Source organism: Telopea speciosissima, chromosome 8 (assembly GCF_018873765.1).
Source record: "Telopea speciosissima isolate NSW1024214 ecotype Mountain lineage chromosome 8, Tspe_v1, whole genome shotgun sequence".
Classification (NCBI taxonomy): Eukaryota; Viridiplantae; Streptophyta; class Magnoliopsida; order Proteales; family Proteaceae; genus Telopea; species Telopea speciosissima.
This window is the reverse complement of record NC_057923.1, coordinates 54,171,040-54,227,301: the sequence shown is the minus strand read 5'-3', so window position 1 is coordinate 54,227,301 and position 56,262 is coordinate 54,171,040. Positions and strand designations below refer to the sequence as shown.

Genomic DNA, 56,262 nt, shown 5'->3' with positions numbered 1-56,262 from the left:
CCCTGGCACAGAGAACATTCTCCCTTCAAACTTTCAAACTCATATTGTTTTGCTTTACAAATTCAAATTTGATGATTCAAAAGGCATTTAAAGTTTTTTTCAAATATTTTTAAAGGGAGTGTCTAAATGACACCGCTATATGTGTATTTAGAACTTTAACACTTTTTATTATTTGTCCCTTGTCAATATTGGTATAAAAGAGTTTTTTAAAATAAGGAAAAAGAACTTTGTCTGAGAGTGTACGTCTTGTGCCTAGACACATGGGAGACGAAATGACCACCCTGCCTCCTTCAAATGTGCAAATGATCCCTCACTTAATGCCCATGCGTGATCTTCCTTTTCCCCCTTACATACGTAGGAACCACGCTCCCGGACAAAAATACTATCCCTAAAAAATAATTTGAAAGTGATATATCATTATGTATTAACAAAAGATATCATTGTTGTATACATTTGTCGATTATACATGTGAAATAACATTACTACCCTCATTGAAAAGTTGTGTCATATTAAAAAAAACAAAAAGTAAAGTTATAAATTATTTATCACCTTGCGGGTGGCAATAAGAAAATACCACTTTAAAAAAGTATGAAATTTAGGGATTATCCTCATCATCGAATATTAACTTTAAAACGGACCCCACATGATTAGTATGAAATATTAAACTGGGGGCTCAAATAAGCACTATTACCCTCATTGAAAAATTTTGTATCATACTAAAAAGACAAAAAAAGTAAGATTATAAATTATTTATCACCTTGAGGGGGTTAATAAAAAAATCCCACTTTTAAATGGTATGAAATTCAGATGTTATTCTGGTCAATGAATATTACCTTCAAAGTGGATCCTGCATGACTAAAATGAAATATTTTTTCAAATTGGTTCAAACGAACTCACTTTCAATCCAAATTTAAGTATGAGGAAATCTAACATGAAAATCAAATTTTTTTTTTTTTATTTTATTTAGATGGTTTTTAAGCCACTTAATCATTTTGAAACTTAATTAACATTAGAGGGGCATTTTGGTCATTTATCTGAGTAATCTCCAACATCTTCGAGTTTAAGATGAATCTCCCAAACCTCATAATTGAACATTCCCACAGTTCTAAAACATATGTTCATCATCAATGTGAACGTCTTCCAGAATTACAAAATGAGGTGTCTATACTTACATGTCAAAAAAAAAATTGCAATTCTCCTAAATTAATGGACATAGAGAAATTTATGATTTCAATGGGTATTAGTTAAAAGTAAAGTGAAATTTTTGGATTCCAGTTTGGTTATGGTTGTTTTCACTCACATAAAAAGGGTGATTTAAGGAGGCACAAGAACATCCACTATGGGGGCATATTTAGATAAGCATATTGTGTTTCTAATTCACAGCTTCCAGAAAACAGCTTCTCAAAAGACAAGATATAGCCCAACAAATTTCTGAATGCTTAAAATCTTAAGAGGAGGGTTTTCATGCATGCCCGCATAAAAGAGAAGAGCTTACAATGCATCAAATAGAGGGGTTCAACCGTTTCGACCCTCTATTGTGAGAGGGGCACAAGACCGTGTAAGTATGCATGGCAGTACACAAAACTTTTATGTGGAAATCTATCATAAAAATTTAAGAATGAGAAAGATGATTCCATTGATCATAGGGGAAGGTTTGCTCAACAAAACTTGGCTATCTACATGTCAGATTTTGTTGCGCATTCAAGCAAGTGATGGGGTTGGTTGTGGCCTTGGTTATGTTTTGATCTTTTGTATTGTAAAATCAACACCTTCACCATTATCATTACTCCACCCCCGCCCCCCTCAATATGTTGAAGGTTGAAGATGTCCTTCCCTGCTTCCCTACGCCTATCCAGGTGCAATGATGACCATTAGTGAAGGAGAAAAAGGAATTTCTCCTTCACGATGGCTCAAGGAAAACTCGGTCCTTAATAATATAGTTTGCTTTTCAAATCCAAAATATTAAAAAAATAATAATAAAATTGATATGATTGTTCTGGCTACTTCAATCAATGAATAGATACACTACCGTGTGGATTCCAAAAGCCAAATCGAGTCATAGTCCACAACATATTAAAAGGGAGAAAGTTTTCCTTCACCCACTGGTATTGGCCCAAATCTTTGTCACAATGTATAATGGCATTACTGTATGAATCAAAGCTTAGGCGCATTTAATCAATTTGAGAGGGGGAGAAAGTTAAGAATCAGCAACTTTCACCCTTCTCAAAGGCAGCAATACTTATGGACGGATCCAGCTCCTCTCCAGCGCATATTGTGCGGCTGGGGAGCTCCGATCCACACGCCATCACACATCCCAACATGCTGGCGTGTGGATCGAGGCCTCCCCAATCGCACGATGTGCGCTACACACCGTGCCGTGTGGGAGAGGAGCCCACCGTTCCCCCATCAGATGTGATTAAAATCAACTGTGATGCCGCTTTACCAGTCAATACAGCATATGGTTGTATTGGTTTTGTGATCAAATCTCACACGAGTAAACTTATTTATGATGTTTCTGATCCAATTATTTTTGAGGAAGTTATTGTTGGTGAGTCATTGGCAGTGCACGCAGGTCTCATAAGCGCTTTGGAGAAAAGGTATTCTAGCATTCAGGTGGAATCAGATAACCTGGAATTGATCTCTATTCTCAGCAATCAGTCAATTCCGATCCCAATTTCGATTTCGATAATTATTGCAGGCAAACGACATCTCTCCAATCAGTTCTTACCATGTTCTTTTCTTCATATTTCTAGAGAAGCAAACATGGTTGCTCACTCCCAAACCCGGAAGGCCCCATCTTTGGCTAGAACGATGGATTGACCTATTCTCACTCCTTGATTGAAGGATTTATATAATCTTGATACCTTGTGTACTTCTACCCAACCCCCCCCCCCTCAATAAATTTCTTGGTTACCAAAAAAAAAAAGGGTAAATTACACATCACCCCTTGGTTTTTGAAAAAACTCAAATCACCCCCTGATGTAGACCCTAATATGACAAATTAGTCTTTACTGTTAGTTTTATGCTGTTAAGTGATGATGTCAGCCAGTTAAATAAATTTAAATCCCTAAACTACCCTTGACCAATGTTGAAGATGAAGGAAAGGTAGTATTGTAAATTAATTCTAATGTTTTAGTATAAGGGTAAAATAGTCATTTCACACCAATAACTAACAGCAAACTAACACCGTTACTGTAGAGGGGTGATTTGAGTTTTGTTTGAAAACCAGGGGTTGATATGTAATTTACCCCAAAAAAAAAAAACTTACATGAACTACCTATGTGCATCAAATAGAGGCTTATAACCTTGATTCAATATCAACTGGATTCTCACAGAAAAAGATGCTATTTCAAAGGCTAGGATTGATCGATATAAATTTTCTGTTATTTAATCGGTGCATTTGATTTAAAAAGCATCCAAACTCACCCTAGAGAAATTCTTCTTTTGGGTGTTCACCTACTTAAGAGAACCAAATACTATTCTAATCTAATCTATTATTCTGCATATTCTTCACTTCTACATCAGCACAAACCAAGTCAGCAATGGAAAAGCATCAATACCCTCTCTGAAAAGGGATATTCTCTTACAAATTCTTACAGTGAGGAACAAGAAATTCATGCATATGAGCTCTTTAAGCAGATTCACAGAACAGGTAGAACAAAACCAAACCAAAGAAATTGAAAAAAAAAAATTGCAATATTTGGATTTTGCTACATAATTCTTCTCTGCAACAAATCCAAAAGAGGGAACCCAAAAAAAAAAAAACATAAATTGAAATCAACAATATTCAGGCAATTAATTTGAAAGCCCAATGAATAAATTACAAATTTACATAACTGGCATGAATCAATCTATGAATTCTTCTTTCTGATCAATCGAAATGCCTTGGATGATGATGGTGTCTGGAATCATCCAATCTAAAGCACTGCAAAATAGGGTAACAAGCAACAAAAGCACATCTCCCAAGTCTTCTGAACATGGAAGAAAATAGAAGACAAGGGTAACAACAAGAACAACCCGATACTAACGGATCATCATAAGGGCTATCGCTATTGCTTCCATGGTGATGAACTTGATCGTTATGATGGTGGTGGTGATGACCCATCTGCCTAATTAAGTAAAAAATAAAAAACCATAAATCAATCAATTAAACCAGAGGAAATCCTTCTTTATTCAATTTCAGATACAATTCTTCAATCTTTGGATGAAAGATTAAATACCCAATTCCAAATCAGAAAGAAAATAGAATTTAAAAGGATAGAATAGAATATGAAGAGTATTTCAAATCTCAATACCTGAATAAGAATAGAACTTTCGCCTATCGAAGCTTTTCTGAATCGTCTCTGTTTCAGCTCAAAATCCCAAACCCAGATTCAATTTTAGGAAGAGACAAAAAGATCTTTGAATTGGGTTTAACTACTTGACTATGAGAAAATCGACGATGAAACACCCTTCTTTCTGAAAATTTCCAACGATTTTGTGGGGAAGGTAGATTTGCTTTCTAAATATTAAAGAAAGAGTATGGAAAGCTCAAGTGTAGCAGTGACGCGCCTATAACGTGTGGTTTGCGAATTGCAAATTAGTTCTTAATTCTGTTACTTATTAATTTATTAAGGTAGAAAGAACTGCGTGTACCTGCGCCTAGACACAACCCGGTGCAAAAAGACCGTTGTACCCCTGGACTTTCTACCTTTCAAGGGGTGCAGCAGTCTTTTCTCACCAAGTTGTGTTTAGTCGCAAGTACACACCCACTCACAGCACTGGTTAGTGTTTCTTTTCCTTTTATTTAATTCACGAGTGATGTATATAATTCTACACAACCAATTGCATACGGACACATGGCATCTATGGAGGTCAGACAGGCCAAACCGAGCTAAATACCTAAAGATTGAATCGGATTAGATCGGCACAGTAAAACGACCTGTCCAAAGCTACAATTGAAGATCGGGTCAGGAGAACCGTGAAAGAGCCGATCTTCTGACATATATTAATAGACCAACAGGTTAAGGATTGGATCACTTCACCTGTGTCATGCACTTCGCATAAGTGAACGCATGACCCTCTAGGACAGATGTCTTCACTAGAGAAGCTCCACCTATGCATCTAGGAGACCAAAACAATGGTCTAATGTCAGCAAAAAGCCTATGATGATCTATGAACTCAATCCTATAAATAGCTAGGCATCACACAGGTAAGGGGGACTTAACTTCTCAGGTTTTTCAACTTTGAGACTATCTGTGGTGCGCGATCTAATTTAGGCATTGGAGCTAACTCCGTCGACTCAGACCGGCACTCCTCAGCCTGAGTTTGCTATTCTTGTAGGACAGTCTGGCTCCAAGTCAACACGTCCAGATCTCGTCACAACAGTGAGGATCCATAATGATTGGAAATCAGAGTTTTGGGAAACCGTCTTATGTTAGAAAAGGAAACCAAATGGAGAGAATATTCATATTTACTCAAGATTGGATTTTCCTACCAAGCCATGTCTTTCCTAATTTAGAGAAAGATTGCTTGGGAGATAATTGAGTCACTTATAGTCACTCAATATATCTATCCCATGTGAGCTTGCAATATGGGGATTTTGTGAGAGAAATATAAATATTCATGAGATCACAAAATCACACAAGACAAGGAAACCCAAAAGCAAAATCACATAGCTCTCTCTCCCTCCTAGAAAAATCGTCTCCTCCCTCTCTTGTTCTCTTGGTGTTTGATCCTAGAGGTGGTCCAAGTTATTGTGTTCTTGGAACTGTGGAGGAGTAAGCTTGACCGTGGTGGGCACGCAAAGCTTGCGTGGTGCGTGGAACGATTGAGAAAGGGCTATCATCGGTTGGAGGTCTTGCACTTGAGAGGCTTAGGTAATAATCGATCCCTGCTTCGTTCTTTTTGAATGAGTTCTCCATCGATACTGTGATCTTATTTACGCTTCCGTTGCGATCGCTATAGCGATGCCTTCAGTGGCATCAAAGCCTTTTTATCGATGGGGTTGTTTTCAATTTTATTTGTTCATTATTTTATGATGCTCATAATTTTTATTCTCTTTATAATAAAAATAAATAAATAAATAAAATTTTGGAGGTGAGATGCATGTGCGCATAGGGGTCATGGGCTGGCTGCCTGCGCGCGCCCCTAGCCGCATGCACCCCACCCCTTAGATAGCCCATACCCCCTGGCCGTATGCACCCTACAGCCTGCGGCATGCATGCAGGGCTGCCAGCCGCATGCGTGCGTAGGCAGCCTTGCCGCATGTGATGCTATTGTATGAATGTGCACTTGTTTTGCTTCAATTTGTGTTGCAGGTTTTTATAAATTATAAAAAAAAAAAATTCTGGTTTCATTAATGAAAGGGATTTTCATTAGAGAAGATGGGTGGAGAGATTCTTCCCTTCACCCACCTTCCCCAATTTGGCATAATGACTTACTATAATTGTTACTTTTATTTTAAGCATGTATGTGATGGCTTTGTGGGATATGTATCATGACCATTATGACATAAGTTGTCATGGTAATGACTATGTGATGTGCATGATTATAGTGACATTGGATTGTCATGGTAATGATCATATAATGCACATAACCATTATGACATAAGTTGTCATGGTAATGGTTGCATGATGGATGCATTGGATGCACTTGATCATAATGGCTTGAACTGTCATGATAATGATGTTTTATGTGTTTTTGGGTAATTTTCACATAAATGTTGGAATATTATTTTTGAGCATCATGTAAATAATGTGGACCATGGTTATGGGATGAATAAAATTACATGCATTAGATTATGTGTGTGCTAGGCATGGCATGGTTGTGATTTTATATGTAATTTCATTTATTATTCTCCAGGCAGTCCAATTTTGGTGGACTGATTTTCTGTTATGTAATTTTATTTATTTGGAAAGGGTTGTAATATTTTTAGCTTAGTTTGAAAATATTCATTATAACCTCATGGATCATGGATCATGGATCTTGAGTCAAGGATCATGGATAATGGATCATGGATCGTGGATCATGGATCAGGGATCTTGCCGGTTCGTTGGAGACAAGAATGAAGGAAGGACTTGCTCACTTGAAGTGTCCTTAATTATTACAGTTTTAGAATTTCTCTGTAATAAATAGTTGCATATACATTATCACACTATAATTGCCGTGAGTGGGAGTGACATATGAGGCTATGATTACTCCCATCCATTTTTAGTCAAAGTGAGTTTGTCTTGGTTAGAACTCACATTGATTAAAGATGTGGTCCCATAACCATTGGTATTTATGTGTTTATAGTTTTCCTTGGATGGATGTGCTATTTTGTTTATACATTGGATGTATGCTTGTGGTTTAATATGCGTTCCCATTTTCCCTCATTATAATACAAGTGTGATATGGGAAGCCCTGGTTGGTGGGATTCTCATGGCCTCCCTTAGTTGGTGAGTGTAGAAATGTCATTGATCCACCCTTGTAGATGCCGATAGGATAATATTAGGGTGAATTGGTGAAATTGTCTGCACTCATCTCACATGTGATAGGTAGAGAATATGGTCAGTGGTATGTGTTCTATGATGATAGGCATTAACCCACAAACACCATAGTTCCCTCCGAAATTAAGGGTAAACACTTGACTTGAGTGTGTGTCAGCCGATAGAAATGGGCATGACACTCAGGTGGCCAAATACATTGGAAGTCTAAGTGATGGGCAGAATAGTCCACCCAACCAAGATGCGAATGATGAACTCTGATAGGCTAAGTCAGGAGCATGAGGGTTGGTCATTTCCAATTCATGCCCTACAAGCTAGAGGGAAGTTTGGGGTGTGACTGACCATTGATTGTTCTTATCCCAGTTATTTCAATGATTGTAGATCATGTTAATTAGTAATTTTTGTACATCATGTAGATTTTAAAAATGTCAACCCAAATGAACTATGCCGCCCTTATAAAAAACCATGTTTTGACTGGCCCTAACTATGTTGACTGGAGGAGGAACATCAAGTTACTCCTGTCTACGGAAGGTCTAATGTCTGTCCTAGACGAAGATGAACATGAATTCCCTAATGAGGAGAACCCTGAATCGAAGTCTGCCTATGAGTTGTTTCGACAGAAAAACTCTAAGGCAAAACTCCTCGTGTTGAGTTCTTTGGAGAAGACCATCGCTGATTCGGTCAAGGATCTGTACTTGACCAAAGACATGATGGAGGAGTTGAAGGAGATGTATGGGAGGGAAGAACGTCATGCCCATCATCAACTGGTGACACTCCTCCATGGCACGAAGATGGCTCAAGGTACTCCGATTATTGACCATGTCATGAAACTAAGGAATTTGTTCTTGGATCTGGAGAACCTTAGGACTTCATTCAAGCTGAATTATAAGATGGATGTCATCTTCCACTCATTGCCTCAGGACATCTATGGATCGTTTATTGTCAATTACAATATGAATAAACTTTCCGTGGAACTCCCTGAGCTGGGCAACATATTGCAAGAGGTGGAAGCTGCATCCAAGAAGCAGAAAGTGGAGGTCTTGACTACAGAGGACAAGTCTTCTTCCTCAAAGCCCAAGGGCAAGAAGAAGAAGAAGAAGGCTAACAAGGGTAAAAACTCTAAGGTTGGCGATAAGGGAATTCAAAAGAACAAGAGTAAGGGGACTTATTTCTATTGTAAGAAGGACGGATATTGGAAGAAGGAATGTCGTGCTTTCCTGGCTGCTCAGAAAAAGAAGCAGGAGAAACAGGAAGAATGTATTTCTGAAACCTTGGTCCTTTATGAGTCTAATTTGTTAGAGGAACCTACTAACACATGGTTGGTGGACTCGAGGTCTACCACCCATATTTGCAACTTGTTGCAGGGGTCCAAGCTGACAAGAAGACTGAGTAAGGATGAAGTTCGATTGCGAACGGATACAGGTGCTGAGGCCGCTGCTGAGGCATGTTGGAGATTTTACTTTAGTTTTTTATTATAGTAATTTAGTTTTGAGAGATTGTTTTTATGTTCCTCATTTTAGGAGGAATACTGTTTCTGTTAGTAGACTTGTTATGGATGGTTATACTTTCCTCTTTGGTAATAAATTAACTATTCGATTGAATAATTCTTTTATTGCTTCTAGCCTACTGGATAACGGGTTATATCTCTTAAAATCGGTACTAGAGGTGAATGAGATCTCCAATAATTCTTTAAAAAGAAAATCAGCCCAAGATAATTCTACATACCTTTGGCACTTGAGGTTGGGTCACATTGGAGTAGAAAAGATAAACAGGTTGGTGAAGGATGGGCCTTTGGAATCATTAAAGGTAGAACCTTACCCAACCTGTGAGTCGTGTCTACAAGGAAAAATGACTAAGAAACCCTTCTCTAACAAGGGAAGAAGAGCCGAAGCAGTGTTAGAATTGATACACTCAGATGTATGTGGACCCATCAATGTTCAGGCGAGGTATGGTTACGAATACTTCGTGACCTTCACTGATGACTACTCTGGTTATGGATATATTTACTTGATGCATCGCAAGTCGGAAACCTTTGATAAATTCAAGGAATTTCGAGCGGAGGTTGAAAAACAGTTAGGAAATTGCATCAAGTGCCTTCGATCTGATCGATGAGGAGAATACTTATCAGATGAGTTCAGGGACTATCTGAAAGAAGCTGGGATCATAACCCAGTTGACAGCCTCGGGAACACCTCAACAGAACGGAGTTTCAGAAAGGAGGAATCGAACCTTGTTAGACATGGTTCGGTCTATGTTGAGTTATTCGGAACTGCCATTGAGTTTTTGGGGTTTCGCACTAGAAACTGCCATCTATATACTGAACAGGGTACCAACAAAGTCTGTGATCAGAACACCTTTTGAGTTGTGGTATCGGCGTAAGCCAAGTCTTCAACATCTCAAGGTGTGGGGTTGCATAGCGCATGTAAAGAAACAACAGACGGATAAGTTGGAATCCCGAACAGATAGATGTTATTTCTTGGGATACCCTAAGACTACAATAGGCTACTACTTCTATGACCCTGTTAATCAGAAAGTCATAGTTAGTAAGCATGCGACTTTTCTTGAGGATGACACGATCTCACTGAGATCAGATCTAGTGGTCATTAAAGAAATAACGGATGACCAAGTACCTTTAGCATCGACAGAGGTTCCAGTTGACGTACCCACAGTTGAGCAACAGCCTCAAGAGCCTAGGAGGAGTGGGAGGTCTATCAAGCCACCAACTCATTTGAACCTTCTCACGGAGGAGGATCAAAAGGTGGAAGAATTCCACATGGTGTCTAACTGTTCAGACACAGATCTTTATACTTACGCTGAGGCTCTTAAGGACGTTGACTCAGTGAAATGGCAGGAAGCAATGTGCAGTGAAATAGATTCCATGGATTCTAACCATGTCTGGACTCTTGAAGATCTGCCAGTTGGGGTAAAACCCATAGGATGTAAATGGATCTACAAGAGGAAGAGAGGTGTGGATGGAAAGGTGGAACATTTCAAGGCAAGGCTGGTGGCGAAGGGATACACCCAGAAAGAGGGTGTTGACTATGATGAAACCTTCTCACCTGTAGCGATGATTAAATCCATTCGGATTCTATTATCGATTGCTGCATACCATGACTATGAGATCTGGTAGATGGATGTGCAGACCGCTTTCCTTAACGGTTATCTTGATGAGGTAATACACATGAATCAGCCAGAGGGTTTTATCTCTCCAGGAGAGGAAAATAAGGTATGCAGGTTGTTGAGGTCTATTTATGGACTAAAACAAGCTTCCAGATAATGGAACATCCATTTTGATCAAACTATCAAGGATTTTGAGTTTGAACAAAACATCGATGAGCCATGTGTGTATAAGAAAGTCTGTGGGAGTGCCGTCTATTTCCTAGTCCTATAAGTGGATGATATATTGCTCATTGGGAATGATGTGAAGTTACTTTCATCTGTAAAGATGTGGTTGTCCAAAACATTCTCAATGAAGGATCTGGGTGAAGCCAGCTACATCCTAGGAATTAAGCTTGTGAGAGATCGCAAGAAGAGGATGTTGGGATTATCACAATCCACCTACATTGACAAAGTGCTTGAGAGGTTCAACATGCAGGATTCAAAGAGAGGTAGTGTGCCCCTCAGACATGGAATCGGTTTATCCAAGTCATAAAGTCCTGAAACTCCTGAGGAAATTGAGACTATGAAGAGAGTTCCTTATACTTCGGCAGTAGGAAGTCTGATGTATGCCATGTTGTGTACCAGGCCAGATATTTATCATGCCGTAGGGATTGTGAGTCGATATCAATCCAATCCAGAACAGGAACATTGGACAGCTGTCAAGGGGATCCTCAAGTACTTAAGGAGGACCAAAGATTACTTCCTTGTTTATGGTTGTGATCAGTTGGTAGTGGTTGGATATACGGATTCGGATTTCCAAACTGACAAGGATGACAGAAAGTCTACCTCTGGGATGGTTTTTATGATTGGTGGGGGTGCAGTAATTTGGAGGAGTGCCAAACAAAAGTCAACAGCCGACTCCACAACAGAAGCTGAGTACTTGGCAGCTAGTGAAGCAGCCAAGGAAGGTGTCTGGCTCAAGAAATTCTTGACAGACCTAGGGGTGGTGCCTGAGCTAGTGGAGCAACCCATACAACTGTTATGTGACAACAGGGGAGCTATAGCACAAGCGAAGGAACCAAGAGCTCATCAGAGGAACAACCATGTGGAGCAAAAATATCACTTGATCCGTGAGATTATTCAGCGTGGCGATATAGCCATAGCTAAGGTTGACATTGCAGATAACCTATCTGACCCCATAACTAAGGCGTTGCCTCTTAGTGTTTTTGAGAAACATGTTGGGAATATGGGGGTGAAGTCCATGGATGACTGGCACTGATGTACAAAACTCCTTCTATTTGAATAATAAATTCTTGTTTTGATTAGCATGATCAGTTGTTGAGCTCAGTTATTGTTCTTAGGTATTCATACCTAAAACTATTCACCACTGGGGATGGAACTGGACATCCCATCCGGCATGGTGGTCACATTGTGTGTGTTTAGGGAGGTTATTTTCCAAGACACAAATGTGAGTGCATATTTGCTGTGTGCATTGGACTGGATCATTGAGAATTTCACATGTGGTGTACTGTCAGTATAAAGAAAATGAGACTCTCTTAAGTAGTTCATGATTGGTCCCTTAACCTGTGAGGTTCTTATCGACGCATTCATATGTTGAGAGTTTTGGTGTACCAACGGTTGATGTCTATCTCTGACTATATATCGGTGCGCTGGATTCTCAGTGTCTGACTGTATTCGAAAGAGATGCCCAACACGGAACCTACAACCCATACATTGGGAATATGTTGAGGAGAGTATTCTATACAGGATTGGACCCAAATCTGGATCCGGTAGCATCTTCAAAATGTTTTTGAAATGTTTTTAGTTATATATATAAAAAATTATCTATTTTCTTGAACATTTTATTTGAAATGTTTTCTGTTGGTCCAATCAAGGTAATTGAATCTCTCGATCGGTGTATCGGTTCATTGAGGATTGACAGTCCCGTACACATGCCTTATATTGAACCATGCAACATTGTTTTGTGGGAGACTAATGCGTGTTTTAACTACTTACCTTGGGCATAGGTTATTAGATCTGCTTAGCATCTTCGATGGCATTTTCTTAGAAGCTAAGTGGTATCCCATTGCGATCCTACCCCTTTCCTTTCAGTTCCATTCATCTACGCGGTGACGATTGATCGTGATGTCCTTTTCATGATCCTCTTGTAAGATTGGATCTTACAGTAGGATGGAGGAGATTGTTAGAAAAGGAAACCCAATGGAGAGAATATTCATATTCACTCAAGATTGGATTTTCCTAGCAATCCATGTCTTTCCTAATTTAGAGAAAGATTGTTTGGGAGATAATTGAGTCACTTATAGTAACTCAATATATCTATCCCATGTGAGCTTGCAATATGGGGATTTTGTGAGAGAAATATAAATATTCATGAGATCACAAAATCACACAAGACAAGGAAACCCAAAAGCAAAATCGCAGAGCTCTCTCTCCCTCCTAGAAAAATCGTCTTCTCCCTCTCTTGTTCTCTTGGTGTTTGATCCTAGAGGTGGTCCAAGCTATTGTGTTCTTGGAACTGTGGAGGAGTAAGCTTGACCATGGTGGGAACGCAAAGCTTGCGTGGTGCGTAGAACGATTGAGAAAGGGCTATCATCGGTTGGAGGTCTTGCACTTGTGAGGCTTAGGTAATAATCGATCCCTGCTTCGTTCTTTTTGAATGACTTCTCCATCGATACTGTGATCCTATTTACGCTTCCGTTGCGATCGCTGTAGCGATGCCTTCATCTTATTGGTTGTTTGGTTGGTTACCCAACCAGAGTGTCAGCTGCTTGTTACCTACCTCAGGTTTTGATCTCCTCATATTAGTATTTTTTCTGAGTGTCAGGTTCTTGGTAACTGCCTCTCCCTCTATGCTCCCTCCTAGTATTTTCACTATAGTACTGGATATTTTGTGCTTTAGGGGGAGCTTTTCTTTTGCACTTTTTTCATGTAAGTAGATATACAAATGTTGTGACTCATAAGAAGTTCAGTCTATGAAACCTAATCAAACCAATATTATCATAAATAAAAAAATCAAATTATCCTATTTTATGTTGCACAGAATCCTTTACACTAGGACTGAACCAGTCGGCGTGGGCTTTTTGTGTAATTCTGCAAGGGAGCATCATTTTGGCAGAAACAGGAAGACTGGAGGCGCATCATTTTTTGGAGCAGACCTTACGGCAATCTGGAAAGGTCTGCAGAAGGCAAATGAATCTCACATCCAGCTGTGAGAAATTCGGACTTCAAGCAAGGAGTAACTTCTTTTTGTTCCTCAGTCAAAAAATCAACCTTGGCCATGGCTTTTAGTATCCTTCTTTCTTGACATTTGGGATGTTGTACAAAACTGTAATTTTGTCCATTTGATCGAGTATAACTATAATTTGTTTTGGGTTATCCATGATGATAAGGACTAACTCCAGTGACTTTAACAATCTTGAATCTAGTTTTCATTAATTAAATATTTTCTATGTTTTTCCATCCAAAAAAAAAAAATCAAAACCTGATAACAGATGTGATTCATCAAGGACCATTGATCCACAAAGGTAATCAGTAATTCACTTTTCACTCCTTTTTTATCATGGTATCGAGTCAAAAGCTTTACCGAATACCTTATTTCTTCTCCAATGGCATCATCGTCCTTCTCTTCGCACCCTTTCCTATTACCAGCCTTAGTAACCTAGTTGCGTAAACTAGATGGAACCAACTACCTACATGTGGAAAGAACAATCGAATCCATCTTCATCGCTCCGATTTGATGGACCATGTTGATGGTTCTCTGTCGCCCACCATCAACCATTCTCAAAACCTCCACAGATGCTAATGGAGTCATCACTACCACCACAATACCCAACCCGTAGTTCCAAACCCGCGCAAGACTCGATCACTTTGTTAGAGCCTCGCATCAATGCCACCCTCCATGAGTCACTATCATCACACATCCTTGGATTGAAAATCGCTAAGAGATGTCCGGGACTCCTTAGCTGATCTCTTTCAACAACAATCAGCCCAGAGGAGCTACCTGCGCCATGAATTGATGCATATACACAAAGGAACTAGCTCCATCACTGAGTACCTAACCAAACTCAAGGGTCTCTCCGACTCTCTTGTCGCCATTGATGATCGTATCAAGGATGCAGAGTTGGTGACCTATGCTCTCAATGGCCTTGATGCGTACTACTCCACTTTTGTCATAACCATTGAAAACAAGACTCCCTCCGGTCTCTTTCTCTCAACTACGAGCCAAACTACTCACTCATGAGCGCCTCAACGAGGCTTTGGTACACGTTCCGCCCCTTCCAGATCTGCATACTAAAACAGCCCTTCTTTCTCTCGCATTCCAAAGAACCCCAAAGCCAAATTTCCTCCCAACACCAAACCTCGTTTTCCATATCAAGAAGAACCCAATCCACAACACCCTTCTACCCTTCGGTCCTTTCCTTCCGTTATTCCAACCGAGCCATCAAATGTTAGATATGTGCCAAAACAGGGCATCCTCGCTAGCAAATGCTTCTTTCGATACTCGCTAGTAGAAACAATGCTCCACCTCGTAATCCTCAAACACCTTTTACTCCAGGCTATCGTGCTCATTATCGTGCTCCATTACCCTCCAACTCTTCACCACCTAGCTCATTTCTTTGATCTCCGCACACAGCCTCCTTCGAGACCTCCTCATGGATAGTTGACTGGGACAACCTCACACATCACTTTCGATCCAACTGCTTCTTCATCAAGTCTGCTCGCATATACAGTGTTCCGATCGAAGTTGTGGTTGGAGATGGTAAGGCTCTACCCATTTCTCATTTAGGCACTACCACACTTTCCACCCCTTCCACCACTTTGTCAAGCTACACGATACACTTGTTGTTCCCCAAATTTCTAAAAAATTTATTGTCTATTTCAAAGTCGACTCGTGATAACAATTGTTGTGTTTGTTTCTATCCTTGGGGATTTCGTATAAAGGACCTTCTCACAGCCACACTGCGCTCAAGGGTCCACTACAGTCTGATCTCTATCAACTCCCCATCACCAAGACCACTCTTCGTGCCTTCCATCTCTCTTCTTCTCGCCAGTGCAATCTCTCTCCACCTGGCACAGAGATTGGGTCATCCATCTTCGCCTATACTTCGCATCTTAGGCAAGATAGTTTTCTAAATTTTCCTAAATCATAATTCTCGCTTGTTTGTGACTCTTGCTTAATGGGTAAACATCATAAATTGCCCTTTTCTTCCATTGTAAGAAACTCTCAACAACCATTGAGGTAGTCCATTGTGACCTTTGGGGGCCAACTCAATCGGCTTCTTTTATCGGCTTTCATTCTTACATCATATTTGTTGATGAGTACAGAGATATACATGGCTCTATCCTCTAAATTCTAAGTCTAGTGCTATACAAGTGTTTTCAAGCATTTTAAATTGATGGTTGAAAATGTGTTTCAATGCTCTATTAAATATTTTCAAAGTGATGGAGCTTTAGAGCTCACCAAAGGTCCCTTCAAGGCCTTCCTTGATAATCATGGCATTGTGTCTCGGGTTTCATGCCCTCACACCCTCGCGCAGAATGGGATTGCCGAGAGGAAGCATCGCCACATCACCGATATGGGTCTCACTCTTCTCTTCAAGCCCACATGCCCTCCCATCTGGTTAGAAGCCTTTAATATCGCTGTTTTTCTCATTAATAGGCTTCCCACTCCATCTCTTCAACACAAATCACCTCATGAGGTCCTCTTTGGAACAACACCGATTATTCCTTCCTTAGAGTCTTTGGTTGCAAATGTTTTCCATGTCTTAGGCCTTACAGACAAGATAAATTGTCTCCCAAGTCCTTAGCTTGTGTTTTTATTGGCTATAGTCCCTCTCACAAGGGCTATAGGTGTCTTGATTTATCCACCGGTAGAGTATACATCTCTCGCCATGTGATTTTTGCGAATCTTCTTTCCTTTTACTTCATCTCCACAGCCTTCAACCACAAAGACCATCTTCTCCTACTATGATTTCATTACCGTTGTCTCCTCTTCTCTTCTTCACCAAACTCCTTTACAACTACCATCTACACCACCCACCCCACCACAACCCTCTCCACAAGATTCCCCCACCAATTCCACCTCCACCACCATTACCAACTACTTCACCTCCTTCTGATCCATCTCCTTGTCATCCTATGGTGACTCAAGCAAAACAGTCACCTTAAGCCCAAGGTCCCCTTGTCTCTCGTGCACAACAAAGCATCCCATTTCAAAGAAAGATTTCTTGCTACTATCTCACCCTCCATCCCCGAACCATCCACATTCAAGCAGGCCTCTATCGACCCACGATGGATTGGTGCCATGCAAGACGAATTTGGGGCTCTTATCTCCAACAATACCTGACCCTTGTGCCTCGCCGCTCAAGCTACTAATCTTGTCGGCCGCAAATGGGTTTACGAGTTAAAACTAATAGTGATGGCTCCATCCAACGGTTCAAGGCAAGGTTGGTTGCTAAGGGGTTCCATCAGCTTACACTGGGATTGATTTTGAGGAGACTTTCAGCCCAAAGGGTGAAGGCTACAACAATAAGAACTCTGCACTTCTATTGCAACTTCTTGCCATTGGCCTCTTTAGACAACTCGATGTCAAAAATGCCTTCGCTAATAAGGCTACACGGCAAGCTACATGAAGAGGTCTACATGCAACAAGTTCCTGTTTCATTCACAAGGACGAATATAAGGCCCTTGCAATTACGACCTACGAAATGCTCTTGCTCTTATCTTCTTCATGACCTTCACATACCCATCAAGCCTCCTCTCCTCATCCACTCGTGATAATCTATCGGCCACCCACATGACTCGCCAATCCCATCCTTCATGCTCGCACAAAGCATATAGAAGTGGATTATCATTTTGTGAGAGACTTGGTTATCAACCACACACTCAAGGTCCATTTTGTTCGGTCTACTTCTCAAATGGCGTATTTTTACAAAGGGGCTTTCATCTCATTTGTTCCACTATCATAGCCTCCAAGTCAGCTTGCACCTACCACCCATCGCTTGGGGGAGGATGATAACGGATGTGATTCATCAAGGACCATTGATCCACAAAGGTAATCACCACCATTGTTTTCCAACAAACTCGACAGGCCAAATATTCCATTTACCTTTATTCTAACAAACTCGTACAGCAAGACATAATGCCTATATATACACCATCGTAATGTATAGAGAAAGCAATTCAGAATTCACTTTTCACTCCTTTATCAAAACCAATAACTAACAGTCTGACGTACTTTAAATTTATTTTACACCAATTAGTTTTAAGGCAGAAAAGATTTACAAAACCCCAACCCATTAGAAAAAGTTGAGTGAATTTCTTAAAATACCCCCAACATCTTTGTAATTTACCAAGTCTCACTCCCTCTCTCTCTCTCCCGACTTCCGCTGGAGTCTTTCATCCTTAACAACTTCTCCTTCTTCTTTCGATGACTAAGGAACATTTCTGCATTCTTCTACTACTAGAGTTATCGTACAGTGTTCCGGGTCCAATTTGTTTCAGTTTTATTCCTACTACATCTCAAGTTAGATCTCCTCTTATTACTCTCTCTGATTCTCTTCTTCTTCTTCCCTCAGTTCTCCCTTGCTTTTTAAGCCAGTCGAAACCTCTGTTTTTTGGTCAAGTTTCAGTTCGCTTGAACTGTTTATCTTCTTCATCCTAGTTACGTTTCTTTCCAAATTTGATACTAAAAGACTAATCTCTCTGAAATTTTAAAATCAATTCTAGTTTTTCAAATCTGAAGAACCATTTTCCATACTCTGTTTCTGAGTTTTTCCTGCAACCAATACATTGCACCATTTTCAACTCTATTAAAATATTATTTTTTGGCCTAGAAGTCATCAAGAGAGCCAGGCGATTAAGTTGGTAAAATCTCAGCCTTATTTGATACTACTTTGAGAAGTTACAATTCTGATTTACCATTCTTGTTCACCACCCCATCTCTTCTTTTTATTTCTGAGGTCTCTGAAATATTTGGCCATACGTAAATTAGAAAAAGAAGGGGTTAGTTCAGAGTAGCAAAGCTTTGGAAGATCTCAAACCCATTGTTGACAGCAAAGTTGTCCCAACTCCAATACCACAGAAGCATCCTCACCTAAACCGATCTCTCTTCCCACAGTTCAACTCCAAACCAATGTCATGCAAGACCTTCCACATCACAAAAGAACTCAATTTGAAGCTTTCATCTCCCAAGCCAACCCAATTCAAGAAAGTCGAGCACATCGTTCCGAAGGATTTAACCCAGGGAACAACCAAGCACGAAGAAGAGAAGAGGAGAGAGAGGCACAATGCTTAGCTTGAAAGCAATTCTGATTGAGATAAAATATGAAAGAGAAGGAAGGCAGGGTTGTGAAGTGGTTGAATAAAAATTTCGTGAGAAAGAAGAAGAAGGTTGGTTGTGGGGGTATTTTAAGTTGTTTATTTTAGTTTTTTTAATTTGATGGGGTTAGGCAAATCTTTTCAACATCGTAATTTGTAACTGTAAAACATAATGGATTTTCTTCAAATGTCTCCCTAAAAATTGTCAAACTCACAGTTGCCTCTTGTACTTTTACTAATTTCACGTGCACCTTTGCTTTCCAAACTAAGTATCACTATAGTCCCTCCTGTTAGTTAGAGACGTTATGTTACAACGGATCCCAATTTTTGAACATTATTAGACCATTCTACCCCCCCCTTATGAGATAAAATGACAAAAATACCCTAACCTGAAAAGAAAAAAAATCCAACTCATCTTCCCCAAACCTCTGCATGTTTTCCATTTGTTTTTTTTTCAAACCCTAAACGATATTTAGAGGAAGAACTCCTTCGATCAAGCAAAGTATGTGATTCAAGCTTCGGGACCTGAACCAGCTTCGGTTTTATCTCATCTGCCTCGATACTTCCCGCATTTGAGCTCCAAGGCGACCAACTGGGACGATGAGGCAAAGTATGTGATTCAAGCTTAACTCGACTTCGACCAAAAATTCCGCCCCTTCGTTTACCCAACGAATCACCGTCAATTGAATTTCCTAAGTCAAAGACTCGATTTGCCGAGGAAGAATTCACGCAGACTCGATCGATAGAAGGGATTACATTGGAGTTTGAATCTCCATTACTCTTAGGCATTGTGCCGAAGAAAGAGAGGAAACAGAACTCGAACCTGATTGCTGCTGAATCTCAATCTCTAGCTTCGAAGAAGCATCTGATTTGAAAACTAAGAAGAAGAAGAAACCATGAGAGAAAAGAAGTGATTCCAATAAAAGACTCTGAGATTTAGGGTTCGGAGCTCATCTTTAGAGCAGAGACTGAAGTTGAAGTTGAATTCGGTTTTTGTAGTGAATTAATCCAATGGTCATATGTAAAGAACTTAAGAACTTGAAGAAGTATAATTGCAGAAGGAAACTGGAATTATTAATCCGAAGAAAAGGCTCTGAGATTTGCAATTATTAATCCGAAGAATAATCCTTTTAAGTTTGACATGATTCTGATGGTCACATTTAAAGAACTTAAGAACTTGAAGAAGTATTATTGCAGAAGGACTGGAAAATCAATTTAGAAACTCAGATTGAAATTAGATCTAAAACTGAAATTTAGATAAGCAAACATGTGTGAAAAACAAACTCTGAAATCAGAACTGCAAGAGAACCAGAAAAATAGAAATCGCAGGCAAGAGGTATGAACTTAAGTCTGAACCGGTTAATGAAGATATGAAAGTATGGTTCTGCAAGTTACCGTCAAGTGCAGTTTCAGGTTGCTGGTTCTCTGTCGATGCCTAATCTTTTGGGTAAATACCAGTAGATCTTCATGACATAAGGAACGAAGGTTTGTTCAACTGAAATCTTAAGTGGAATAGTGCTTGATCGAAGGAGTTCTTCCTCTAATATCGTTTAGGGTCTGAAAAAATGGAAAACTTGCAGAGGTTTGGCGAAGATGAGGTGGATTTTTTTTTTCTTTCCAGGTGAAGGTATTTTTGTCATTTTACCTTATTAAGGGGTAGAATAGTTCAATAATATTAAAAAACTGAGATCTGTTATAACATAATGTTTCTGATTAACGGGAGGGACTATAGTGATACTTAGTTTGGAAAGAAAGGATATATATAAAATCAATAAAATTGCAGGGGGCAATAATAAATTTGGCCATTTTTAAAAGGGCATTTGAAAAAAACCCAAATCTAATTTATATATGAAATTTTTTTTCATAAACGGTCGTGTAAACCATTTATGTGAGAGAGTGATAGTTTCATGGCATTAATTAATGGGTGAGGATTTACGAAAACTTTTCCCTTTATATATTCCAGTTTTGTAAATCTTTTTGTTGTTAAATAGATCCAGAAAATTTTCCCAAAAAATAAAAAGAGAGCATCGATTCCAATCCTACCAACTCTGGCCGATTCAAACCATTAATCGAATCGCGATTCCTTATTTGAAAAACTTCGCGTAAGCTAACAGAAAGAAGAACAACCGGTAATCTTTTGTGTCGCGCGCGGGTATTTAACGGATAAATGGATTTCTGGTTTTGGAAGACCTAAGCAAGCGCAGAAATTGCGGATTTGCTCTCTCTCTCTCTCTACTTCTTTCTGTCTCACTCTGATTCGATTTAATGGCGGCTCAGGTGGAGTGCTGGTTTCTGAACCCTCTCTGCTTTTCAAATTCTCCGACATCTCATTCCCGTCACAGTATTAAACTACAAAGCTTCCGCTCTGGGCCAAATGCTTTTCTCCTCCTCTCTCCTGCTAAACCCTGCCATTGTTCTTTCTTGGAAAACCCTTCACCTGCAACTGAAAATCCTAGCTCTACCTATAATCCCGACATTACCTCCGATAGCCGTAGAGATCGTCGGAAAGCGGTGAGAGTTGCTTGGGAGAAGTTGCTCCGATGGTCAAGGACTTGGGAATTGAAGGCCAAGACTGATGTTCTTGAGGGTACCAAAAAGGTTCTAATTCTTGATGCTTTTTTTGTTACTTTGATCGGTTTCTAATGTTCTGGTGTCTTTATGGAAATTCGATTGGATGTGGTGAAGCGAATCTTGTAGAATACATTGGTTTAATTAATTTAATCTGCTTAAGCTCAATGTGTTGATGTGTGTACTATAGTTTTGCGGGAATTTTCACATTATTGTCTTCAGTATCAGTAATCTAAGTCTCTGAAACTATGGATTGCGTTTTTTTATGATTCGTTGGTAACTTATACTTATGTTTTCAATTTTTTTTATAAATTTAATTGCAAGATTTACGAACTCTGCCTTTTCTTTTTCTTACTTGATGCAAGTTTGTTTCCATTCATCCCTTCCCCCCTTCTCTAATATATTTACGAACTCTGCCTTTTCTTTTTCTTACTGATTGGGAAATAAAGGTATTTCATCGCAAGCTTGACAGAAAAAATAAAAAACTAGTTGACACAATCAGGAATTTGTAAAAGGTACCAACAGCGCAGCCAGTAGGGGCCTTTGCTGGTTGTAACCTGATCTTGGGATTGAATCCTGCCTTTACTTCTCTTCTTTCCCCCGCCCCCAATGAAGTCCTAAAAATATAAAGAATTTGGTGCGAAGAAGTGGACACAGATTCTTTATGGACCTCACAAATTGCAGGGAGAAAACTTAACAATAAAAAAACAAGTGACTCAATCAGAAATTAGTGGTGTTAATACATTTATAGAAATTCTCTATTAGCCTGACAAATTGCCGGAGGATGAGGGGAACTTAATTAAGAAAACTTATTATTACAGGCACTGGATTGTACTTAAAGAGGAAAAAGATAATTTCTGCTTATTTTAGATGGAAATTTACTTTCCCAGGTCTTGAGGTCCTGCATTAATCTCTGAATTACTCGAGACAAACTCTCTTTCTATATACTTCAACTTCCTGCTTAAGGTTGAGAAAAAATCCCGCTTCACGAGTCTCACATGCCTGGTCATGAGAAACTTTGCTCATGAACCAAATTTTGATTTGGACTTGCCCACAAGGAAACCCAACCTAGCATGAACCTGCAAAAGAACTTTAAGCAACCTCTGATGTAATAAGAGTGTGAAGTGCAAAGTGCAGCTCAAGTACCCGTGCCAAAACCTTGTCCACACTTATGCATGTCTTTGCATGTATACATCCATGTGGGGTTGTTGTCAAAGGCACCTAATGTGTTTCCCATGTGGGACAGTGCTACACTAATGTGATGGTTAAGTTCAGATAAAGATTATAAGCTACTTCAAATTCTTCTTTACATTCTATTTCTGTCGTGGGGCTAAAAATCTGAATGTTAAGGCTGTTAGCTCCAACCCTGACCTCGTACCTTGCTAGAATTGTTTGTCTTGCTCAGCATTGTAAGAGGATGGAGAGAAATGGTCTTGGGCATTAATTTGTACATATTATTGATCCACTAATATTGCCATTTCTGCATGCAGTGGTGCTGCACATATTCTGTCATTTATGTTGTACTCAATATTTATGTGCCCTCTAGGTTGTGGTACTTGGTGGTGGATCTTTTGGCACAGCTATGGCTGCCCATGTTGCAGACAGGAAGGCTGAACTAGAGGTTAAAATGTTTGTCCGTGATCCTCATGTATGCCGATCTATTAATGAGAACCACTTCAATTGGTAAATTCTCTTATATCATTACTTATAAGATTTTTGGTTCTGTTTCAGAGTATGGTGTCACCTATATTGTAATGATTTTTTTTCAGATTTAGTTTCTGCTCACCTTTTTTTCCTCCTTGGGCTCCATTTGTTTCCATGTTAAAACTGCATATAAGGAAAATCTGTACCTAAATTCAGGATTTAACCAAAAAAAAATAGGATTTACTTGAAAAATTATCCTTTTAAATGGTTTTTACCTGGAAACAAAGGAAATTTCCCCTATATATTGGCAAGGGTAAAACACTCAACTTATAGCCCTATCAAGAGAAGGCTCTCATGATGGTCCACCACATTTGATCCATGTGGAGGTTTTGTCTTGGGAAACCCACCGTTGGATGGGTCATATGCCCTGTGGATTAGCCACTATCATATTTGGGGTCCCATCTCAACCATATGTTCAACATTTTGTTAGTTTTCTTCCTTCATTTTCATCTGTTGAACCAAAACTACCAAAGTTGAATTTTCAACCAGCTTTCGGAAATTTACTTCTTCAAATGGACAACTGGTTCATGAAATTTGAGCACCAAAGGAACTCCCATGTGGCAGAAATTTGGGTCGTCAATAGAGGATTCTCATGACGGGCCATTCAGAGGGATGGACTTATTTAGTGGAAGTCTTTAGATCAAAATCCTCAGTTTACACTCATAAGTAATTATTACTTTGTCCACCCATCTCAGTGAAGTTAATATTTCATTAGTACTTTTTGTTTCCTTTATCAGCAAGTACTTCCCAGAATACAAGCTACCAGAAAATCTTGTTGCAACAACTGATGTGAGTGCCGCTTTACTAGGTGCTGACTTTTGCCTACATGCGGTCCCTGTGCAGGTCATTTAAGTTATCTCTTGTTTCACCACATTGCTTTAGTGATTCTGTTTTTAAACTTTATGAACATGTATATGCCTTCCATTTTCTCTAAGCCTAATTTTGGTTACATTATTGAGTTAAATGCTCTTATAATTCTTATTAGTTTGTAAATTTTATTATCTGTGGAATACTTGCCTTTACCTAGTCTATCTTGTTACAGTTCACTTCATACTTTCTTGAGGGCATTGCGCGGCATGTTGATCCAAACTTACCATTCATATCCCTTAGTAAAGGTCTAGAGCTCCATACATTAAGGATGATGTCTCAGATTATTCCACGAGCCCTACGAAACCCTCGTCAACCTTTTGTAGCACTATCAGGGCCTTCATTTGCATTGGAATTGATGAGGAAATTACCAACAGGTTCGATACCAACTTATGAGCCTAAGTTACGAGAGCCGTTCTACTTCTGTTTTCTCATACTGTACCTGATTGTTCATAACTCGGGGGGCTCTTTATGGATAGTTTTGTATTCTTGCTTTATTTTTTTGCAGCAATGGTGGTGGCATCTAAAGACAAAAACCTGGCAAATGCTGCTCAGCAGCTATTAGCTTCTCAGTATCTAAGAATCAGCACATCAAGGTAGAGAAGCATCTCCAAGTCCCAAAAGATCTATTAGATGAGTTTTTGTGCACAAAATTGATAGTTGTCTTTATACTCGTCCTTTCTATTAAGTTTCTTATTCTCAGGTCTATGTTGGACCTTGGCTTCCAGTGGATATTATTAGAAATTTAAGAAGTATTTGAATAAATTTAAGCTCACAAGTTCAGCTTGTAACATGTGATACTCCAGTGATGTTACGGGAGTAGAAATTGCAGGTGCTCTAAAGAATGTGCTTGCAATAGCAGCAGGGATTGTAGATGGCATGAATCTTGGGAATAATTCTATGGCAGCTCTTGTTGCACAAGGTTGTTCAGAGATACGGTGGTTGGCAACAAAGGTATTACATTTTTCTCTAACAGCCCCGGGGGGGGGGGGTGTTGGGGGGAGTTATTTCATTAAATTCTGCAGTTTACTTTTCTTGGGGTCTTGAGACCCTTATCATTCAAGTCCGACTGATTTGATGTTCTTTACTTCAAGGGAAAAAGAAAAAAAAGAAGATAGCTTTTTTCTTGTTAGCGATATAATACGCTTGAGTGCGTCCTGTATGACACACACTGGCGTACATGGTTTATGGCAAGAAATTAGAAGTATTTATTCTGAACTGTGAGTTTGGGCTAAATCGCATGCAAGAAGATGAGGCTTGGAATCTTTGTGGATGGCCTCATAAGACTTCAGGCCAAATTATCTACCCACCATCTGTAATCTATGCCAGTTACTGGGTCTTCAATCATTTCTTTTCCCTACTGTCCACTAGAAAACATAAAGTTGATCTGGCCATGATTAGGGTTTAAATCCCCATGAAATTCCTGAAGCTTTGGAATTTCATTCCAGCATTAATGGTTACTAGAGGGAATCTTTGATTAAAAGAAAATGTTTGTTTTGGATAAAATTGGAAAGAGTAATAAGAAATTTAGAAGGTTTGGAAAAGAAGACAGGAATCTCAAAGAGTTCACTGCAAAGAACAGGATGCCTTCCAAATTCAATATCTGTTTTGAAATCCTTGTTAGTTTTGGGTGACCTGTTGGTTTCCAATGTTCTTGAGCAAAGAATGGTGTCTGTCAATGTTCCACTGTTGTACATTACTAATCTTCATAAGTTGATATGTCTTTATTAAATTTGCATCAATCTGTCTGATTATTGGTCTAGTTGTCTTACAATTCTATCTTATTCTTAATATGAAGATGGGTGCCAAGTCGACAACAATAACTGGCTTATCGGGAACTGGTGACATAATGCTTACTTGTTTTGTCAATCTTTCAAGAAATAGAACAGTTGGGGTCCGCCTTGGTTCTGGGGAGAAGCTTAATGATATATTGAGTTCCATGAATCAGGTGCTCGAGAAGCTTCTCTAAACTAGTTCAATCATTGTTAGTTAAGCGGCTGCTAACAGATGTTTTTGATTTAGGTGGCGGAAGGTATAACAACGGCTGGAGCGGTTATTGCCTTGGCACAGAGGTATAATGTGAAGATGCCAGTATTGACAGCAGTTGCCCGCATCATTGACAATGAATTGACCCCAGAGAAGGCTGTTCTTGAGTTGATGAACCTCCCTCAGGTCATAATACGCTGCATAATGTGTAAATTGCATCATCTCCAAGAAAAGAAAATGCTTATGCATTGGATTGTTATGATCTTTTGGTTTGGTTGATTATTGATACTGTGATTCTTTGGTAGCACAAGAACTCTGCAAACCTTCGCGCTCTCACTTTTATGCACTTGTGCTCTCCCTGGATATTTAACATTATGTTTTTGAAATTGTAGGTTGAAGAAGTATGAGATCGACAATATCTGAACGAGTTCCCTTCGTGGATTATTGAATCTTTGTTCTACCAAAATAAGAGGAAAATTTTGTACACAGACAGCAAACTTCCATTGATGCCTCCGATACATCAATTCTCTTGCAGAGCAGATCATTTTTTTGGGGGGTAATATGCATGTACCTCCCTGTCCTCAACTTGGTTATGGGAGTTTTTTTTTTTTTCAAGTCACAGATTGTATTTTAGATATCAAACAGAAGAAAATTGATAGAAAATAACAATTACATTGAAAATTGTACTTTCTTTTAAAAATCATGAACTCTATTGAGCACGAAAGCAACTGGTTGTATGTTTTGGAGATTATAGATGAGAATAACGGAAGCAATGAGAAGACATGGAAGCAATGCATCACATAGGATTATGGAGGCAGAAAAATAGATTCAGGCTGTAGTTTGTTAAATATTAGAAGTCTTCCTGCTTTTGTCACCCTGATCAAAAGGCTTACCTCTCAGTAGGCACAACATTACCAATTACTATGGCAATGGTTTGGTATGGGAAATAGAAGCAAAAAATTTCATGGTGCCATAAGGGTACTCTCTACAGGAGATGCCCTGGTCTCTTAAGATATATCTCAAGCGATAATGTGCAACGCACATTAGGGCACCTGCTTAATAGATTAGCAAAAGTTTTAGTTTTAGCTGGTAGTTCAGACCCGTTTTATGGGAAGCAAAGTCTCGTATTTCATAGGAGTAGACACGGATGAGATTTTTTATTTCAAGAGGGGCTAGATGGTAATTTTGCATGCTTCTATTTCTAGGCCAGGGTTTAGTAATCCGTATCGGGATCTACCTTTAGCTATTTCGATCGAACAGATTTACCCCTGTTTTCTTTTAAAAAAATGATTTCTTTTTTAATTTTATGTTTTTAACCTTGGTCTGTACTGATCCACCGATATAGAATCGGTATCGGTCTCTATCGATAGAGATAGAGATACGAATCAGCAGATGATACTGTGCAGAAGGAACGTCACCAAGCAACTATTTGTTTCCCAATTTTTATTAGAAAAGAGTTCACTGTCCGGGAGTGTGGCCTATGCCAGCACTCCCATGAGTCTATCTCTCTCCTCATGTAAAAAGACATCTCAGCCCCCTTGTTTTGAGGAGAAGAGAGATAGACACATGGGAGAGCTGGCGTAGGCCACACTTCCGGACACAGAACTACTTCCCATTTTTATTTTACTTTTCAAATCCAAGGGATTTAGATGTGAAGTAAAATAAAATATTATAATCAAATATGAAATAATTTAGAGTTAATAATATAATCATATGGGATGATGAAAAATTATGAACATTATCGCACAGTAGGATAGGTCAAGGTTCGTAGAATTTACCACAAAAAACAAAAAAAAAGGGTTCGCAGAGACTGTAGGGGATATTTTTGTGTATTTTTTTTCCCCTGTCCTGGCATGTTGAACTCATGAAGTAAAATGGAAAATGTAAATCCCTTTGTGTGGATAGCAGAGAGATCACTCATCAGCACCACCCATCACAACTCTTAGTTTCTTTATGAGGAACTGTGAGGGGAATCATCCCATTTATCCAACTTTTTACAAATGCTTTAACAGAGGATTGCATACCAAACCACCAATTTGAGTTTTAATGAAAATCTAGTTTGTTATTTCATACAAGCATCCCACTATACAAATACCAAAAAGCATCCAAACAGAAATTTCTTCTATATCTAACTGATAAAAGCATGAAGATCATGACAACTGATTTTTTTTATCCCTTGCTTCTGTGATGGTGACAATCATTTAGCACAGAGAGATCTCTACCCTATTTTACTCAGCTTAAGCCTATCCCTCTCTTTTTTCTGTTGGGTTCATTGTTTAATCCTTTTTTTTTTGTAATGATGTCTCCTTCATACCTATTACACAAGTCGTATGACAATGAAAAGCATGCACACTGGTAAGTCGTCCTCATTCTCTCTTGTCCTCCTCAAGGTCTTCTCCTAGCCCAAATACATGGTCTGCTGAAGTTGACACCTTCCTATCCTTCCTCTCAAGTTTGGTTGCCACATCTGTGGCTGTCTTCACCCCACTGACCACCAGCGAGATACCCTCCTCATCAAAACCATCCCCTGTTTCCTCTGAGTATGCATATCTGCAGGGACACAAGTTAGATATTGACAGTATCAGTATTAAATGACAAGTTCATTCATATTTGTCAGGTTTGGCGAGAGATGGAGAAGCAAAGTATGCCAATGTTCAAGGGGAAAAGGGCAAGAAGACATTAACAAATGTTCTAATGACTGTTTGCAGTTGCTGACAATAAAAAGAGCATTCCTATGTTTTGAACCCGCAACATGAAGGTTGCAATAGCGCAACTTAACCGTTGCGCCAAGGCTCGCCACTTTTGCAGTTGCAATAACTTTTGATAATTCTCACAGGCAAACATAAACTAATCTTGTACATTAACATATAGTAACATAATAAAGTAGAAAACATGACATAGAAGTGCTCCCCCAATTCTTGGTTTGGTTCTTCGGTTTATTGGATTGTCTACCTAAAGGGAAGCATTAGGTAATCTTCCCACAGGGTAACAAACTTTCACGGTGCCTCCTTGGGAATGTCTCTGATGCATGATAAAGGGCATACTGCAGGATCTGGGGAGGGTCATAATGTACGCAGCCTTACCCCTGTTTTCACAGAGAGGCTGCTTCCAGACTCGAACCATGGAGCAACTTTTACCATTGCACCAAGTCCTGCCCTCTCTCTGATGCATGATACCTAACTAAAATAATCTTTGAAATGTACTTCAAATCACCCTCCTTTTCTCCTTGTTGGTACTTAAATGTCTGCCACATTCTACAGATCCCTGTTTGTGGATATCTCTACAATGAAATGCACATAGCAGATCACATCATATCATTCTACTAAAATATATATCTTAACCGGAAATAACAGGCATAATTTAGACATAGTGCTCTCTATGAGTGGCCGTGAAGTAGGATAATGTACATTAAATGCACTTTTCTACTGCTTATACTAAAGTTGAACATATATCTAAAAGTGATAACAATATAAAACTTTAATTGTGTTAAAAAGAAGGACCAGCCGTCAATCACAGGGAAGGAATATGCATAGAAAGCTGCTCGTACTAGGCTTATTTGTTTCCTAATCTGATCCCAGAATGAAGAGAAAAAAGTTATATTTCACACTTCTCAGAGTCTATGTTAGATTTCTCGGAAATCTAATGTGGCAATCATAAAAAATCAAACACAGAATAGAAATTTCTCATATACCATTCCGAAATCAAGTGAACCAATAATTACCATAAAGAACCACAGCAACTGACATTAAGCAAGTGTGACAGTACATAGGTTTGAGGGTAACTATGAAAATTATTTGATGAATACCAACTTGAAAATCTATGCTCCAATAATTTAAAGCACATAATGGCAGTTCTCAAAATTCTTGGTGGGAAACTGAAATTATTAGCCGAATATAAATATAAATCTTAGATCCCTTGTAGGCATAAACTTTACATTTAATGTTCTCACCTTAACAAATCCTCAAATGGCAACAGTAAAAGTATTTACCATCAAAAGCAACACACAATACAATGAGCCAGGAATAAGGAGGAAACGTTACAACAGATACCTAGTAGGGTTATGCGAAGGAGCCCAGAGTATAGAGATCACCAGCAGGAGAATGTATGCAAGAAATATCCAAAAAGCAGGGATGATCCAAGCTTTTCGCCAGAGCTCGCTCAAAGGATCGCTTGCATTGAAGTACAGCTGAAACAACAAAAGACCCATTAATGGCTTGGTTAAAAGGTACAAGTCAAAGAGAAAATTAGAATAGATTAGGAATTATGAGTAGCATATAGTAGATACAAATACAGAAAGGTGTAGCTGCCTTCCAAAAGGAAAAACTACAAATGAGTAGTGGCACAGAATAAAGGTGTAGAGATGGTTCAAAAATAGAGTAAGCCCTCTGAGGATTAAAACAATCTAAGAAACAAGAGTTTCTGAAAGCGTGACCAAGCATCCACTTTTACAAATACAAAGGATGTATTAGAATGAGGAAATTTCTCATGGATATTTATGGTAATGCCTGACAGCTTGGCCATCTCATCACATTTTTCAGGATGGATGATAATTCTCAGAACAGGACCATTTGTGCTTTAGAAATAAAATGGAAATAAAGCATTATTTTCAATAAATAAATTTACTCTTTAGCATTTCAATAATTAAAATGGACACCACCATGCTAAAGAGTCAGGATTGTTGACTCAATCAAGAAATCATTGGGTGCGTAGCACCAAGAAAGAGAGACTACCTCATAGCCAATCCAAGCGACAGAGAGCAACACTGATATTGCAAGAGAATTGGTGAATTTACGGTAAAGTTCAAGTTTGGCCATGCTTCTCCGCATCTGTACATGAAATATAGAAAAAAGAAAGGATAAAAAAAGTTGCACTAAGCAAATTAAATTTAAAATTCCCCGAGAATGGTTGGTCCATTGTTAAGGGTAAAATTCTGACAGTTAAATTGTTGTCCAAATTCCTAAATTGTTTAACTCATTGGTTTTCTACCTCTGCCAAAATTTATTCTCATATGATGCTATAATAGTTCGAAATTTCCATCGAAAAACTGAATTTCGACAGTTTTCTCGGTTTTAAGTTTTTAACCTCTGCTCAAAATGATAACACAATCAACTTAACAGGTTTACAAGGTTTCAAGTTTCAACCGAAATTTTAGTCGAAATACCAAAATGACCCAAACATTTTGGTCATTTTGCCAAAACGCTACAAAGGATATATATGAAAGGGCAATTTCCTAGATCTATGAAATAAGAAAAAGAATTACAAAACAAGGAGATTTACGAGACAAAGTAAGTGTGAACAAAGTCTAACCTACTTGTTTCGTAATTAATTTTCTTATCATATAAAATGCCAGATTTTGCATGAAAGGGAAAAAAATCTGATGAAAATTCGACCACGAGAGGGGTTTCAAACGAAAGTGTGGGGAACTCATAGAAATCCAGATTTTTTGCCAAATTGTTCAATCTTTGGCTGTATCAAGGCATTGTGGAGTTGTACAACATATTTGCTTTGATCGTTTACTGGATTTGAATCAAGATTTGTACAAGATTCAAATTTGAAAGTATATATGTTAGACAATGTTGGCCATTTTTATATGTTAGGCACCATAGACCGATCTACTACTTCATGGAGTTGGAATCAATTTTTTGTTTTTAAATTATTTTTTATATTTTCTGATTTGAAAAACTAACTTTCTTGGAACTAATTTATGAAAAAAGAATAGGGTCAATATATAGGTTGGCTTTCAATTTTTTATATGTTAGACAACGTTGACCGATTTACAGATTAACAGAATCGGATTTTAGTTTCTGTCATTTTTATTATTATTATTTTTGGATTTAAAAATCAAAAAAAAATTAAGAAAAAGGAAAAATATTCAAGGAGATGAGGACAAAGAAGTCGAGTGGCTGCATTCCACCGCCATACACACACAATCACCATCTAGTGATGATGATGACGATGGCGATGATGGGGTGATCCACCTGCAGGCAGTAGCTGGGGTGACACCAACAGAGAGGGGTAGAGGAAGAGACAACAAAAATGAACTGATGACCATGAGCCCCTCTGATTTGTAGGAGAGATAAAATTTGATAATGCCAAGCAAGATGCCAACCACAGTGCATGAGCCCCCGTAGAGGCTACTAAAGATGTTTGTGCCATCAATTCAGACCATATGAGGATAGCATGGATATATATGTTACGAGCATGTTTGGCACACTTGGAGGCTTGAGTCTAGACGAGAGTATTGGATATGGTAGGTGTGGGCAGTGGCGTGCACCTTCATTCACTGTAGAGAGCTCCATATCCACGTGCACATTCATGGTCTGGTGATCTATATTCTAGGTTGGGTTATCCTACATATATTAACAATGCAACTTATAGGGCTGTTGTGGTGGACCAAGCATTTCTTCAGGCACAGCATGACCTGGCCAACACTTGTCATTGAGTCTGAGGCTTGGTTCCAACAGTCCCAGAGGCAGCATACTGATTATGAGGCTCCCCATAATAGTATGTGTTATTGATTTGTATGGTTGTAAACTTACAATGTATTGTACATTTGTACTTATTGTCAATGATGATACTTTCTAGCAATGTATTGTGGATTTGTAACATTAAATGGTTTCACAGTATGCTAATTGTGTAATGTTTTTCAATTTTATGGTTCTTCAATCCTATTGCATATTTCAATTGTTTTTTTTTTTTTTATATAAATGTTGTGTGTTATAGAACTAATTATGTATGGAATAGGCTATATAAGGGAAAGGATACAGTAGGCTATGGCGTACTGTCACGGCCTTAGACCTTACTAAGCAACCGCGCCGGCACTTAGCACTCACTCTAGCACTAAGTCAGCCTTTCACCAACTCTAGCAAGGGACTTGGGAAGAGAACTTAGAGAACACTAGAGAGACTTTGAAAGAATGCACTTGAATTGCTTGAAAGCTTTTAGTACAAGACTTGATAGCTTGCTTGCTTGGTTGGGTGGTTGGTTGGTTGGTTGGTTGGTTGATGCCTTGGCCAAATGAGGCCACCTCTATTTATAGGCAACTAAGAACCCATAGAATACCTAAGATATTTACACGTGTCCTCCATCCAATGGTGGAGAACTTTCTAGCCTAAGAGACTAGAACCTTCCCACCTCCTTTGTGGAGGATTCTAGCTACTTGGAGAACTCTAGAAGTCTCCTCCTTCCTTAGCTATTTACAAGGTTTTTCTAGAAGCTTCTCTAGAAACTTCCTTGACCATTCTTGCTTCTAGAGGTTCTAGAATATATCTATACTCTCTTCTAGTATAGAGAGTTCTAGGCCATGGACTTGGTCTTAGCCCAAGTTCCAAGTCCATGGGCTTGCAAGTTAGGCCCGTGGGCCTTTGTTGGGCGGGCCGTGACATTCTCCCCCACCCAAGTTGGCGACGCCCTCGTCGCAACCTTCTTGGAGAACTTCTGTATATGGCCTGCATGAACATCTGTATAGCCTCCTCCCGTATGAAGTAACAACGTCCATTGTGCCACAACTTGAGTCTTCCATGTCTCTCCTCGTATGGGCCAGTGTGTCGGCGAGCCTTCTCCTTAGACACCTCCTTTAGGGACTTGTTGAGCACTAACTCCCCGTCTTTGAAGCTTGTCGGTCGCCTTCTTTTGCTAGCCCTCCTCTTTCTCTTCTTCTTGGTCTTGTCTTTGCAAGACCGGGCCACATCCACCTTCCCCTTAGGTGGCGATTGCTTGTGCATCCCTGATGGTCTGATGTCCTTGCATCCATCAAGGGCCTTCTTAGTAGGCCTTGCTTCCGCCTCTACAAGGCCGTCTTCCTTAACTCCAGAAGATACGCCGAGAGTGGAGTCTTTAAGCTTTGTTCCTTCTTCCTCAAGTCGCATCGCTGTCAAGAGCTTAGCATTCTCCTTGGTCCCTGACACCGTGGGGACCATGCATGGAGCACCTTCCTCCATGATGCACACTGTGTTAATGAATGGCATGGGTATAGCCTTAACCCTTCTAAGAAAATCCATGCCAAGCACCACTTGATAGTCGTCCATGGGCACCACCGACAGATCCAAGGTGCCGCTCCACGTCCCCATCTGCATCTCGACCCCTCGAGCTATGCCTTGTATGGGACGAGCTTGGGAGTTGACAGCCTTGAGCCAACCTCCCTCCTTGGACACCTTAAGTCCAAGCTTCTTTGCCTCCTCTGTTGAGACAAAGTTGTGGGTAGCACCTGTGTCGACCATGACACGTGTAGGCTTCCCGTTGATGTGCACCTCCACATACATAAGCCCCTTTTGAGAGGTAGTGGCCTTGACCTCCGTCGCCTTGGCCTTGATAGCACCCAGTTGTTGTAGAGACCCCATGTGTGCTACCTCTTCAGCCTTCTCCAATAGGGCATTGAGAGCTTTCCTCTTGGGGCAATCCCTAGCCCAGTGTGGCCCGTCACACAAGAAGCACTTGTCCCTTGGAGTGAACTTATCCTTCTTGTCAAACTTGGTCTTGCCCTCCTTGCTTGTAGTAGCCTTACTACTTCCTTCCTTGGGAGGGTATTTCTTGGGACCTTTCTCTCCCCCACCATTTCCTCCATTGCTCTTCTTGGCCTTAGCATTATCTTCTCTCCTGAACTCCACCAATGACTCTGCTGCTGCTATGGCCGAAGCAAGATCTTGCACGCCTCGGCGTTGTAGTTCTTGCGCGGCCCAACTTTGGAGACCATCCATGAAGTTGAAGAGAAGTTCTTCATCGGTCATACTAGGGACCTCAAGCATAAGTGTTGAGAATTCCTTGACATAATCCCTAATAGACCCAGTGTGTTTCAGCCTTTTAAGGCTCTTTCTAGCCAAGTAAGCAGCATTTTCTGGGTAGAATTGCTTCTTTAATTCCTTCTTGAACTCATCCCAGGAGTCTATGGTGCACGTACCTCTTTCTATGTCGGCATACCTCCTTCGCCACCATAGAGTTGCTGTGTCGGTGAGGTAAAGTGTTGCGGTCCGCACCTTAGTCGCCTCGTCCTCGAGTGCCATCGCCTCGAAGTACCTCTCCATGTGCCACACAAAGTTGTCGACTTCCCGCGCATCTCTCTTCCCATCAAATGACTTGGGCTTTGGTACTTCCACCCTAGGTACCTCACGCGAGGTAGTGGCTCCCCCGGCCGCTGCCCTCCTACACATTGCCCAATCCGCCTGTACCTCATCGATGCGAGCATCCATCTTGGCCAATGCTTCCCATATTTGAGCCTTGAAGCTGGCAAACTCTTCTTGTTGGGCGTGCACTATGGTGTTGAGAGTGGTTTGTAGGGACTCCTTGAGCTCCCCCATTTGGCTCACTAGCTCCTCCTTGAGCTCCATCATGTGGCCTTCGAACTCCTCCCCACTTTGCTCTACAACATCGAGGCGCTCCTTCACCTCGGCCGTTGCTAGCTCCACCCGAGCTAGGCGTGGCTCCATAGCTCCACTAACGTCCACAGACTTGTCCTTGCCTCTTCGCCTCTCCTTGGTGGGAATGGCCTCCCTCCCACGGGCTTGCTCACTCACCATCATGTCTAGCACTTCGATTCGTTAGCCATGATGTCGAATCTACAAGTATCTTCCCTCGCAATCAAGCTCGATACCACACTTGTCACGGCCTTAGACCTTACTAAGCAACCGCGCAGGCACTTAGCACTCACTCTAGCACTAAGTCAGCCTTTCACCAACTCTAGCAAGGGACTTGGGAAGAGAACTTAGAGAACACTAGAGAGACTTTGAAAGAATGCACTTGAATTGCTTGAAAGCTTTTAGTACAAGACTTGATAGCTTGCTTGCTTGGTTGGGTGGTTGGTTGGTTGGTTGATGCCTTGGCCAAATGAGGCCACCTCTATTTATAGGCAACTAAGAACCCATAGAATACCTAAGATATTTACACGTGTCCTCCATCCAATGGTGGAGAACTTTCTAGCCTAAGAGACTAGAACCTTCCCACCTCCTTTGTGGAGGATTCTAGCTACTTGGAGAACTCTAGAAGTCTCCTCCTTCCTTAGCTATTTACAAGGTTTTTCTAGAAGCTTCTCTAGAAACTTCCTTGACCATTCTTGCTTCTAGAGGTTCTAGAATATATCTAGACTCTCTTCTAGTATAGAGAGTTCTAGGCCATGGACTTGGTCTTAGCCCAAGTTCCAAGTCCATGGGCTTGCAAGTTAGGCCCGTGGGCCTTTGTTGGGCGGGCCGTGACAGTACGCTAGCAACCAAGGGTCCGAAGCCAAACTACCACTTTGGGGATCTTTTTTCCCCCAATATAATGATTCAAACGTGCTTAAATAGGCATTGCGAGAAGTTTCAAGGCGAAATTCAATCATTTGGCCACCAAAATGGCCATTTCGAGTTCACATGCGAAATTTCAAGCCCCTTAAGCAGAATTCAACAATACAATCGGTTTCAACCATGGTCGAAATACTGCTTGAAACCAAAATTAGGACAATGGACACCAGTTGTTTCCTGAGTAACCAAAACTATGTATACAAGTGCTAATTTGACGAGAAAAACCACAACTACAGCATAATCAAGCAGAATTGCATATGAATAGCATTCCCGGAGTACATGTTTATAAGTGATGAGAAGCTAGTGTTTTGGGGCACTCTTCAAGGCAAGGGTTAAAGATTCTTGAAGCTGGTGCTCATGCCACAAGTGTGACAAAAACACTTCATGCCATGAGATGTTACAGGACACATGCACAGAATCCCAAAATAGTGTATTACTCACAATATTTTTGAAATTTGTTTAAATGACACTTCAATTTATTATATATTATTTTAAATTATTTATTTCATCTTTCTTATGTATTTTATACCATCTCTTAATATTATTAAGGCACAGAAAAGGTTGTGCCAGATGCAGGGGGGCTGAGACACAAGAAGCTTGAGGTGCTTCCATTGTGCTTGTCACCACTAAAATGCACAGCTTCTCTGCACCATTTGTGGCTGGGCGGCTGATGCAGGACAATATACACAACCCTGAAGGTTATGAGCTCAATAGTTCAATATCTCAAACTCCACACAACAGAATCTTAAGTGAGCAAAATCAATTCAGATCAACATGAATTTAGATTCAACAAAAGACATTCTCCTATAATTAACATAACAGAACAAATTTCAGTTCTTTCTCAAATGATTACTGTGATGGGTAAATATGACGGGTTGATTGTCCAATCATCATTCAAAACCAGATTGAAGGAGGATTTCCAACTGTGATTTTAGTTTGAGTTTACATTGCTGCTCACAAGCAAATCAACAATGGAAACACTAAACTAGTAAAAAGAAAATAAATCTGAAATGATTTTCTGATGTACACTTGATTCACAATAAGAATATGAGGTTCTCCCCCAGTTTCTTGAGCAGGTGTGTTTGAAAACTTAGTGGTGGAGAGCCGGTTAGAGAGAAGGAAGAAATCTGAGATGAAAACACAGAGTTGCGGAGAAGTGGGAGAATCACATAGCCACACACTCATGTTGAGCAAACCAATAACTTTGCATTTCAAATCTATGCTACCATCAATGGATTAAAACGTATAAATAAAAAAAAATCACAAGAGTCCTAATTGAAATGTAAAACTGAAACTAATGAAACTAACTTGCAATCAAGCTATATCTCCTAATCCAACTCTTAGACTAAAATAGAGTTCAAAATAACTAGCCTATCTCCTACATATCCTACCCAAAGCAAATAAAAGACATAAAGATCAACTAAGCTACTACCAACATTGGACCAATTCCATCTGGATTTGGGTTTCCAAAACCAATCATGCTGGGCCAACCAATCAAGTGCTACTGCATCAATTCTCCTCTGCCGAGTTTGGACAAGAACCAAGGAGCCCATCTGACTTGACACGCTGGAGTTGAAAAGATGTTGTTGTTGAAGCTTGATTGTCTTCGAAGGTTCTTAGCTGGGAGGATTTTCATTTTGAATCCACCGTGTTTGAAAGAGCAAGTATCCTCATAGCCACAATGTTGAGCCTTCTTATCAAACAACCACAGACAACCCAAGAGGATGTGACAAACCTTTAAGGGTAGGACATCATATTTGCACTTTGTCGATCAAGCCGCCAATAGAATACATAAGAAAACATCAATCGTTGATCTTAAGATTAGTGTTGATCATCCACGCAACTTTGAAGGGGTTAGGATGCGGCTCTGTCTTTAAACCGGGTAATGTAGATGAGGTTCAGCTAAGAACCACTCTACAGTAGGATCGTCAATAGTTGCAGCAGATCATCAATAATGGAAGCAAACCAAAATTAGAAGGTAAACACCAAAATAGAAGGTAATGAATACTAGGCAAACCAGCAGTGTGAAGGGATCCAAACTCAGGTCGAGTGCAGCTTGCAGTGGGGGAAAGCTTTGCTGAAAATCTCATTCAATTCTAATGGTTAGGTTGAGAGATATGGAAGCAACACCAAATTAGAAGGTTAAGCCATGCAAGCCAAACCAGCCATCAGCTTGGGCTCAAATCTGGATCGAGTGGTGGTCTTGTTGAGAGGAAGCTCTGCAGCAAATTGGATGTGATTCTGATGGACAGAAGTGGAGTTATGAGATAAGAATGAAAATAGAAGGTTTAGACTTAGGGTTTAATCCAGCTGGCAGAATTGGCCAGAATTGGGATCAAAGGTGAGTCTGTGCAGGGCAGGCTGTGCACCGAATAGCTCTCCAATCAGGCAGATGGTTGCAGAGATCTGAGCCTCCAAAGGTGTAGCAGAATCTGAGCATAAAACAGAGCCACAGGTTTGTAGCAGCCTTCCGCTTGGTTGTGTGCAGCAGCAGCGACTTTCGAATGGGATTCTTCCAGTACTTGAAGCAGTCCAGCAGTAGCAGCAACAATAGAGAGGATCGAATGGAACAAGAGAGAAGAAAGTAAAAGAAGATAAAAGGGGGATAAGAAATTTCGGCTCTCACAGCCAGGCTTCTCAGCCCTTCATCCACACAAGGGATAACAGCATCTTTTGCACTCAAGCCAATTCTTATTTATCTCATAAAATCATTTGGGCGGGGGGGGGGGGGGGGAGGGGTGGCTTTTAAAGCCTTGCATTAAATAGGACTCATAGCTGAGTCAAACAAAAAATAGAAAGTATAGGAATTAGAAGCTAATGAAAATGGCAGTCTCCTTTTGGGATTGGACTTGCCTTACATGAATTAGAAACCTAATAAAATAGAAGGTAACAGTCCAGAATCAGAGGTGAGAGAATGAATTTACTTGTCATTAATGACAGAGGTCCTCTTATTTATAATGAGATTACAACCCTAAGAGGGCAAAAAGGGAAAAGAGAAAATAATATAAAACCCTAGCATAAAAAGATAAAATACTGATCCCACGGTTCTCAACACTCCCCCTCAAGTTGGTGCATTTATATCATACATGCCTAACTTGGAGACCAGTGGGTGAAACACTTTACAATTTAATCCCTTGGTAAACACATCAGCAAGCTGATCAAAAGAACTAACAAATGGGACACAAATAAGGCCTTCCTCCAAATTCTCTTTAATGAAGTGGTGATCAATCTCAATGTGTTTGGTCTTGACATACTGAATTGGATTATGGGCAATACTGATGGCAGCCTTGTTGTCACAGTAGAGGCACATAGGAGCTTCAGTAGTAACACCCAAATCACCCAATAATCCTTTAAGCCACATTAACTCACAAATGCCTTGAACCATAGCACGATACTCTGCCTCTGCACTAGCCTTTGGTATTGTTCCCTATCGACAGTATCTCCCACAGCATTGCATAACTGATGGTTAACTTCAATAGGAGAATCAACAGGCTTACAATCAAGCATACCTGTTTCACTAAGGAGGTCGAGGACATATTTTCGTTGAGAAATAAAAATTCCATTGTCTAATCTTGCAGCTTCAATCCCAAGAAAATATCATAGGGGTCCAAGATCCTTGGTTTCAAACTTGGTGGCTAACAGATCTTTATGATGGGAGATCTTAGTATCACTATATCATCCACATACACAATGAGGGCTGTGATTTGGGATCCATTTCGCTTCACAAACAGAGTATGATCAGCTTGGCTTTGATGGTACCCAAATTTCTTCATAGCCTTTAAGAACCAACCAAACTAGGCCCTAGGAGATTGTTTGAGTCCATAAAGGGACTTTTGTAACCTGCATACTTTGCCAGTTGTGGAGGTTGAATCAAACCCAGGAGGCAAATCAATGTAAACCTCTTCTTCGAGTTCACCATTCAAGAAGGCATTTTTTTATGTCCAGCTGTTGTAGGTTCCATCCTAAGTTAGCAACACGTGATAGTAAAGCTCTAGCCGAATTCATCTTTGCCACAGGGGCAAAGGTTTCTTGGCAATCTATCCCATAGGTCTGGGTAAAGCCTTTGGCTACTAGACGAGCCTTGTACCTTTCAACCATACCATCAGCCCTTTGTTTGACTATAAACACCCACTTGCACCCAACTAATATCTTCCCTTGGGGGTGTGGAACTATTTCCCATGTACCATTCTTGTCCAAAGCTTGCATCTCTTCTACCATGGCAGCCTTCCACTTTGGATCTTTAATGGCTTCCTTCCAATCCTGTGGAATAGTCACAGAAGACAAGGACTAGACAAAAGCAAAATGGGAAGGAGAAAGGGACTCATAAGATACAAAATGAGAAATAGGGTGTTGAGCACAAGAACGAACACCTTTTCTTAAGGCAATGGGACGATCATCAGTGTTAGCAAAAACAGGAGGAGAAAGATTACCTGATGGAGAGGGCGCCACAATGGGTAATGGTTGGTCTCTCATGGTCTCCTTGTGCTTGGATCTATTATGAGTGTAGGTTATTACATCCAAGGGGGCAGGAACAGAACCTTTCTCATTATTATTGTCATTACTTGGAGGCTCCCCCTAACATGTAATGTCAGACTCCCCCTGAACTGGGATGTCAGAAATAGCAGGAATAATATCATCAATATTAGCAACAACCATGGGAGAAACAGGGCACACTTGCTCTTCCTCAAGACTCTCCCCCTGAAGAGGAAGCGTGAAATAGGGATCCTGCTCATGGAAGGTGACATCCATGGTGATATAAAGCCGGTGAGATGGAGGGTGATAGCATTTATAACCCTTTTGGGAGGCCGAGTATCACAGGAAAACACACTTAAAAGCATGAGGATCCAACTTAGAACAAGTAGGGGAGGAGTTGTGGAAAAGCACACACAGCTAAAACCTTTGGGAGGTAGAGAAGTGGCAATGGTAGGGTCAGGGAGAAAAGACAATGGTGTCTTGAAGTTAAGAACACTAGAGGGAAGCCGATTAATAAGGTATTGTTGTTAGGACAACATCTCCCTAATAGTGTTTTGGGACAGCGGTGGTAAACATCAAGGCCTAGGCAACATCCTAGAGATGGAGATTTTTTCGTTCAGGGATGCCATTCTGCTCTGGAGTCCGAACACAGGAAGTTTGGGAGAGTGCCATTTGAAGAGAGGTACTCCTGAAAAGCATGGTCAAGGTATTCAGTGCCATTATCACTGTGTAAGACCCTAACAGAGACGATAAACTAAGTACGAAGCATAGCATGGAAAGACTTGAAGCAAGAAAAAAACATCAGACTTATTGTGGAGGAGATAAACCCATGTGAGGCGAGTACAATTATCAATAAAAGTGATTACCATTATCATTGTGTAAGACCCTGACAAAGACATTAAACTGAGTACGAAGCATAGCATGGAAAGACTTAAAGCAAGAAAAAACATCAGACTTATTGTGGAGGAGATAAACCCAAGTGAGTCGAGTACAATTATCAATAAAAGTGATAAACCAACGAAAACCATCGCGTTCAACAATCCTAGAGGGACCCCAAACATCAGAATGAATAATAGAAAATGGAATATAACTATTACTATCACTTGAAAAATAAGATGTTTAGGTGTGCTTAGAAAATTCGAACATCTCACAATTAAGTTGTTCCACGCCACAATGTTTAACTAAATTAGGAAATATAGAACGCAAAACATGAAAAAAGGGGTGTCCCAAGCAACAATGCCAATGGAGGAGCTTCATCAAAGCATTATCAGAATGACGGATATAGGCAGAAGAGGGAGTCGGAACAGTTGGTGCAGAATCCAAATAGTAGAGACCATCACGGACCTGACCATATCCAATCGTTACGTCCATCACAGATCTTGAAATACACAATGAGTGGAAAAGAAATGAACGGAACAATTTAACTCACTGGTTAACGATAAATAGACAATAAATTAGCACATAACTTGGGAACATGTAAAACTGAAGAAAGAGAAAGATGGGAACTACAGGACACGGAACCTTTACCCGAAATAGAGGACAGGGACCCATCGGCAACACGTACCTTATCCCGCCTAGAACAAGGAAAGTAGGTACGGAAGACCTCAGAGTTGCTAGTCATGTGATCAGTAGCTCCAGAATCCATTAACCATAAAGGACTGAGAGAAGAAACATGAAAAATACCTGACTGGGCAAGATTGGAAACAGGGGAATGAGAAGTTCCTGTAGTCATTTGTGTCATCAATTTCTGGAGGGCAGCCATTTGATCCAGAGAGAAGGGTGTCGGGGCAGCAGTAGCAGGGACAACATCAGAAGCATCAGAAAGGTTCGCCTAGGAACGGGCAGCACCAGGCTTGTCATTGCGCCCATTTTTGGGGCGCCCATGGAGCTTCCAACAAGTCTCACGTGTGTCGCGAGGTCGACCATAGTAGTCGCATTGCACCGGTGCACGAGCTGGTGTAGTTCCCTTAGAGGAATCGGCAAGAGGAGGTGTAGGTGGGGTAGTGAGTGAGTAGGGCAGACCGAACCGGAGTAGCAGTGGGCATTATAACTGTCCGGCGATGTTCCTCAGACTGAACCATATTGTATGCCTGAAGAAGTGTGGGGAATCTATCACGCCCTAAGATCTGCACACGAACCTAATCATACTCAGGATTAAGTCCTGTCAAGAAGTCATACACCTGTTCCATCTATCTCTCTTTCTAGAAAGTACCAGCATCATCAGGGTGAACCATGGGAACTGGGTGATAGAAGTCCAGCTGTTGCCACAGAGAAGTGAGAGTAGTGTAGTATGCAGTAAGGGAGAGCATGCAAAATTACTATCTCGCCACCTGTGAAATCAAAAATTCCACCTAGGCAGATGCCCCTGCCCACGCTCTCATTGGCCCCCTCGCTGGTGCAGGGACTACACGACCAGGCAGTGATCTCTTGCCCCCTTCCCCTCCCCCCCCCCCAAAAAAAGGAAAGAAGAAGGAAGAACATGGAGAAAGAAAGACAGGTCTTACCCTATCAAAGGGAAGAGAGCGATTAATGGGGAGGAGATGGATGCGCTTCAACTTTGATATCAAATTGGTGGAGGGCTAGTAAGAGAAGAGGGAGAAATCTGAGATGAAATCTCAGAGTTGCTGGGGAGGGGGAGAATCACATAGCCACACACTCACGTTGAGAAATACAATAACTTTGCATTTCAAATCTGTGCTTCTAGCAAAGAATTCTTCTCCCTCTCAATCAATAGATAAGCAATACAATCTCAATAAGTTTCCAGAAAAAAATTATTTACAACATTGTATTACAAGTATGCATAAAAGTCCTCGTTAACTTTTATGCATAATTTTCTTTTTTCTTTTTTCTTTTTGCTGGGTATGCCTGGATGTTAATCCTGTATAATTTTCTTTTTTATTTTTAATACAAAATCTTGCTGATCCTTGGAAAAAAAACATGCATAAAAGTCCTCATTAACTTGTCCTACAACAATGTGGAAGTTAAAGAAGCTAACTAATTCTATTCAAACTAGGGATGAGGGAAAAAATTCAAAAACAGCTTTACCACTCATGTTGTCTAGCTATAATCTTTCTAATAATAAACCTCCCTTCTAGTTACCTAGTATTTAATAAGTTGTAAAATTAGAGTTAAAATTGCAAATATAAACCTGAGGTTCAAAAAGTACAAACTTAAATTAAAAAATAAATAGTACCCTATTGATCTATGGCAGCATGGTCCCAAACAACCTAAGCTGGCCCATGCAGTCTATGAGGCTCCACAATCCATTTCTTCGGCTCTCTTCAGATCTGGTCTAGCACCCCCTCAAATTTAGAAAGATTGAATATGAACTGCATCCAAATCCAACGCATTCTTTTTTCAGGCATCCAATGTGTGGTTCTCTTCAAGCACATCTTCCCCTACATCAATCTCCTTCACTACCATCATCAATGTGGAGGCTTCTTTCTCCTCTTTGGTATGTGACTAAGAAAGAGTGGATGACTTCTTGACAATGCAACATATTAATTAAAAATATACCTGTTCATCACATGTGAGACAACAATGTTTCCCTATATTAGATTCTATCATAATACTCTTCCTTTCTTCATTACCTCTCCATGGCTGGCTACGCCTTGGAGATGTTTCCTGAGGTGTGAAAGCTTAGGTTTTCTAATCAATCTGGCCCTTCAGTATTTTAAGTTTTATTCAGCTGTGTTAATGGCCTGAAAGTCCACACTAAAAAATTCATTGCAACTGTCTGCCCTTAGCCCACTCATAGATTGAACAATGACACAATGGTTTAGCCTCTTATATTCAACACCTTAACATGAGTTTGTGGAACTCATGTGCATAAACATCCAAATTCTATTCTTATTACCTCAAGTTCTGAACTGGTAACGAAGGTCTCAGTAGTAGTAGGGAGATTGGTGCAATAATTGGTCAAGGCTTCCTTCACAGCGACCCATGTAGCAAGAGGGGACAACCCATGAGAAAATTGGTCAATACATTTGGTGAGTACACCATGTAGATGCAATTATTCTGACCTTTGGCTTTATGTACCAAACCTTCTTCACTTTTGGCATGGCATATCAGGTAGGGGAAAAGCTTTCTACCTGACTGACCCAACCAGATAGAGTATCAAGATGATCTTTACAACTAAAATTGGGGGCCTTAACAATTATTCCCTATGGGAAAACGTCTTCTATGAATGAGGGGGGGCACACCCACTTCTACGAAATTTGACAGAGTTTTCAAGAGAAGGGGAACGGGAGGAATTACTATTCTTTTTCTTTCCCTGGGAATGGATGTTATTCTGCAATTCCCTTCTAACAATTATTCCCTATGGGAAAACGTCTTCTACACAGCCAGCCCTGTTTAGAGAAGCCATCATTTTTTAGCCACATGAAGGGTTGATCCGGATGACTCGATCATTGAATAGATGGGGCACCCTTTGGAAAGTCTGCATGACAAGTTCCACGGCCTATCTCAACCATATTGCCCCTCCTCCCTCTAGTCAATTTTCTCTTGTACTTTAATGTAACCAAATCAGTAAAGGGGCTGATGAGGCAATTCTATGCCATTGGGTAGATATACAACCATGTGATTAACATCTGTCAAGAAGTTTGAAAACACAAAAATATTATGGCACACCATGTATTGGATCTTTTCCTAGGCATCAAAATCTTGACTAAGATTGGCCTGTTGATTTTGCCATGTGGTATAATGCTTATGGGCTGAAACTCACCACATAAGTCAAGGGACAGGTGGACAATACAATCACAAATTTTGAGACCCAGAAAAGCTTCCACAAAGCATACTTTTACGGCTGTTTAGGGAAGGCTCGTTGAATAGGTAATGTAGGAAAAAGGTCCCATATGTACCATTGCTAGATACAATATGGCAGCCATTGGTGGAAGAAGTGAACACTGGTGGCAATATAAAGCTTAAGAACTAGACATCATGTTTTTAAGTTCCTTAAACTAAGCCCCTATACGCAAACCGCATAGTATCTAGCCATAATACGGTAATAGCCATGGAATCAATCAACTTGTTCACTTGTTTGTTCAGCCCATTATGAAGCCTGAATTCCTTCAATTGGTCAGTTATTAAATAAAATGATTAACAACAGGATCTCACTGTGATACCAATTTGATGCAGTATATACCAAAAAAAATTCTGCAGATTATGGGTCCAATAATAGTTCTTTTCACAGCAACTAATATATAAGGTCAACAGAACAGAATATCAAGCAAGCACAATGACTTTAACTGAAATATAGATCCAACCTCCTTTAAATTATTATTAGAGATAAATTTATCTTACTTTTCAAATGAAATTTAATCCCCATTAGTATGAACAGTACACAAGAAGCTTAACAAATTCCATGTTTATCCGACAAGTAGAACTAGCACACTTGAATAGCTGTAAATTAACCTACAATTCAGAACCCAATCTCACCTATTATCCTTCACAGATGCACAAACTCAACGGGTCAAATAATTGGCTGAATTTCGAATCCTTGTTCAATTCCAGAACTAAAGAGGAAACTTAACTGATGTAGAGGAGTTAGAAGACACCTGGACAGTTTGGAGCATCCAAATTATCCTTCTTCTATTTTTTATTTTCTTCTTTGTTTCTATTTTATTGTGTGATCTGCTACAAGTTCTTCAATTGTTGCCTTTTTTTTTTTTAAGACCAAATCAACATTAACTTTGTTCAAGAAGATCCTGCCTGGGGCTAGGTCCTTCGTGATCCAGCCTTACATTACTGGGCTGGTGGGGAGCCAAAAAATAGTATTGGATAATATATCATTCATGGATCAATTGTTGTATTACATGCCAAAAATGATATCTATAATTAACATGTATCAAACAAAAATGTATCAACAAAATGCGTTATCTATTCGACACATTAATTGTAAATTATATGAAAGGTGGGGGGGGAGTAGAAAGGGAAACATCACCTGAAGCTTCTCTAGAGTCTTGGATAATGATGAGAAGATCCAAAGAATAAAGCAGGCATCCAATAGAGCAACAGGCAGCACAAGAAACAGTTTGGCTTTTCCAGAAAAGTCATTGATATTTCCCAAATGTTCCACAAGCTCAAGACCCTCTGAAGCCACGAAGTATATCAAACCAAGAAGAAGGACTTTAGATGTTATACCACCAAGGGTTGGCCGCACCACCCCATATCCCATTGAAACCACTAGAAGAAGAAGGCGAGATACAGTCTTTTTCACAGCAGTAAATGTTACTGCCCATATCGTAATGCCCATAGGTCTGTGCCCAGTAACATTAAAATTTGCATATTCGAAATACCAGAGTGCCATTTCACACATGCCAAGAGCAATTACTGCTGTAATGTGGTAGTGCAACTGTATTATATCTCTCCAGAAACGCAAAAACTGCAGAAACCAGAGAAGACCAAGTACTAGGTAAGCTAAAGACATGATGCCATAGAATGTCATCATAGGTGCCATCTTTCCAGGCAAATAACCTCCTGGGTTTCTCCAGACAGTTCTTCCTCTGATTACAGTACCCTTGAGTACTGGGTCACAAAACATAAAATAGAGGTAGTACATCCCAGTACTGTTTATTTCAATAGTTTCAAGATCCATTTTAGCTTCTTCATGTCTTCCATTAAAGAAAGTCTGAATGCGTTTTGGCCAGCCAGGATTATTTGGGTTTTCGCGGATAATTACTTCTCCTGCTGTGCAAGATTCATCCTTAGCAAGCTCTGGAGTGCAGCATATTTCATCTGAGTTTCTATAGAAACCCCCAATCCTCTCCCTGTCTTTGACCTCAACAATTATGGCTTCCACCAAACCAGTACTTTTTTGCATGTCATTCTGCTTAGTTGTGGACTCTTTTGTCCTCCGGAATATGACAGATTCAAACCTGAATTTACACTTGTTAGAATGCTATCCATGATGAAAAAAGAGAGTGAATAAAAGCTCGAAAACATTTTCCAATTTCAGTGAGAAGTAAAATTTAGCCTGAGCACCTTCCCCTCCCCCCCACCCCCACCCCCTCCCCTCCCCTCCCCTCCCCTCCCCAAAAAAAAAGAATAACACAAGGTTTGAAGTTCAACCAAGAAATCTCCTAACAAGATATTCAATATTATCCAATACTGAAACATATCAATTTTCATTCTGGATGGCTATCCATATCTATATATAAAAAGAATACAAAAAGAAGTCCATGGACAGAATAGTTTTTTTCTATATGAATTTTCAACCTTTTGAATCGATTCAATGTTATAATGTTGTCATATTTAGATCACTATTATCAGTTCCCTTTAGGACTACTCCAACAGCAAGTGAACCACATAAATTTATCATACAGAACAGCATGCATAAATGGGTTGAGTGACTGATAAAGTCAGTTGCCCATGGGTTGATGAACATGACGTAGCCGAAGGTAAAGTGATGTTCGAAGGATTTCAAAATACGAATAAAAAAACCAGAGTTGCAGTTGACAAATGATGCCTTTTCAAAATGGTTCACACTCTGCAATGTATTTATAAAATGCATTTCAGATAATTGCATGCTCATCTTTAGTTTAAATGTCATAACGTCTAAAGATTAACATGATACATGTGAGTGAGCACCAGATACTGCAACAGATGAAACTAAACGGTCTTAGATTTTGTTAATTTTCTTCATAACGTTAGCTTATATCCTTTATCGGCAATGCAAAATTATCGTTATTATTCAAATATCTCGGTCCATTAGCTATTATGATCCAAACCCTAAGCTGTAATGACAGAAGCAGATTACGAATCTAATACCCCACTGAACGAGTGTATTACGGAAATTGCATAGTATTTAATGTCCAATTAGATGCTAACAATAATAGAGGAAAAATCTAAATATTTTCGCAAGATCAGACAGAGTAGAACATTTTAAGTTCCTAATCAAATCCATATTAACAGAAAAAGGAGGGAATTATCATTTATCACAGAGTGACGCATGGAAGGAGTGAAACGAAGTAAGAAGAGAGACCATAAGAGTAAGGGAAATGTAGGTGTGAATCGAAACTTACTGAAGGAAAGACTTGCCATTGTTAGTTGTTTCTTCAGAAACAGCTTCGACAGGAACCTTGGTTGCGTAAAGTCCCTCGCTACCACCATGGAAGAAGAACGAATTCGATCGAGGAACGAAAGCTTCGTTTCTGTACTCATGGATCGAACCTCCAACATTAATGATTAGATAAATTAAGAACAAAAATTTCACAAGAAATCGTAGTAAAGCCATATTGAAAACTCCCACAATGCGTAAATCCCCTCGCAACCGTTTTCTCTTTCACTCTGTGTAGAAGCTTTCCAAGACTGAAGAAAAAAATAGTCGAATTGATTCTCGGTATACTCGCCATCTCATGAAAGTATAGAAAAACCATGCTGCTTTCACTTTATTATTGGGTTTTTGTCAAATGCCTCCCTGAAAATGCCCATTTGTCCAAATGCTCCCTTACGATTTTTCTGATTGTAAAATCCCCCCTACACTCAAAACATTGTAACAATTTAATCCCTATCATTAATCTTGAACGTTATATACAAACGGACTGATTTTTTTGACCAGTCTTAGATCATTCTACAAGAATAGAATGATCAAAATAGCCCTCTGATAAAATCTATCTAAATTAATGAAGTTACCCTATTATCCTTAGTATGTTTTTTAATTTTTAACATAAAGACATGGGGTCCACCATTTCTTCTTCTTCTTCGTTTCTTTCTGCTGTATCGATGCAACCTCCGACCACCACCTGTTGGGACCCACCATTTCTTCTTCTTCTTATTCTTCCTCTTTTTCTTTCTTCTTCTTCAACCACCACTCTATTGCGCACACTGCACCCCACCGCCCCCACCTACGCAACAAACTCCGACCACCCCTACCACTCCACTTTTCCGAGACCAAAAACACAAAAAAATGGAGTGCACAGAGCATCCTATGCTCTATTCTATCAATAAACCAAATTCGAAACCTTAACCCTCTCCCATGTTGCTCTATTTTCAGATCAAAGGAAGCGGGCAGGTAGAACGTAATTTTAATATGTATACTAACAAGATTCGTTTGGTTAGCGACATGGTAGGGGTTCGATTCTAGCAATCCGAAACCGATCCGGACTGGGATGCAGCGGCCAGAATCGATCGATTACTTCAAAACCATCTTCTTAACCCTCTCCCATGCATCTCCCCCTTCTCCACCCTTCGCAGCCATCATGGAAATCCTCAACCGAACAGTCCACTCAACCTAAAAATCTGACCTGCAAATCAAGTCCTCTCTACCTAAAGGGATTGAAGGGTGATTATAGGGTTTCAATTTTAGGGTTCATCTTCCTCAAATGGTTTAGGGTTTGATTTCAGTTTCAAACCCTAAACAATTTGGGGAAGATGAGGGCATTTTGGTCATTTAATTTTTAATTTAGATGGTTTTTATCCGTGGGACATTTTACTCATTTTATTCTGTAGATGGATTTTATCAGAGGGTCATTTTGGTCATTCTTATTAAGGGTAGAATGGTCTAAGACTGGTCAAAAAAATCAATCCATTTTCATATAACGTGTAAGACTACGGCAGGGATTAAATTGTTATAATGTTTTGAAAGTAGGGGGAGTTTACAATTAAAAAAATTATAAGGGGGCATTTGGACAAATGGGTATTTTTAGGAGGCATTTTACAAAAACCCTTTTATTTATAATCTAATTTTAGTTTACCAGGTTGTCATTGAAACCAGAACCGAAAACTAAAAATCAAATTGGACCGGAGTAACCCGAATAAATTTAACCCAAGTTCGGTTTTAAAATGTAGGCACCCAATAAAATCAGTCCAAATTTCGATTCCGATCAGGTAGAGCCATATACATATTGAAACCGAACTGAAACGAGCAGGTTCGGTTTGGTTATCAAAGTTTAGAACCGAATCTATAATCGGTTCATTTTGGTTTACACTAGCACTCCCTTTGATCAAACCGAATATTTTATAACCGAACTGATTGACAAGCTACCACTACATCAAGTGGAAAGGTGGATTTAGTTATACCATGTGAAGGGTGATGTGGTAATTACAATTAAACCAAAGGTTTTCCACTATACCAAACTGAAAAACTGCAAGTGGGTAGGAGACAGGTTTGTTAAGTAGAAGGCCCGCATTTTGTTTGAGGAGAGGGAGTGTGAGTGTGGATCCTCACTTTGGCATCATGGGGATCTTTTTACCTTATAAATATTAGACATCTAGATCGTGATGTGGATTGGTTAGATGTCGAATTTCATATTCAAATTTAATCACATCTTGATTTAAATTAAAATATGATTAAATTCGGATCGAGATTGAACAAGTCCCTAATGATTCTAATCCGAATCAGATTGGACACACTAGCGATTCCAAAAACCCCAGAATCGGTCCCTCAAATCTGAAACCAAATGATCCTGTCCCAAAAACCCTAGAATCAACCAAAATCAAGATCGATCATGGTCGATTCGGGATCGATTTTTTAATCTAATTGCCCATAGTTTCAACATTACTATACATCACTCGATGGTTTTTGGGGTTTTTAAAACTATATCTTGCAAGTTTGGTCATCTACATTCATGTCCTAGTTTTACTTTACAATTTTCATATTGTTCAACTACTTGGGTCCATGGTTAAAGGGATTAGTATCGGATACCAATCTGGATGAGGATCAACTGGAAAAGTGAAAAACAAACACTCTTAGGGATCGGTTTCTGAATCGACCTATATCGATAAAAAATAAGAAATACAAAAAAAAAAAATTAAAAAAAAGTGTACAAATAAAAATGAGAGAAAAATGGAATTTAATTGAATGAGATATTAGACAAAATACAAAAAAATAAAAGACATTTGCAAGAGAATCTTTAAAAGTTGTAAAAGATTATATTAATCAAAATAATATTAAGAAATGTACTTCAGGGTTTCTTGGTGAAAAAAATTCACCAAAGCGAAACCTTAACTACATGAATGTTCTGGATCCATGTTGGATCTACAACATATATTAAACTCAACATTATCGGTTAATTTGTTTTTTAATTATGTATATATAATCGAATATGCAAGAATATAAAATAATATACAAAATATTTATGTAAATATGGTAAACAACACATAATTTAACTCTACACTACAAATCGACACTAAAGCTATTATGAATCATTGAAGAAAAAAAATGAAGAAGAATAGTGAAAAATTCCTTCAAAATGTTTTTGGAGAACATGTAGGTTTTGTTGGAGTAAGTTGCTTAATCCAGCCGTCAAAACCCAAAAATTTTAAAGGACCAGTAGTGCAGCGGTGCTAGGTGGAGATGCTAACACGTGGCAGCTCGGACATTCAACGGACCGAGCTCAACATAGTCAATGAGCTTGGACCGTTGGATGTCCGAACTGCCATGTGTCGGCATCTCCACCTAGCACTACTGCACTACTGAGCTTTAGGAAATTAGAGAAGATAATTTTCCAAGGAAATCTTCACATGGAACAAACAGTGCTCGTTTTAAAAGAAAAACTTGCAATTTAGGCTTAAGTGATCTAAATCGGTAACCGATCCTGATTCCCAACCTAGGATTGACCAGGAATCGGTATTGGCCCTACAAATACCGATACAGATCTGCCGATCTGACCAATCCGATACGAATTACTTAAGTCATACTTTCGTCTAGATTTGGGGTTCATTATCATCAAGGTGGTGGAGTATACATTGATTGTAGGGGGAAGGATTCTGATATTTTTCACCATATATATATACTAAACAACTATTTTGTTGGGCAATCAATCAGGTATTCCTACCCAACTGGACTGATGAATGTCTACTAGAAGAACTCACTTTCCTATTGTTCAGTAGGAGATACTTTCTTGTGGCTTGATCCAGGATTTGAATTGATGTCCTTTCATTGATTCTGCCTAAAGATTTCATTTCAATTGAAATTTGATTATTCACAATATACGTCCTCACAATGTCCCAAATTGATCCGTGATCTTCTTAGGGAGGTAGTTTCTGAAAAACGTCTAATAGTTAATTAGTTCTTAGATCTGCAGAAAAAAGGATAGGTAAAGATTTGGTGGTCGATCAACATCATGGTTTTAAGAATTGGGAATCTACCGATCCTGATTTTAACTGCTCCTGATCATTGCTTCTTGTATTGGAATCAGATCGATCGATTATTAGTCGTTTTCTTTATAAATCATCGTGAATCAGACCGCTTTATGGGTCGATTCCTAATTTCAAAGCCGATTCAATTTTCACCATAAAAAAACTTAGATTCCCGATTCCTAATCCGATTCAGACTGATTCAGAGCGGAATCCTATCTGGCCGATTCCGTTCTTGATTCTAAAGTTTTAAAACCTTGGTCAACATGCTTCTTTCTCATTTTAAACTTCTGTTTGGCAATCTTAAGATCGAGAGGCCTTACCAACCAACCCTAAGGACCTGAAGAATGTTTATTCAAGTTTAGCTATGTGAGTCATGTGGTTACTGTGGTGTGAGGCCCATCTCTTATATTAATGGAGTCTTATAATTTAGGGTAAAGTACACATACCGCCTATAATGCACCTAATATTCCTTGCATCCCTCTAAGCGACTCAATATTCCATGTATCACCTCTGTTTTACACCCCAAATGCCATTTTAGTCCACACAGAGTGTTAAATGCTAGAAAATAACCAAACTGCCCTTTCTTCTATCTTTTCTAAAATTTGAAAAGAATTGCCCTGACCTATTGACTAAAATTTAAAAATACCAAAATACCCTCATCTTCCCCAAATCATTATTTTCTTTCACATACCCAATACCACCACCACCACCACCACCGTGAAGCCCCACCAACCACCATCACCATCACCACCACCACCCATCATTAACACCATCACCATCGTACCGAAGCATAGTTCTCTTCAATTTTTTGTAGAGGCAGAGACAGCTTTTGTACTACAGGGACGAGTTCGGTGACAACGGAGAGAATGTCTTCGTCGATGTAATGACCGAGGCAACCGAAAAGGATGAGTCAATGAAAGCACCAATGTAATGATCGAGGCAGAAGAACCGAGGCAGATCGGACCAATGATACGTCAATGATTAGAGACAGAGGAAGAAGACGAGAGAAGTAAAGCAGATTGACAGAGACAAAGAGAGAAAGCAGATTGACAGAGACAAAGAGAGAAGTAGAGTTAATTCTTCATTGCCTTTCACAATCTCTTGCTTTACATTATATAACCATATTCTACCAAATTACCCATCTACCCTTAATAGACTAACACAACACAAATTACCCATCTACCCCTAATAGACTAAACCCAACACAATGACCCAACTACCTATGATCGTATCAGTCGATCCTTCGCTAGCCTTGCAAGCTTGGAAGCAAGCTATACAGTGATGTATGGTCCCCTGTATGGTTATTATATGCTGCGTTCACTTGGGAGACGACCGAGATGGAAGAGATTGGTAACAGATTTTCAGATCTTTCAATTCGTGTTAAGTTTTGGGGTTTCAATGGTGAACCTTTGGTTCCATTTTAATGGGTTTGGGTGTTCTGGGATTTGGGGTTGGTGTTTTAATGCTGTGTTTAATGCTTCTTTGTTAGCTCTGTTTATTGATTTTCATTCTAGGAATTATACCGGAAGTAAGAAGAAAGGTTGAGAAGATGGACAAAACGTCCTGATTCTTTGAAAATTTTCTTTTTTTTGGGGGGTTTTTTTTGAAATGGGTCAATAAATTCTTAAATAAATATAAAAAAAAACACGTTTGTTTGTTTTACATTCCCATTCTCTGATCTAGGAATAGATCCAAGAAGGATTTCCATTCTAGGTTCTCGTTTTCTTACATCCTACAGCCCTCACTTGTTTTCGATTTTGAAGAAGAATCACAGTTAGACGTCTGAAAGGAACACACAGAAAACCTAGCAGATGAGTAGAGATTTACCCTTATTGGTCGAGTTATTGCCCAGAACCCCTCAACCTGACGCCATCTTCTGGGTCACTTTAGGATGCGTGGTGCGCATTTGTGTCCATGGAAGAAAAGTGTTCTTCCCACGTTCTGTTGTGGGAAGTTTGGAAACAATCTCCTTGTATCTCTTGTAGTTCGGTACGGTGGTGATGGTGTTAATGGTGGGTGGTGGGCATGTAAAAGAAGATGAGGGCATTATAGGTCTTTTCAAATTTTAGATAAGATAGGAGAAAGGGTAGTTTAATCATCTTTTAGCATTTAATACCTGGTGTGGACTTAAATGGCACTAGGGGGTAAAGCAGGGGAGGTACGTGGAATATTAAGCCGTTTAGGGGAGTATAAGGAATATTGGGTGCATTATAAGGGGATACGTGTACTTTACCCTATAATTTATAGACCCATTACCTACTAAAAACAACTTAAGATTTAATAAATCCCAAAACAAACCCATAGGCCCATAAACAGAATAGAATTGATACACCAAAAAATTTGTCTATCACCCCCAACAACCCTCTTTCTCTAGGATCAGGATCGTCTACAGGGAGCCCAGCGCCCAGGGGGCATCCATCGGTTAAGCTGTGCCACACACATCTCGGCGCATACCTAGGGATGTGTGCGGCACAGCCCAACGGCTAGATGCACCCATGGCATTTTGGGCTCCCTGGAGACGGGCTAAACTACTGTCTCTATCTTCTACTCTCTGAACCGGTCGCTACCCTTTGATGGTAGTCAAACTATGCGGCCGATGACGGCCAAAACGCTGATTAAGGTAGAACTTTATCCTGAGATTACAACTCCAGCGTAGAATGCCAGAGAAACAGTACCTTGACGTAATATTTTGAAGGGAAAATAAAACTCAGCTATCTTTTTTTTTTTTTTTAACAAAAAAAGGGAGAAGAGCTATCAGCAAGGATAATTTAAGAGTGTCAAAACCTAAAAGATCGGTCAAACCGGTCTGGCCAATCGAGCCCAATCCAAACCAAATTGAGACCTTATTAGTTTGGTTTCGATTTACGGGTTTGAGCACCATTCGGTTTTGACTTGGTTAGGACTAAATCGACGAACCACCGATTGGCCCAACTGATAGAACTGAACCCGAACCAAATTGAACACTGAACCCTAAAACCCTACATAATTCCTACCCAAAATCAGTCTATACTCGGTTTTCAAATCGAACCGAACCGAGCCCAAGCTGAATCGAAACCGAAAAGTCCTTATTGGTTTGTTTTGTTTTTCCTAAAGCTCACACCGAAACCGAAAAAACACCCTTAAAGGTAGGGGTGTCAACTGGTCGGGCCTCACGGTGCTAAAAGCCTACACCGTGATCGCCCGTTTAAGTTTTCAGGCCAGGCTTGGTTGGGCTCGGTTGGGATTTAGGCTATAATCCGGCCATAATCGGACTGTGGGCTTGTTTACCTTTAAACGGGTCTTAGTCGGGCTCGGTTGGGATTCAGGCTATAATCGGGTCATAACCGGGTTGTGGGCATTTTTACCTCTAAACGGGCCTTAGTCGGGCTCTAAACGGTGCAGCCACAGAGGGCTGAAGAAAAAATCCAAAAA

General features: G+C 39.8%; 2 protein-coding genes across 4 annotated transcripts; one reads left to right on the top strand and one right to left on the bottom strand.

Annotated features, from left to right (window-relative positions):
* Positions 1–21,131: 21,131 nt before the first annotated feature.
* Positions 21,132–26,742, top strand: LOC122670457 (glycerol-3-phosphate dehydrogenase [NAD(+)] 2, chloroplastic). 2 transcript variants are annotated; one of them, XM_043867337.1, is made up of 9 exons: positions 21,132–21,502; positions 23,019–23,155; positions 23,914–24,019; positions 24,219–24,420; positions 24,552–24,639; positions 24,850–24,997; positions 25,842–25,991; positions 26,066–26,215; positions 26,422–26,742. In XM_043867337.1, the coding sequence occupies exons 1-9, from the start codon at positions 21,170–21,172 to the stop codon at positions 26,434–26,436; spliced, it is 1,329 nt and encodes a 442-aa protein (XP_043723272.1). In that variant the 5' UTR covers positions 21,132–21,169; the 3' UTR covers positions 26,437–26,742. The 2 variants fall into 2 exon arrangements, with proteins under 2 accessions (XP_043723272.1, XP_043723271.1); XM_043867336.1 differs by having other exon boundaries at positions 26,066–26,217; positions 26,332–26,454.
* A 1,333-nt stretch (positions 26,743–28,075) lies between these two features.
* Positions 28,076–55,217, bottom strand: LOC122671757 (transmembrane protein 87B). Of its 2 annotated transcripts, XM_043869169.1 has the most exons (9): positions 55,210–55,217; positions 53,115–53,124; positions 52,581–52,583; positions 48,795–49,014; positions 46,715–47,648; positions 30,760–30,855; positions 30,079–30,215; positions 28,492–28,579; positions 28,076–28,446 (listed from the first exon to the last, which is right to left on the bottom strand). In XM_043869169.1, the coding sequence occupies exons 4-9, from the start codon at positions 49,004–49,006 to the stop codon at positions 28,396–28,398; spliced, it is 1,518 nt and encodes a 505-aa protein (XP_043725104.1). In that variant the 5' UTR covers positions 49,007–49,014; positions 52,581–52,583; positions 53,115–53,124; positions 55,210–55,217; the 3' UTR covers positions 28,076–28,395. The 2 variants fall into 2 exon arrangements, with proteins under 2 accessions (XP_043725104.1, XP_043725103.1); XM_043869168.1 differs by having other exon boundaries at positions 28,076–28,579.
* Positions 55,218–56,262: the final 1,045 nt, after the last annotated feature.

Coding starts and splice junctions, on each gene's coding strand:
- LOC122670457 (XM_043867336.1), top strand. CDS start 21,170: ATGGCGGCTCAGGTGGAGTGCTGGTTTCTGAACCCTCTCTGCTTTTCA. Junction 24,998..25,841: donor TACGGTGGTTGGCAACAAAG/GTATTACATTTT, acceptor CTTAATATGAAG/ATGGGTGCCAAGTCGACAAC. Junction 25,992..26,065: donor TATTGAGTTCCATGAATCAG/GTGCTCGAGAAG, acceptor TTTTTGATTTAG/GTGGCGGAAGGTATAACAAC.
- LOC122671757 (XM_043869168.1), bottom strand. CDS start 49,006: ATGGCTTTACTACGATTTCTTGTGAAATTTTTGTTCTTAATTTATCTA. Junction 47,649..48,794: donor AATGGCAAGTCTTTCCTTCA/GTAAGTTTCGAT, acceptor GTGTAAATTCAG/GTTTGAATCTGTCATATTCC. Junction 30,856..46,714: donor AGACTCTAGAGAAGCTTCAG/GTGATGTTTCCC, acceptor TTTCATGTACAG/ATGCGGAGAAGCATGGCCAA.